At 44.9% G+C, this 72,089-nt stretch overlaps 1 protein-coding gene across 1 annotated transcript; it reads right to left on the reverse strand.

The window, feature by feature from the left end:
- Positions 1–25,603: 25,603 nt before the first annotated feature.
- Positions 25,604–46,290, reverse strand: LOC143767764 (uncharacterized). Its single transcript, XM_077256287.1, has 6 exons — positions 46,214–46,290; positions 45,506–45,656; positions 45,081–45,297; positions 30,921–31,089; positions 27,640–27,742; positions 25,604–25,609 (listed from the first exon to the last, which is right to left on the reverse strand). The coding sequence occupies exons 1-6, from the start codon at positions 46,228–46,230 to the stop codon at positions 25,604–25,606; spliced, it is 663 nt and encodes a 220-aa protein (XP_077112402.1). The 5' UTR covers positions 46,231–46,290.
- Positions 46,291–72,089: the final 25,799 nt, after the last annotated feature.

The raw sequence follows: 72,089 nt of genomic DNA on the forward strand, positions 1-72,089 counted from the left end.
TTCCCCTTCACCAGGCGAGACATGTGTGCGGCTAGCGTGGATGTGTCATGTGGGGCCTGTTACGCGGTGTACATGAGCTTCTGAATGCCGTGGAGGTAGCTATACTTAATTCTGATTAAACGGTGCGTAAATGCCATACTTACTATTGGCATGAGATGTCGCCAGGCGTTTACATTTGGAGTGTGCATGCGTTGGTCACGTTGTATGTGACGTTAGCCCTGTTAGTGTGCGCACACGCCGTTTGCATTGGAGTGCGTATGCGTCGGTTGCGATATACGGCTGTTACTTTGCATATGACATCTGTCATGTTAGTGTGCGCACGCGCCGTTTGCGCTAATTAGTAGTGGTAACAGCTGTGCCTTTGGCATACAACTCCTGGCAAAAATTATAGAATCACCGGCCTTGGAGGATGTTCATTCAGTTTGATTTTGTAGAAAAAAAGCAGATCACAGACATGGCACAAAACTAAAGTAATTTCAAATGACAACTTTCTGTTTTTAAGAAACACTAAAAGAAATCAAGAACAAAAAATGTTGTAGTCAGTAATGGTTACTTTTTTTAACCAAGCATAGGGAAAAAATTATGGAATCACTCAATTCTGAGGAAAAAATTATGGAACCATGAAAAACAAACAAAAAAACACTCCAAATCATCACTAGTATTTTGTTGCACCACCTCTGGCTTTTATAACAGCTTGCAGTCTCTGAGGCATGGACTTAATGAGTGTCCAACAGTACTATCCATAAAAAAATTCTCTGATTGCTGTTGCCAGATCAGCTTTGCAGGTTGGAGCCTTGTCATGGACCATTTTCTTCAACTTCCACCAAAGATTTTCAATTGGATTGAGATCCGGACTATTTGCAGGCCGTGACATTGACCTTATGTGTCTTTTTTCAAGGAATGTTTTCACAATTTTTGCTCTATGGCAGGATGCATTATCATCATGAAAAATGATTTTATCATCCCCAAACATCCTTTCAATTGATGGGATAAGAAAAGTGTCCAAAATATCAACATAATCTTGTGCATTTATTGAAGATGTAATGACAGCCATCTCCCCAGTGCCTTTATCTGACATGCAGACCCATACCATCAATGACTGTGGAAATTTGCATGTTCTCTTCAGGCAGTCATCTTTATAAATCTCATTGGAATGGCACCAAACAAAAGTTCCAGCATCATCACCTTGCCCAATGCAGATTCATGATTCATCACTGAATATGACTTTCATCCAGTCATCCACAGTCCACGATTGCTTTTCCTTAGCCCATTGTAACCTTGTTTTTTTCTGTTTTGGTGTTAATGATGGCTTTTGTTTAGCTTTTCTGTATGTAAATCCCATTTCCTTTAGGCGGTTTCTTACAGTTCGGTCAGAGATGTTGACTCCAGTTTCCACCTATTCGTTCCTCATTTGTTTTGTTGTGCATTTCCTATTTTGGAGACATATTGCTTTAAGTTTCCGGTCTTGATGCTTTGATGTCTTCCTTGGTCTACCAGTATGTTTGCCTTTAACAACCTTCCCATGTTGTTTGTATTTGGTCCAGATTTTAGACATAGCTGACTGTGAACATCCAACATCTTTTGCAACACTGTGTGATGATTTACCCTCTTTTAAGAGTTTGATAATCCTCTCCTTTGTTTCAATTGATATCACTCGTGTTGGAGCCATGATTCATGTCAGTCCACTTGGTGCAACAGCTCTCCAAGGTGTGATCACTCCTTTTTAGATGCAGATCTAATTTGATGCAGGTGTTATTTTTGGGTATGAAAATGTACGGGGTGATTCCATAATATTTTCCTCAGAATTGAGTGACTCCATAATTTTTCCCCTATGCTTGGTTAAAAAAGTAACCATTACTGACTACCACATTTTTTGTTCTTGATTTCTTTTAGTGTTTCTTAAAGCCAGAAAGTTGCCATTTGGAATTACTTTAGTTTTGTGCCATGTCTGTGATCTGCTTTTTTCTGCCAAATTAAACAACTGAATGAACATCCTCCAAGGCCGGTGATTCCATAATTTTTGCCAGGGGTTGTATAAGTATCTTTGAATGACGCACATACACAGCCCCCAGAAGAAGCCCACGCGAAACTCGCGTTGGGGCTGCCCTGTAGCACGCACACTGACAGATATTATTATGGGTAAGTTATGCGGTCCTTAAAGGGGTTTCCTTTATATTTCATAGTATGCTTTACGAGTTTGAACAAAGGTGATGGAATATTTCATGACTGCTATTTATATTGAGGTCTAAGCATATGAACTTATGCCCTGTCTTATGCTATACTTTTTAGGATTCTTTACTTTGGCATCAGGGTGTATGGATTTTGCCTTTTTTGGTCTGCATACCTGCCCATTCTGTTACTACAGTTGTGGTGCCTTCCCACACATGAGCTTTTGTCTGTGCTTTTCATGTCTGTTTTTTTTTATATCGATCATTATTATTATGATTGCTATATGTTTACTAATGAAATATTTATTTTTTGGTCAGTTTTGTTTGGACTTGTACTCCTTTGTTTCTGCGTAGGATTTATGCATCCAGATGTAGCGAAGTCGTGATCTTTGTGAGACAAATGGATTATCCGTGGACAGTTGAGGAATATGGTGTTTTATTATTTTTTATTTTACAGTAATAAATGGGTAAAAGAAGTTGGGGAGAGATTATTTCAAATAAAGGAGTCCGTGTCTTTATTTAAATTAAAGGACTTTACTCTGGCTGCGTCTTTATTACATATGACTATGGGGTTAGAAATGGGGGTCACCTGTCCATTATTAACACCTGAGTTTGATGTCAACGACCATAAAACAGCTGACATCAACCCCACAACTATTACACCACCACACCAGTGCAAGTGGGAAGATCAGAGGCTAAGTGCAAAATTATGGATGTGCCATTTCTAGTCTGGGAGTGGACCAATACCTCTGGCCCCTTCTCAGGCTATTAATATCAGCTCACAGCTGTTTGTTTAGCCTTTGCTGGTTAGTAATTATCAGGAAATACAACACTATTTTTTTTTCTGGGGTCTCGCTGTAAAATAACCAGTAATAACTTGGAAACCTTTTGGACTGTTGGTTCCTTTCCCAGATTATTAACATCAGCCCTCAGTGGTTGACTTCTCTACTGGTTACGGGGTACCCCATACCGTTTTTACATTTATTTATTTATACACACAATACAACTCCCATCAGCATCGCCTGGTTGTACTGATCTCAGGGAGACCAGGCAGCAAAGATGAGAGCGCCTGGGAACAATGTGAACTGTACTGCTTTTTCTCAGTCGCCGATACTTGTCATAATGATGTGGCACACAGATACCACATGAATGTTGTACACATAAGCACGGACACAGATAGAGCCTGTACTCTATCTAGTACTGGTTTTATCAGGACGTGTGAAGATGGCCTAAGACACTAATGCTCTCCACTACTGCAGTAGGATAACACACACTATTTGTAGCATTTGTACAGTATGTTATGGCTTTTTCTCCCTATCTCTCTTGCAAAGCTGTGAGCTATGGAATTTTGTCATTATCTAGATTGGCTCCTGCATTCCTTCTTTGGCTTTTATACAGGCTATGAAGGTCCCTTCCGATTGGCTGTTATATCATGAGATTTGACAGTGGCAAAGCATTATGAGGAAATCTGCCCAGCCACTCCCAAGTTACTGTGCTCCTTTTCTAGCTGATGCAATCTTCCACATTGTTTAAAATGGCAGCTGGCATTTTTGGTGATTCTCGTGAAGAGAATCACAAATTGTTTGGATTTGCCAATTCGAACAATTTCTCAAAAATTCAGCATAAAGTCATTTTGCATTGAATCTAATTCTTTCACCTCTACTTGACACAATTGCCTAACTGCCTAGTATGTTACATTGTGTTGTTGGTAAAGGATTATTGTGAATTTTACATCAATCTATGTAAATCTCCTTGTTGCCCCTAGAGAGCAGGTTGCCTATCTAAAGCAGTTTTGTAATTTACATACTTAAGTGCAGGCTGTAAAATGCCTCAGACCAGCCAGCGCTCCAACCACCATAATTCTAGAGAGATCAGACCAACATTTACAGGTGCAAACCATGCTGCAGAATTTTCTAATGATGTCTCTGTAGTCTCTACATAACAATCTTTCTGCTTCCTATCACTGCTCAAGGGACTAATAAAAGCACATTTTGACTTCTGTTATATTTGAGGCTTCTTGAAAGGATAATATTTAAATTTAACACTAAAAAGAATAAAAGAACCAATCTCAACATTAAATGACGTAATTGTGTTTAGAATCCAAAGCTTAACACATAATTTTACATGCGTGCTGCCTTTGTTGCAGACTTTGTAAGGTTATAATGGTGTCAGTTTAATGACATCCAGTAGATGTCACCACTCACAAAACTATCAGCTACAAACATTAGACATATAAGTCATACATATACTGCACTATAATATTAGTATGTAGACACACACATACACACTTTTAAATATAAACATTTATAGAATAACAGATAGATATTCAGGCATCGAGTGTAGATTTCTTAATTTCTTTTAAATATTATTATTTCATTTGGCACATAATATCTTGCCACGCTTATAAATGCAGAATGTGAATTTTAGTTGCAACTTTTTTTTTTTTTTTCTGTTGTTTCTGTTCTTTCCCTCTGCATTTTCACCAACCAATTTACCAGTTTGGCTGGAAATGATTTGCAAGGAAATATGCTGCTGGCCACAAAGTCAGGGAAGGGTTAATTAATTTCAGGAGCAGATGGAGATATGCTATTATCAGCAAGATGCTGATGGATCAGAGGTACTTGAAGCTGCTACATCACGTACAATGAAATGCAGCACATCGTATATTACAATCAATTTATAGATTGGATTGCCAAGAACAGGCACAGCTCCTGATGCCGTTCCATTGTAGGAGAGAAATCTTGGCCCCTGCTATTTCGTGATTGCTTCTCTATTCGTGTTTGTTTTCCTTAGAGACGCCAAACATGTGGCTGTCTCATCTGCTTCTCCCTGCTATTCCTTAACTTCTTCCTTGCTGGATACAGAATTTATCCAACTGCAACTAGATAATTTCTCTTTTTACCACTATTATTAGTGTCATCTTTATTAAAGAGCTGGGGAGAAATGTCTGGCTGAAAAAAGGTTAATTATTAACATTTTAACACCCCCAATTCTCCATAATACTAGTGATTATATCCATTGCCAATCTCCTTTGCTCAGTGGATACATAAACACAGTTCCTGCACAATGCAAAATTAGACACTAGGTATTGCTCTATTATTTATTTGTTGCATAAACCTTTAATTTTTCTATTGTTTATCAATACAAAATATACTGGTCCTTTAACACCAATAATTACATTTTAAAGCACTATAATATTAAGGAAAAAGCACTACCATGAAAGATAAAATGATCATTTGCCAGACAAATAAGAAAACTCTTTGCCCTGGAGGGAATATAATATAAACAGTAAATAACATGATTATGATTTTGGCACAATATCAAGGGGTTCTAGCCTAATGAGAGAACAGTGGCATTATAAAGGGGTAGAATAAGCTATCTTGATGCCCTGGGTCACAGAAGTTCCGCATAAAGCTGTCAGTTGGACATTCATGTATTTAATTGCACAAAATAGAAAAGCTCATCATACATCAGAAGCTACAGCATTATCAGCACCTCAGACAAAGCAGCCAGATGGAAGTACAAAAAATATAATAATAGAGTATTGCTTTTTCTTTTTATTTTTTTTACTATAAATTGACTCCTTCACTTAATGGTGCCTACTCTGCACTATTCTGTAATATCCTTGGTGCAATGTGTTGAGAAGAACTAAGTAGCACATTATGGTGACTTCTGACTGATCAAATAAATACTACTTGCATGTGATTTTATCTTATATGGTTTGCCTTCTTATCTGGCTACTGGAAATGGGAGTAACATTACCTTATTTCAGGAATAAACAGCAAGTGTTAAGATTACAATGATTTAGTCATCATCACAAATGGCAATTCTTTACTGTAAGAGCAGTGACACTGTAGAATTCTCTGCCACAGCATGTTGTAATGGTCTGCTCTAGGAGGGCTTGGATGACTTTCTTGAAAAATACAATATTGTGAGAAATGAATAATGTAACATCTATATGTAAACTTGTCCCACTACTTGTGCAACTGTTGCTAGGTGGTGCTGCATTTTCATTGTGGACTATGTGGGACAAAACAAGAACAGTTCTGTTAATTTCTAGGACTTGTGGTACAGTGCCTTGCGAAAGTATTCGGCCCCCTGGAACTTTTCATCCTTTTCCCACATATCATGCTTCAAACATAAAGATACCAAATGTAAATTTTGGTGAAGAATCAATAACAAGTGGAACACAATTGTGAAGTTGAACAAAATTTATTGCTTATTATAAATTTTTGTGGAAATTCAAAAACTGAAAAGTGGGGCGTGCAATATTATTCGGCCCCTTTACTTTCAGTGCAGCAAACTCACTCCAGAAGTTCATTGTGGATCTCTGAATCACCCAATGTTGTCCTAAATGCCTAATGATAATAAATAGAATCCTCCTGTGTGTAATCAAGTCTCCGTATAAATGCACCTGCTCTGTGATAGTCTCAGGGTTCTGTTTGAAGCACAGAGAGCATCATGAAGACCAAGGAGCACAACACGCAGGTCAGTGATACTGATGTGGAGAAGTTTAAAGCCAGATTTGGCTACAAAATGATTTCCAAAACTTTAAACATCCCAAGGAGCACTGTGCAAGCGATTATATTGAAATGGAAGGAGTATCATACCACTGTAAATCTACCAAGACCCGGCTGTCCCTCTAAACTTTCATCTCAAACAAGGAGAAGACTGATCAGAGATGCAGCCAAGAGGCCGATGATCACTCTGGATGAACTGCAGAGATCTACAGATGAGGTGGAACAGTCTGTCCATAGGACAACAATCAGTCGTACACTGCACAAATCTGGCCTTTATGGAAGAGTGGCAAGAAGAAAGCCATTTCTCAAAGATATCCATAAAAGTGTTATTTAAAGTTTGCAACAAGCCACCTGGAAGACACACCAAACATGTAAAAGAAGGTGCTCTGGTCAGATAAAACCAAAATCGTACATTTTGGCAACAATTCCAAATGATATGTTTGGTGTAAAGGCACCACAGCTCATCACCCTGAACACATTGTCAAACATGGTGGTGGCAGCATCATTGTTTGGGCCTGCTTTTCTTCAGCAGGGACATGGAACATGGTTAAAATTGATGGGAAGATGGATGGAGCCAAATACAGGACCCTTCTTGAAGAAAACCGGTTGGAGTCTGCAAAAGACCTGAGACTGGAAAGGAGATTTGTCTTCCATCAAGACATTGATCCCAAAAATAAAACAAAATCTACAATGGAATGGTTCACAAATAAACATATCCAGGAGTTAGAATGGCCAAGTCAAAGTCCAGACGTCAATCCAATCGAGAATTTGTGGAAAGAGCTGAAAACTGAGGTTCACAAACGATCTCCATCAAACCTCACTGAGCTCAAGCTGTTTGCCAAGGAAGAATGGGCAATAATTTCAGTCTCTCGACGTACAAACCTGATAGAGACATACCCCAAGCGACTTGCAGCTGTAATCACAGCAAAAGGTGGCGCAACAAAGTATTAAGTTAAAGGGGCCGAATAATATTGCACGCCCCACTTTTCAGTTTTTTAATTTCCACAAAAATGTAAAATAACCAATACATTTTGTTCAACTCCACAATTGTGTTCCACTTGTTGTTGATTCTTCACCAAAAATTTACATTTGGTATCTTTATGTTTTTGATGCATGATATTTGGGAAAAGGATGAAAAGTTCCAGGGTGCCGAATACTTTCGCAAGGCACTGTATACTCATGGCAGAGTGTTTGATCTAATTAGCGGTTTGCTGTGAGCCTTGGGCATGGTAATACTTTATTTAAACCTTAAGTAGTCTGACTTTTTTGCCAGTTATAAGTTCTAATTTTACTGATCAACTTCTTGGTTTTGCTCATGCTCCTTTATACTTCCCACTTTTAGTTCTTGACGTGTGCCTGTATTTTGACTTCTTGACTATTTCGCAATTTTTCTTTTCGTAATTTTGTCCTCCTGAATTTGACCCAGTGTCACGACTATACTGCTATCTCACATCACTGGCCATCAGCCACTGGCATGCACTTTTACATTATCATTAAATGCACTTTTACATTATAATTGACCCAGAAATATTAACCCAATCAGGCCCAAGTCAGTGCAAAATCTTCACATACTATTCCCAAACCCAAGGTGAATTTGCCTGATTGTTTTTCTGGTGTCAGTAAATTTTGTTATGGACTTTTTTCCTACCTCTAGATGCTCTTAAATTCTCCACAGTTGATGCTTTAAATTTCATGGCTCCGCTATGACACCCCTAACCATGCAGGGTTCACTGAGCTCCAAGACTGGGCCATAGAGTCTCATTGGAATGACCAGGCACTTTGCTATAACTTCCAAACTGGACATTATAACCTAATTAAAGAATGGTTAGTACAGTTTCTTACTCCAACTTCCCTTGACGTGTCCTTGGCAAGCCATCTTAACAGGAGGCTGCAGAAAAGTAGACAAGACTATATTGCTGATTCTGCACTTACATGTTATAGAAGAAAATTAAAATCCATAAAACAACTTCAGGGAGGGGACATACCCCCCACACATTGAACATACGAGGAAGAGGGAAAATGACCTATAACTGGAGAAGTGCTGACACTCTAATCATTCTTTTGAAGTGAGATTATTTTTAGCTAGTTAGAGAAACTAATCAAAACAACCTTTGAAACAGAGACTACCTGCAATGGACAGGTGACAGCAGTGATGTACACAGTTTGCATCACTGTGATAGGCTTCCAACCACAGAAACATTGAGTCATCAATGCAAAAACATTAGCAGCCTTGTAGCGCTGGAGTTCTGTGTTCCAACCCCACCAAATACAGCATCTGCATAGAGTTTGTATGTTCTAACCATGTATGCAAGGGTTTCCTCCAGTACTTATTTTTTTTACCCACACTCCAAAGACATACAGATATTAAATTTAAATTGTGAGTTTCAATGGTGACAGTTGCAGTAATGTCTGTTTGTGAATGTCTGTGAAGTGAATATTGAATTAATGATGCTATATATTCGTGATAAAAACAATTTGAAATTGATGCTTAGCCACACTCAGGTGGCACAAATATCAGTTTCGTTGAATACTATTGTCAGAAAAATGTAAGAATATTAACATGGGTAGTTAACTCAATGAGAGTGGAGGAGCCGGTCTCGAAGGCCTACTGCTACAGGCAGCACACATGAAGGAGACTCAACCAGGAGTCTAAAGTGGCACCAAAGGAGTCCGGTTGCCACAGTGGCATTGCCTCCCTCACAGGGGATGATGTCATGCCTGGAATCAAGGAGGGGTCCCCTTACCAGGTAATACCAGCATCCAACACCTTCCTGACTCCAGACCAGAAGGGGGAAACACTCGGTTTCAGGGGAGCTTCCCTATAAGTTCTGGCCTGGAGGCGGAGTTAGTCAGTAGTTGGAGTCTAGTGAGGAGGCTGAGAGGAGAGTAGGCAAGTTGAGGACAACCTGGGGAGTGGAACTGTAGCCAGGCTCACCCCAGAACAGAGCACTGACAAAGAGGATGCATGAGTCCCTTGGCTGTGTGGGTGTTGTATGCCCTGACAGCCGAATCTGGAGGCACCGCAGCAGACCAAGAGCCAAGGCTGCCAGTGAAAAGCTAAACCAACTATCTATTCGGTAACAACAAAGGGGAGTATTGTAAGACACCACCAAAACTAAAAATCTACCCCTTTCAAAATACTCTTTATTAATTATTCAAACACTGATAATACCAAAAATAATACAAAATTGATTAAAAACATCCCAGAAAAAGCGGGAAATATCAGCCCAGGAATCTGGGCAGCGGCCCATAGAGGGAATAAGAAAAAACAACACTATGCCTTCCCTATCCCTAGTAGGCCCTAAGGTCTGATAGCCTTCATGTCAGTGGAGGTTGGCACCCTAATTTGCGATGTGGCGCCCACGCTCTACGGCAGCTGTCCCTTCAATCCCTAGGCAATCCCTTAGTCTATCAATATCACAGACAGAAAAAACAATTGAATACAGATCAAATTGATCTATATCTCTTGTTTAGCACTAATAACTACTGTATACAGCACAAATAGGTATATATCAATCTCTATATAATCACTAAACCCTGCTGCTCCAATAATGTAATAATATATCCAATATTAGGATTAATTTGGACTTGAATGAATATGATGTACTATCACTCATGAAAGGGACTAGAATGGAGCGGGGCTATAGAGAACTATACTAGTTCTAAGCTGCCCTTATGGATATACATCCAAAAAAACAAAAGATTCTCAATACTCATAGGCAGAAAAAAGGGGGAATTCCCCAAGTATGTTAAATTCACCATTAGTTAGTCATATAACACGAATCCAGGTTGCTTTTGGGCAAAACAGGATCATATCCTATCACACAAGACAGTAGCCAATATACTCCTACTCGGCAGAAAAACAATATTTTCATGTACATGATATGCAGCTCAGATAACCAATATAATAAAGTGCTGAATGTGCAAATAAAGTGCTAAATCGTAGCTCATAAGCTTATACACTTAGCTTGTATATTCACGGCCAATCCCTTCAGTCAGCTACAACAATGCATTAGCTCCCACTGTTCCGACGCGTTTCTCCCCCATGCATCCTTCTAAAGGCTGAGTCATAACGATATCGTTAACGATATCATTGCAATGTCACGCTTTTGGTGACGTAGCAACGATCCCGCTAACGATCTCGTTATGTGTGACAGCGACCAACGATCAGGCCCCTGCTGGGAGATCGTTGGTCGTTGGGGAATGATCAGGACCATTTTTTGGTCGCTGATCACCCGCTGTCATCGCTGGATCGGCATGTGTGACGCCGATCCAGCGATGTGTTCACTTGTAACCAGGGTAAATATTGGGTTACTAAGCGCAGGGCCGCGCTTAGTAACCTGATATTTACCCTGGTTACCATTGTAAAAGTTAAAAAAAAAACCAGTTCATACTCACATTCTGATGTCTGTCACGTCCCCCGGCGTCCACAGGGTTAAAACTGCTTTCGGCAGGAGCGCTGCTAATGCACGCGCTGCTGCCGAGAGCTTCCCTGCACTGACTGAGTCAGCGCCGGCCGTAAAGCAGAGCACAGCGGTGACGTCACCGCTGTTACTGCCGGCGCTGACACATTCAGTGCAGGGAAACTGCTTTTGCCGAAAGCAGTTTTAACCCTGTGGACGCTGGCGGGGGACATGACAGACATCAGAATGTGAGTATGTAGTGTTTTTTTTTTTACTTTTACAATAGTAACCAGGGTAAATATCGGGTTACTAAGCGCGGCCCTGCACTTAGTAACCCGATGTTTACCCTGGTTACCCGGGTGCTGCGGGGGACTTCGGCATCGTTGAAGACAGTTTCAACGATGCCGAAGTCGTTCCCCTGATCGTTAGTCGCTGGAGAGAGCTGTCTGTGTGACAGCTCCCCAGCGACCACACAACGACTTACCAACGATCACGGCCAGGTCGTATCGCTGGTCGTGATCGTTGGTAAGTCGTTTAGTGTAAAGGTACCTTTAGGGTGTTCATCGGGGACTTCAACACCAATAGACAAGACCTCAATGGAATAGCGAGCTATGGGCAGGAAGCATTCTCCCCATCCACAAGAATCTGCGCTGTGATTTACTGGTGTCCTGTTTAAATAGCATGGCACCAAACCTCCACCCACCTGACTAACATTCCATAGTGTTTCTAAGTTCGGGCTCCATGATGCACGTGTTACACTCTACCGGAAGTGTCACAGCGCTGCCAGTGATGCTGCGTCCGCTCTGTGGAACGCACATGCACTCCACACATTGGAGGTGCATTAGTATGGCAGTAGCAATACAGCCCTGATGATGCATTGATACATTATCATCTCCCTAATACCAATATATATATATGACTGAGGTATTTGGGAATATTATAGGTGTAATGCATTCCCTGTTAGTATAGGCAGGACTATTATTGACGAATATCGCAAATGCTTAAGATTTACTTATTTTGTCTCCTATATTAGACACCTATTGCACCTCCATTATATATTTGCACAAGGGTAACCATTTTTAGACCCTTTGTTGTGGAAACTGATCCACAAAAAGACTTCAACAGTTTTTATTCGGCACCTTATTAGCACAATTGCACTTTAGATAAGGTTTGGTGTGGTGGCAGTTTCCTTTGATAAGTTCCTTTTAGGGTTATAAGGGAGAGCCGTCGATGAGTGGGGGCGCCATATCGAACTTAGGGTGCCAACCTCCGCTGTGAGGTAGGGTGAATAAGGGAAAGATCACCCCCCACCACCATCTTAGCTTCTATCCTTTCTTATTAATTGTTAAGATAGATTAAGGTGTTATTGTCTCCTGACCCTTTGATATGGGTAATTTTTACTCCAATTTATTAAAAGTTAAATTTTAGGGGTTTCTGTTTGGTACTTTTTTGGTTGTAATCTCCCGCTAATTACCAGCAACCCATCATCCCTGCCATACACCTTGGGAGACCTGGGTGTTATGATCCGGTGACCTTGGAGCCGCATGAGAGACTTTCTCAGGAGTAGGTGGTACCTGTACTGACCGCAAACCCTAAACTAACACCGCAACTAGAAGTAGCCGTGGGATGTACCTAACACGTCCTAGACACCTTGACACAGCCGGAGGACTAAATACCCCTATAGATGGAAATGGGAATTCTATCTTGCCTCAGAGCAGAACCCCAAAGGATAGGCAGCCCCCCACAAATAGTGACTGTGAGTATTAGAGGAAAGACACACGCAGGCAGAAATCAGGATTTAGCAAAAGAGGCCACACTAGCTAAATAGGAAAGGATAGGACAGAATACTAAGCGGTCAGTATTAAAACCCTAAAAATATCCACAGCAGATAATACAAAAATTCCACCATCTAACTAAAGACATGGAATGTATATCTGCATCTCCTGAGAATCCAACTTGACTGAAATATCCAAACACAGTCTAAGCTGGACAAGAAAAAACATTGAATAGAACTGAATTGTAAAGCACACAGCATGTGTGCTGTAGAAACAAAACCAGACACTTATTTTTGTTGATTTGGCAGCAGGGCAGGAGGAACCAGACAGAGATGCAAAACCTCCATGAACAATGGACAACTGGCAAGGGCTAATGAATCCTGCACACCTAAATATCCCAGTCAGAGCTGCAATCAGCAGGGACACCTGCTCAGGATTGCAACCCAGGGACAACTGCATTACTACCAACAACCACCGGAGGGAACCCAAGAGCAGAATTCACAACAAATTTCCTCTACCACGAATTGTCCTTGCCCATCAATCACCACAGGCTGCGGAGGTTGCACAACACGTCCCTGGAAGGTATTAGGAGATACAGGCTTTAGTAAAGATACATGAAAAACTGGGTGTACCTTCATTGTCCTAGGCAGCTTCAGCCGGCAGGCCACAGAGCTCACAATACCGTTGATCTTGAAAGGGCCAATGAATTTCTGTCCAAGTTTTTGTGAAGGAACGTTTAACTTCAGATTCTTAGTTGCTAACCACATGGAATCTCCTACCTTGAACATGGGTGCAGGTTTACGGAATCTATCAGCCCATCTCTTATAACGTTCTTGAGCTGTGGACAGGGATTCCTTCAGAACCTCCAGATTCTGTCTCATCACAGTCAGCCTTTCCTCCACTGCTGGAACCGGAGAATTAATTGGAGACCTAGGTAAAATACACGGATGATAACCCAGATTGGCAAAGAAGGGTGTAAATTTAGTGGAGGCGCTCTGAGAATTATTATATGAAAATTCGGCCAACGGCAACAACTCCAACCAATCATCCTGGAGATGGCTGACATAACATCTTAGATATTGTTTCAGCGTCTGGTTGGTACGCTCAGTCTGACCATTTGTCTGGGGATGGTAAGCAGAAGAGAGACAGACATTAATATTGAGTGCAGAGCAAAACCCCTTCCAGAATCTTGAAGTGAACTGTACTCCATGGTCAGAGATGATCTCATCCGGAACACCATGCAACGGAAAGACATTCTGTATAACCAAGTTCACTGTATCTTTAGCTGAGGGGAGGCCAGTGCACGGAACAAAATGAGCAACTTTAGTCAGGCAATCAACTACCACCATGATTGTATTCATGCCCCCGATGTAGGCAGCTCCACAATAAAGTCCATTGATATAGACCCCCAAGGGCAGGACGGAACAGATAATGGTTGTAGAAGACCCGTAGGTGCCACATGAGGAGTCTTGTAACGGGCACATACCTCGCAAGAGAGAACATAGTCCTTGGTATCCTTCAGGCAAGTTGGCCACCAGAAGAATCGGCTCAGGAACTCTTGTGTCTTCTGCACCCCCCTGTGACCAGCCAACTTGGAGTCATGTACCAACTTGAGGATCTGCAGACGGACGACCTCCGGCACGTAGATACGTCGATCTCTGAACCACATGCCACCCTTAAAGACAAGATTAATATCCACAGGTGGGTTGGCCAGAAATACATCACCTTCATAGGCCTCCCTGCACTCCTTCCACAAGTCCTGATCGTGGATAACTCCAATGAAATTGGCATCAGATAGAATGGTCTTGGACGGGGCTCCAGGTACGGAATCCGCAGCATGGATTCGGGATAAAGCATCAGCCTTCCCATTACGAGAACCTGGATGGTACGAGATAACAAAGTTAAATTGATTTAAAAATAAGTTCCAATGAGCCTGACGAGGAGAAAGACATCTAGTGGATCTAAGGAACTCTAGATTGCGATGGTCAGTTAGCAGTATGATCTGTTGTGCAGCTCCTTGCAGATGATGCCTCCATTCTTTGAAAGCCGCAATAATAGCTAGCAATTCCTTGTCTCCCACGTCGTAATTCTTCTCTGCTGAGGTTAGTCTACGGGAAAAGAAAGCACAAGGATGTAGCAGACCCTTCTTTCCAGTTCTTTGGGAGAGAATAGCCACCAAAGCATTATCAGAAGCGTCCACCTCCACAATGAAAGGAAGTGTTGGATCTGGGTGTATCAACAGCGGTGCTGATGTGAAACAGACTTTAAGCAGATCAAAAGGTTCTTGAGCCTGTGATGACCACTTAAAGGGCTTTTCCTTCTTTGTCAAGGAAGTAATGGAATGGACAATATCAGAAACATTTCGAATGAAGCGTCTGTAGAAATTTGCAAAACCAATAAAACGTTGGACCGCCTTAACGTTCTTGGGTACCGGCCAGTCAAGGATAGCCTGAATCTTACCAGATTCCATGTTCAGCCCCTGGGGAGAGATGATATAACCTAAGAACTGTATCTCAGAACGATGGAACTCGCATTTCTCCAGCTTAATATACAGATGGTTCTCTTTCAGACGTCTTAAAACAGTTTTGACATGTTCTTCATGTTCCTGTAGAGAGTCAGAAAAGATTGGTATATCGTCCAAATAGATTACTACAAACTGGTCCAACAAATCTCTGAAAATGTCATTAGCAAGGTGTTGAAATGTTGCAGGGGTGTTACAAAGCCCGAAGGGCATCACAAGAGATTCAAAGTGTCCATATCGGCATCTGAATGCTGTCTTCCACTCATCCCCTGGACGAATACGCACCAAATTATAAGCCCCACGAAGATCCAGTTTAGAGAACACCTTAGCATGGCGGACTCTTTCCAGTAATTTGGGAATCAGAGGCAAAGGGTAACGGTTTCGTATGGTTACCTTATTGAGTTCTCGATAGTCAACACAGGGTCTCAGGGTCCATCCTAAAAAGATAGGTACCCCTGCTGGTGAGGAAGAAGGATGTATGAAGCCTTTGGCCAGATTTTCATCAATATACTCTATTAAGGCTTGAAGCTCAGGTGCCGCCAAAGGGTATACGTTACCAAAAGGAATGGCTGCCCCGGGAAGCAGCTCAATGGGACAGTCATAATGCCTGTGTGGAGGAAGCTGATCTGCATTCTTCTTGTCACAGATGTCAGAGAACTCTTTATAAGCTGGAGGTAAAGAAAATACCTGTACATGTGGTTCCGTAGCCGTGGACTCAGGGACAGCTTCTGTTAACACTGAATTGCTCCTTGTTGGAAAGATAATCTCCTTGGTCTCCCAGTTGACATATGGGTTCTGAGAACGCAACCAAGGAATGCCTAAAATCACAGGAAAATGAGAAGAAATTAGCAAGAAAGAAAGTTGCTCCTGATGCTTAGGCTCCAACAAAATTTCAAGGGGTACGGTCTCCTGATCCACAGGCCCAGAGGTTAAAGGTGACCCATCCACTGTTTCCATGGTAATTGGAGAGGCTCTTTGCTGAATTTTAATACCATGTTCCTTGGCAAATGCGATATCCATGAAATTGCCACCTGCACCAGAGTCAATCATAGCTGCACTGGAAATCCACTGTCCTGAACACAGGATCTTAATAGGGAGAGAACAGTGAGAGTTCTTTTCCTTCAGCTCCTTGGGGGGTGAAGTCATAGAAAGTGAATGGAATACAGCGTTTAAAGGCAGGCTACATTCAGAGATGACAGATTCATCATCACAGTTGTCATACTCCCCTATTGCTGCTAGCACCTTGTTAGGCCATCAAGGACACTTAGGACAATTGATCAAGAAGTGGTCAGACTGGCCACAGTAGAAACATAGACTTTCATGCAGGCGATGCTCCCGGTGCTCATTGATCTCGTGCCTCTGAATGGAATCAATTTGCATGGGCACCTCCTCCACCTCCCGAGATGTTTTACCTGCAGGCTCTTTGGAAGGAAGGGAAAAGTTAGAAACACGGTTATATGCAGCAAATTTCTCCTGCCTACGCTCAGTAAGGCGAATGTCTATGCGCACACAATGCTGTATAAATGTCTCTAGCTCTTGTGACTCAGAGCGGGCTAGTTCATCTTTTACAATACTAGACAGACCCCTTTTAAAAATAGGCAATTGTGCATAACTGTCCCAATTGGTATCTACCGCCAATCTCCTGAATTCAGTGGCATACTCAATAACAGAACGTTAAGCCTGGCATAAAGACAACAAAGCAGATTTAGCAGTTGCACGGCGATTAGGGTCATCAAACATTAATGCCAAAGTGGCCAAGAAATCATCCAAGTCATTTAACCGTGGGTCACGAGACTCAATCATCGGATTCGCCCAGGCGAGCGCTCATAAGGTCAGTAGCATTATTACACACAGTACTTTGGATCTATCAGTAGGAAAACGGTCAGCATGCACATCAAAATATAGCATACATTGATTCACAAAGCCACGAAATTTGTCGCGATCACCATTAAATCTGAATGGGGGCAACTTAGGTGGGCCAGCTGGTGGCCGTTGCCCAGAGGGTAAAGTCACTTGTGCAGCTATTTGCGTGCTTATATCCTGAAAAGCCCATCCATACTGGGACTCTATGCCAGCAAGTTTGTTTTCCTGGGCTGCCATGCGGTTGCTCAAGTCCTGCAAAGTTTGTCCAAACACTTGTTGATTGTGTTCAAAGCTTCCAAACTTCTTTTGCAGACCTTCCACATCTTTCTGCAGTGATCTAATTATGGAAAACACCTGCTCTAATTTGCTTTCTGCAGTCATTGTTCCAGCAGTCTCCTTTTTTTTTTTTAGAGTAGAGTATCCTGTAATAATTATAGGGGATAACTCAGGAGACTCTTTGCGTGGAACAAGACAACTACAGGACACAGTTTTATAAGTGGTAAAGTCTATATTATCACACGGTGATTCAAACAGGTGCAGAGAGAAACTCAAGTCCACAACACTTCGTGCAAATAATAAACGCAGCTTATCAGTCTATAGGAAACTTCAGAGGAAAATGCAATCAAGCAGAAAGTCTATGAAGCACAGTTATTCTTGAGGATACTTGACATGAATAAATCCTTGTCTTAGTCCAGGCACAGATAGATATGCTTATTAGGCAGTTCAAATAATATCTTAGCTCAACCAGGGAGGCCTGGTTAATAGACTCAGGTTATTGCAAAGCAGCAACAGCTTACATGACCAGCAAATGCAGATGGAAGTAAACACGAACAGCAGATGAAGGAGGATTACTGGAAACTTGTGTATGCAGCAGGAACTCAGAGCAGAGTAGCAGGATCACCACACAGGTTCACAGGAGCAGGTGTATAGCCAGGGAGTAATCAGAGGTCCGGAGCTGGATGTAAGGCAGAATACTCTAGCACAGACTGAAGGCTGGGGTGGAGTTTTATACCAGGAGACACAGTGCACATGAGACCAAAGACGCCATCTTGAAAAAGGGCAGTAATGCACAAAAGGTAAAAAATGTTCAAAGTCCTGACACATCCTCTTTAATTGTGAGCAGAGAGGTTTTCAGAATGCTGAGAAGCAGGATGGTGACGCTAATTATGGCATCATTGCCTCTCACCATCTTGGTGCAGTCCTCAAAGTTTTGGAAGATGGTACATATGTCGGACATCCATGTCCACTCCTGAGGTCTTATGTGTGGAGTCTGAACTGAATATCGACAGACTTGTTGATGTTGGTTGTAAACAACTGCCCTCTTCTTCTCACAAAGCCTTTCCAACATAAGCAGCGTAGAGTTCCAGCACTTGGGGACATTACACACCAGCCGGTGAACTGGAAGCTGCAAGTGCTGCTGAAGCACGGCAAGGGCGGCTGAAGTAGTAGCTGACTTTCTAAAATTGGCAGACAGATGGCATACTTTCACTAGCAGTTCCGGCAGCTCCGTGTACGTGTGTGAGCTCACCTTGCCTCAGAGCCGCCACCAGGTTCCGGCCATTGTCACAAACGACCATGCCTGGCTGTAGGTTCAGCGGTGTCATCCAAACATCTGCCTGCTCTTTCAGCACTGTCCACAACTCTTCTGCATTGTGCGGTTTGTCACCTATGCAGATTAGCTTCAGCACAGCCTGTTGCCGCTTGGCTGAGTCAGTGCTGCAGTGCTTCCAGCTTCTGACTGATGTGTTGATTTCAGAGATGGAGGAGGAGGAGCAGGAGCTGTAGACTATGGGGGCAAACCCTGAATGACGTAGGGCCAGCATTCCTCGGCGTGGGGAGGATGTGTTCCATCTCAAGGTCCGACTGGGTCCTGGCTTCCACTATGTTAACCCAGTGTGCCGTCAGTGAGATGTACAGTCCCTGCCCACAAGCACTTGTCCACATGTCCGTGGTTAGATGGACTTTCCCTGTAACAGCATTGTTGAGGGCATGGGTAATGTTGAGGGACACATGCTGGTGTAATGTCGGTACAGCACACTGGGAGAAATAGTGGTGACTGGGGACCGAGTACCTTGGGACGGCTGCTGCCATCAGGTTGCAGGAAGCTTCCGTCTCAATGAGCCTAAAAGGCAGCATTTCTAGGGCAAGCAGAAGAGAAATTTAGGGCTGTGGCCTTTGGGGCGTTGGCAGGGTATTTCTGCTTGCATTCCAAAGACTGGGTTATAGACAACTGATGGGTGTGCTGGGACAAGGATGCGGATGGGCTTGATGATGGTGCTGCTTGACTGTGGGCCACAACAGGTGCAGGGCTGGAGGCATCTTCACACGCACGGTGTACTGGGGATTGGCTTCTCCGTAAAACAGTCAAAGAAGCAGTGGTGTGACCTGCAGGCAGTGGTCCTGGAGCCTGATGTTCGGCCCACAAAGTCAGGTGCTTTGCTGCCATGTGCCTGATCATGCTGGTGGTGGTCTGGCTGGTTGTTTTGCTACCCCTGCTGATGCGCGCATGGCAGGTGCTGCAAATGGCCTGTTTGGGGTTATCGGCAGAGTCTTTAAAAAATAACCAGACTCGGAAAGATCTAACAGTTGGAATGGCTACCTCCCTCTTGTTGGTGTTACGGGGAACGGATGCACGTCTTCTGTCTGTGGCCACCACACTGCGTCTTCCTGGGTGTTGTGGTGATATGCCACCTTCCCCATGTGTGATGCTGCCCTCGCTCTGCATGTCCTCCTGCCAGGTTGGGTCAGTCACTATGTCATCCACCACCTCGTCTTCCACATCCACACCCTGCTCCTCCTCCTGACTTTCTGGCAATTGTGTCTCATCATCGTCCACCTCTTCTGACACTTTCCCACCATCGCCTTTGCGTGACTGGGGCTGGTCAAAGCTTTGGGCAATTGTACATGCAATCTCATCTGTCCCCATTTCAAGTTGACCGGCCGAGAGTTCAGAATCTTGAAATGGAAAAGTGAACAGCTCTTCAGAGTGTCCAAGTGTGGGATCAGTTGTCTCAAGGCACTCAGGATGGTTGAAGGAAGGAGGATCTGGGTGAGGAATATCCAGGTCAAACTCACGGCAACTCAGACTTGATGGTGGTGTTGGCTAAGTGACTGGAAGCATTATCCGCTATCCAACCAACAACTGTTTTGCACTGCTCTGGCTTCAATATTGGTGTGCTGTGGTCTCCTAGAAACTGGGACAGGAAGGCCGAGAGAGATGTGGGTCTTTCTTGTTGCCCACTTTCACCTTGGCCACAGCCTCGTCCTCTGCATGCACCAGTATCATCACGCACACTTCCCCATTCCTTGCCCCTTGTCTTGCCCATTTTAAATGGACTACTGCACTATTTCAAATAATCAACACAAATATATTTATTAGTAGCGAAATAATATCTGATCAGTATGCCTGCAAATCCACGATTTTTCAAACCCAAACACCAGGCATGGCTAAGTCTCATATATCAGACTGTAGTCAATTTTTGGGGGCTTTTTTGTGAAGTAAATTTATGCAAAATAGTGCTGTATAGAATTAGAGTAACAGACAGCAAAAAAAGAGGTCCAGCGGCCTACAATGACCAAACTTGGAGCACGCAGATATATGAGGGCTGTCATGGAAATACCACACTGGCAAATATAAGGGCTTTATCCGACCACTCCAGCTCAGATGCTAGTGTGCAGAAGTGGACGGCAAAATGGCTGACCAAGGACGATCCCTGAGTCAATGCCAACAGTTGGAGCGCCATATCATGGGTGACTTGAGGCCCTAAAAAGACCTGTTTTAGATTGCTCAAGAACAGCGGAGCACTCTGCACCACATGATCGCCATGCTCCCACAGCGGTGTAGCCCACTCCAACGCCCTGTCCGACAGGAGACACAATAAATCCCACCTTTGCCCGCTCTGTGGGGAAACGTGCGGCCAGAAGCTCGAGATGTATAGAGCATAGGCTCACGAAACCCCTACAAGATTTACTATCTCCAGAAAATTTCTCTCTCAGCGGGAGGCGAGATAGAGTCGGAGCAGGGGTGGCAGTGGACAAGATAGCTGCAGCCACGCTAGCAGCCTGAACAGCAACTGCGGTAACATCCACAGCTGAGGTTGAGCGCTCGAGAGCTGCCAACCTACCCTCCAGCTGCTGGATGTACTGCAAGGATTGCTGTTAATCCGCCATTTACTAGCCAGACCCTGGCGCTAGTATTCTGTTAGGGCTAGCCGAACGCACTGATTAAATATAAATGTTTATTATTATTGATGCGTTCGCAGCCCGCGTTCCACCGTGCAGGGGAACCTGCTGCTAGTAAATGGTAGCACTATTTGGCGGTATAGACTAGCTCTGTTACTTCACAGAGTACCTGTGAAAGGAAAGCACTGTTAGACTTCACAGGAGCACAGGCTAACTGCCCAACAGAGAGCAGTCAGTGGTCATGCATGCACATAATCTCCTCACCGGAGGTGCCGGTATTCTAAGGGCTTATTTCAGCCAGGTCACTGAATTCACTCAAACACACAATCTCCTCACCAGAGGTGCCGGTATTCTAGGGGCTTATTTCAGCCGGGTCCCTGAATACAATCTCACATGACCACACTGGCGCAAAGCACGTAACTCAGAAAGATACTAGCGCATGACCGTGCAGACATGCGCACCTTTTATAGCTGCAGCAACTACAGTACCTTCCAAAAAAGGACCAATGGGAAGCTGCCACAGAACTTGAGCAACTTCAGGACCTTCCTAGAGTACCAATGGGAATAGCTGCAGTACCTGAGCATGTGACCCTTGATCTCTAATGAAAGATCTTACCCTGGACATGCTCAGAAGGGGAAAAGTAGGACTTAGTCCCAAAGACATCTGCTCGCTGCTGACCTGTACAGGCTATAATGGCAGAAGCTGGAAAGGCAGCAGTAACCCTTCGCACAGTGGCAGACTCTGTCATGACGCTGGGACCGCCACCTCCACTGAGCAGGCTCCACTGCGGCAGGAGAAGAATGGGAGACCGCAGCGGAGATGGCTCGAGATTCCCCCTGTGCAGAGGCAGGATCTCGACCCCTAACAAATGTGGCCTGTTTTTTTTTTTGAATGCAAAATAGTGCTGTATAGAATTCGAGTAACAGACAGCAAAAAAAAGGAACAGCGGCCTACAATGACCAAACTTGGAGCGCGCAGATATATGAGGACTGTCACGAAATTACCACACTGGCAAAAATGTGGCCCTTTTATAATTTTGGAAGCTAAATTGTGCTGTACAGAATTGAAATAACAGACAGCAAAAAAAGGCATACATCGGCCTACAATGACCAAACTTGAAGCACGCAGATATATGAGGGCTGTCACGGAAATACCACACTGGCAAAAATGTCGACTGTTTTTTTTTTAAATGCAAAATAGTGCTGTATAGAATAGAATTTGAGAAACAGACAGCAAAAAAAAGAGGTAAACCGGCCTACAATGACCAATCTTGGAGCACGCAGATATATGAGGACTGTCACAGAAATACCACACTGGCAAAAATGTGGCCTGTTTTTTTTTTTTAAATACAAAATAGTGCTGTATAGAATTAGAGTAACACAGCAAAAAAAAAAGGTACAGCGACCTACAATGAGTAAACTTGGAAATACGCAGATATATGAGGGCTGTCACGGAAATACCACACTGGCAAATATGTGACCTTTTTATAATTTTGGAAGCTAAATAGTGCTGTATAGAATTAGAGTATCAGACAGCAAAAAAAGGGGTCCACCATCCTACAATCACCAAACTTGGAGCATGCAGATATATGAGGGCTGTCACTGAAATACCACACTGGCAAATATGTGGCCTTTTTGTTATTTTGAAAGCTAAATAGTGCTGTATAGACTTGGAGTATCAGACAGCAAAAAAAGAGGTCCACCGGCCTACAATGACCAAACTTGGAGCAAGCAGATATATGAGGGCTGTCACTGAAATACCACACTGGCAAATAGGTGGCCTTTTTATAATTTTGGAAGCTAAATAGTGCTGTATAGAATTTGAGTATCAGACAGCAAAAAAAGGGGTCCACTAGCCTACAATGACCAAAGTTGGAGCACGCAGATATATGAGGGCTGTCAAGGAAATACCACACTGGCAAAAATGTGGCCTGGTGTTTTTTTTTAAATGCAAAATAGTGCTGTATAGAATTAGAGTAACAGACAGCAAAAAAAGAGGCCCACTAGCCTACAATGACAAAACTTGGAGCACGCAGATATATACGAGGGCTGTAATGGAAGTACCACACTGGCAACTATGTGGCCTTTTTAAAATTTTGGAAGCTAAATAGTGCTGTATAGAATTCGAGTATCAGACAGCAAAAAAAGAGCCAAAAACCAGGAAGTTGGGCGCACTGCCATATACTATTAGAAGTATGCCGAAGGTGCAATGTCAGTAATAGAAACCAATTTTAGAAAAAAAGAAAAGCATTACTGCAAGAAGAATTGCACACCATTCAATAATAAAAAACAGTTCTAAAAATATAACAGGCTAATTTTATTGACACTTCAAAAACACCACAAACAATTAAAACATAATTAAAAAATACAAATACCATCTAATACACACCGGTAATAGAGACCATAGCTTAGTATAGTATTGTAACCCAAATGCAACCTAGTGGCTCATGAGGCAGTGTGCAAAGTCCCTAGTTGGACAACATCATAAATAGCCCATTTAAGCACATAGAGCAACCATATGTAGAAAAAAAAGAGTCAAAGGTAGCTGTCCAAAATGGTATAGAACTAACTAGCCAGCTAGCAGGCTTAAGGGTCACCTGTACATAATAATACCACTGGGTCTCACGGATATATACGGAAGAAACCCCCCATAGGAATACAATCTGGTGAAAGAGCGATGCCCCACGCGTATCGCCTGGCGAACCAGGCTTCGTCAGGGAAGATGTCAGCAGAGGTGTCTAACAGCCATAAATAGCGTGAGCATAATAGCTCATAAACGACCGATGTGGGCGAGCACAAGCAAACCGGAAGAGGCCTGCACCGCCAAGACAGGAGAACCGCGCATGGGCAGAGGTACCCAATAGACAGCGCCTGCGCCAAATGAGACGCAGGAATCCAAGGCGCGCATGCGCAGAAAGGAAGCGTCAGCCGAGATATCCGCACATGGATAAAGAAGCCAAAGGGAGGGCGCCTGCAATATTTACAAGCGCAGAAATATCATGAGCATATGCAGAAGAGCCCCGCAAGGAGCCAAGTGCAAACCGGAAACCCGGATCATCATAAGGCGGGACTACAATTATGGCACCCCAACACAGATGTGCCAGTAGTAGTGATAGGTTTTATATATAGTAAGAAGATAATATGGTATAAAGGGCACTACAAGGTGTCATGAGAGCAATATAAGCACACCAGTAGGCAAACCCATAATAGTAGGTACAGCACCTAGAGGAATAAATATCAGGAACACATATGTACATATGCCAACAAACAATAAAACAGTGGCAGTATGGTGCAAAGAGCACTGAAAAGTGGTGCCCTATGAGTAGTGTGGACATGTTGCTATGCAAATCACACATGTAAATGCGACAACTTATACAGCCAAAGGTCAGAGACATCCAGATATGTAACAAGCCGCATACATGTTTTGCAACACATCCACTACATCCCCCGGGGGCACTCGACAATCATGCAGGCCCATATGCACACAAAACGTGAACAAAAGGAGGTGGTAGAAGGTACTGAGACTTTTCCACAATGTTAGAAAAATTTACTTTATTATAAAGACAAACATAATAAATATTAAATATTATATAAATCTATAACCAATGAGTAATAAGATTATAGTACAATCAAATAATGTGGGTAGCTATACCCCCACAGAGTATCAACAGTAAAATGTGAAGGAGACAGCTACCCTAAAACCAAAACCATAATAAATATGCAACACCCGCCATGAGCCAAAAATTGCCCCACCTCCTGAGCCAATGTATAGATAGAACAGAACATACCCCGGGAAACGATGCTCGACCAGAAAGTATCCATATATATGAAATAGGTATGCACATGTGTGAAACCCAGAGCCCAAACCAACTATCTATTCAAAGGTCACAGCCAAGACCCCAATAGGAAAAACGAGGAGTACAAGCAGGTATGTATGATAAACAAAAACCCGCCCATACCACAACCATGATATTAAAAATAAGGGTTCCAAGCAAAAAGAGAGCCCCCACTCCAAAGTCCAGACTAAAAAGGATCACAGCAGATGAGAAGAAGAGATATTTCTCCAAGTCCAAAGATGAGGGGAAGAGACTTTTCTCCAGGTCCAAATCACGATAAGCCAATCAAGAGGGAGAGTAGTCATCCCAAAAATCCAGTGAATAATAATTCCTCATTTAGACCTGCAGGGGGAATAGAGCCAAGGTTATAAATCCATCTTGCCTCCATCCGTAAAAGTAATTGTCTATATGCCCCCCCATTAGACATTGTGACTCTATCCAAGCCAATGACCTTAGAGCTGGAAACCTGGCCACCATGCTGGGCCAGGAAGTGGGATGCCACTGGAGTGAGCACCTTACCCTTCAGAGAGTCAGTCTGTGCCAGATTGATGGTAGAGAAGTGCTTTTGTATTCTGCGTCGCAACTCCTGAGACGTCTGGCCAACATAGATACGTTGGCATGGACAAATGAGGGCATAGACCACATAAGTCGCTTTACAATTAATATAAGATCGTAATCTGTGCCTACTCCCATCCCCTGGATTCACAAAGAAATCCCTAGTTGGGGACATATGTGGGCAGACGTTACAATCGCAACACGCAAAAGACCCAAGAAGGTCAGTGCCCTGATGAAGCCTAGTGGTTTGTCGCTTATAGTGGCTCCTAGTCAAAAGATCCCTAAAATTGGGGGCTCTTCTGGCTGTGAGCTGTGGTTGATCACCCACCACCATAGAGGTACAAAGATCAGTGGTAAGGATACCCCAGTGCCTTTGAAGGATGGTCCTAATTTGTGGCCAGTTGTTATTATAGTTGGTGATGAATCTCAACTTGCCATCCCATACCTTATTGCGGGGTATCAATAATGACTCTTGTGTATGGGCCCTGGCCCCGTTGGAAAGCTGTAGTAATACTTTTCTGTGGGTAGTGTCTTTGCTTAAACCAATTTGTCAGTTTGAGAACCTCCTGACGGAAATCCTTAGGAGGTACAGTTTCTTCTGGTCCTTAAAAACTGTCCGATAGGAACTCCATTCTTGGTATGTATTGGATGGAAGCTCCTATAGTCCAAAAGGCTGTTGGTTGCAGTCGGCTTACGGAACAGTTTAGTGGAGAGAGAGCCACCGCTGGCCACTACCTGCAGGTCCAAAAAAGTCACTGTGATGGGATAGAGAGAATATGTGAGCACAATATTATGAGTTCTCATTCAAAGAGTCAATGAAGCTACAACACTCCTCCCTACCACCTGTCCAGATGAAAAACACGTCGTCGATGTAACGACTCCAGTGGCATACATGGCTCTTAAACCCCTCAAGGGGATAGACCATGGTGGCCTCCCACCAACCTAAAAAAAGATTGGCAACGGCCAGGGCACATCTCGCCCCCATAGCCACCCCTGAGGTCTGGAGGTAATAGGCTCTATCGAACAAGAAAAAATTGTGCTTCATGATAAATTCCAAAAGGTCGACCACTAAGGAATCGTGCATCCTATCTGAATGTCCTAGTTGATCAAGGAAGTACAAGGTAGCTGTGATATCATCCTCATGACTAATATTCGAATACAGCGATTCAACATCGCAAGTAACCAATAAAAAATCAGAGGGCAAAGAAAGCCCACGACAAATCCAGATGAAGTGTCACGAATCCTGAACAAACAACGGCAGGTTTTTGACCAAAGGCTGTAAGAAATGGTTCACATATATACAGGCCTTCTCATAGAGGCTACGAATGCCAGCTACGATAGGCCGACCAGGCGGCCTTTGTAGATCTTTGTGAACTTTCAGTAGCATGTAGAAGGTAGCCGTAATAGGAAATTCCACCCACATAAACTCAAACTCATGATGGCTAATAATACCGAAGTCCCTAGCCCTTTCCAAAAGCTGTCTGAACTTGACTGCAAACACCGCCGTACGATCCGACGGAAATCTTCTATAGAACCGGCCATTGCCCAACTGGCGATGTGCCTCCTCCAGATAAAGTGAGTGCGGCCATAGGACGCATTGCCCCCTTTGTCCGCTTCTTTGATCAGGAAGGTGTTATTGGCTCTAAGGTCGTTAAGGGCCTGCATCTCCCTCCCACTAAGATTGCCCAGGACAGAGGTACACGGGCGCAAGGCCATGATGTCCTTCTTGGTAATTTCAAAGAACACCCTAATAGCAGGAACAAGGGAAAAGGGCAGAGCCACACTAGACCTATTCCTAAAGGGACAAGGGTTCTTACCATTATCTGAGCCATTTTCTTGTAGAAGTTGCGGAAGGTCACGAAACACTTGCTGGTCAGTTTGTTCAAGTACTTCCACCATATACGGTCTGTTGTGTAGCACCTGTAACAAAAGACGTCTACAGAATAGGTATAAGTCCTTAACCAAAAAAAGCAAAAAAAGAGGTCCACTGGCCTACAATAACCAAAGTTGGAGCAAACAGATATATGAGGGCTGTCACAAAAATACCACACTGGCAAAAATGTGGCCTGTTTTTTTTAAAATGCAAAATAGTGCTGAATAGAATTAGAGTAACAGACAGCAAAAAAAAGTGGTACACCGGCCTACAATGACCTAACTTGGAACACGCAAATATATGAGGGCTGTCACGGAAATACCACACTGGCAAAAATGTGGCCTGTTTTTTTTTTTAAATGCAAAAGAGTGCTGTATAGTATTAGAGTAACAGACAGCAAAAAAGTGGTCCACCGGCGTACAATACCCAAACTTGGAGCTCGCAGATATATGAGGGCTGTCACGGAAATACCACACTGGCAAATATGTGGCCTTTTTATAATTTTGGAAGCTAAATAGTGCTGTATAGAATTAAAGTAAAGACAGCAAAAAAAGGGGTCCACCGGCCTACAATGACCAAATTTGGAGCACGCAGATATATGAGGGTTGTCACGGAAATACCATAGTGGCAAAAATGTGGCCTGTTCTTTTTTAAAATGCAAAATAGCGCTGTGTAGAATTAGAGTAACACACAGCAAAAAAAGAGGTACACCAGCCTGCAATGACCAAACTTGGAGCACCCAGATATGTGAGGGCTGTCACAGAAATACTACACTGGCAAAAATTTGGCCTTTTTATTATTTTGAAAGCTAAATAGTGCTGTATAGAATTAGAGTATACGACAGCAAAAAAAAGAGTTCCACCGGCCTACAATGACAATACTTGGAGCATGCAGATATATGAGGGCTGTCACGGAAATACCACACTGGCAAAAATGTGGCCTTTTTATAATTTTGGAAGCTAAATAGTGCTGTATAGAACTAGAGTAACAGACAGCAAGAAAATGGGTACACCGGCCTATAATGACTAAACTTGATGCACGCAGATAAATGAGGGATGTCACGGAAATACCACACTGGCAAAAATGTGGCCTGTTTTTTTTTTTAAATGCAAAATAGTGCTGTATAGAATTAAAGTAGCAGATAGCAAAAAACGTGGTACACTGACCTACAATGACCAAACTTGGAGCACACAGATATATGAGGGCTGTCACGGAAATACCACACTGGCAAAAATGTGGCCTGTTTTTTTTTTATGCAAAATAGTGCTGTATAGAATTAGAGTGACAGACAGCAAAAAAAGTAGTACACCAGCCTACAATGACCAAACTTGGAGCACGCAGACATATGAGGGCTGTTGTTTTGTCCATTCTAGGAAGGACAGTGTGGCTCGCATTATTCATTGAAGTTTAGTATTACAGTGTTGATTTGCTGCGTTATAGCACCATCTAGTGCTGGTTAAATGTATAATCTGTGCCTTAGTAACAATTAGAGTGTTGCATTGTGGGATTGTACCAAGGTAGGCTGGGATAGGGAAACTCCATTATTTTGTGTGTACTTCCTGGGACACACGTGCTCATGTGCTGTGCTGGAACCTGTTGTGAATTCTGCTCTTGGGTTCCCTCCGGTGGTTGTTGGTGGTAATACAGTTGTCCCTGGGTTGCAATCCTGAGCAGGTGTCCCTGCTGATTGCAGCTCTCTCTGGGTATTTAGGTTTGCAGGATCCATTGTTCTTGGAGGTTTTACATCTCTGTCTGGTTCCTCCTGCCCTGCAGCCATATCAGCCAAGATAAGTGTCTGGGTTTTGTTTCTGCAGCACACATGCTGTGTGCTTTACTATTCATTGTTTTTTCTTGTCCAGCTTAGACTGTGTTTGGATTTTTTCAGTCAAGTTGGATTCTCAGGAGATGCAGATATACATTCCATGTCTTTAGTTAGATGGTGGAATTTTTGTATTATCTGCTGTGGATATTTTTTGGGTTTTAATACTGACCGCTTAGTATTCTATCCTATCCTTTTCTATTTAGCTAGAGTGGCCACTTTTGCTAAATCCTGTTTTCTGCCTGCGTGTCTCTTTCCTCTAATACTCACAGTCAATATTTGTGGGGGGCTACCTATCCTTTGGGGTTCTGCTCTGAGGCAAGATAGAATTCCCATTTCCATCTATAGGGGTATTTAGTTCTCCGGCTGTGTCGAGGTGTCTAGGATGTGTTAGGTACACCCCACGGCTACTTCTAGTTGCGGTGTCAGTTTAGGGTTTGTGGTCAATACAGGTTCCACCTACTCCAGAGAAAGTCTCATGCGGCTCCAAGGTCACCGGATCATAACAGGAACCATCTCACTTACTTGCCATCCTGGTTAAGTTTATCCAGTAAGATTGTTACCTCTGTTCTTGTAATATAGTGTTGTACAGAATGTGATTTACTGTGTAGCAGCCAGCACATAGGAAATGTATTATCAGAGACTTACTGTATATAGTTATATACTCAAGTTGCATCATACTGTATACTTTCTCTGTTAGTTGTAAAGTATCAGCTGTGTTATTATTTGGCCCAATACTTATCTGTGTCATTTGTATTCTTATAGTTTTACTGAGCGTTTACAATACCTGTTTACCGATAAACAAGTTAGACTACAGAGAACAGTCTGCTTATTTGGAAGACAGAAGTGGTTTATGCTGTATGAACCCTGCTTATACAGGTACTATACAGATGATCAGGTTTTAAATACATCAGATAGGGATTCTATACATTAGTTAGGACTGCTTTATAAGGGTATACCTTGACGATTTGGTGGAGCAGCTTAGTATACATTTTTTTGCAAAAAAACGTATCAACTAAATACCCTGTTTTCTTTACATCTTTTGACTAGCACTTGCTGATTACTGTGATTTTTTTTTACAACAGAGTATTTTTGACCTCACTGTGCTCTTTTGTGTCTTCAAGTTTTCTGGTGGTGTGAACAGGTTCCTACCGACTTGTTCAATGTGCAAGTGGCCCATGTGTTTCTGGTTCTATGTTGGATCACACACCGTATCAACGTGTATGAAGACAGAACAGTAAAACGGAGGCTAGATGCCAGTGATAGCAAATACCACTTACGGAGTCACTTGCACCACACCACACTGCCTGCGGATACCGCAGCGGCCGCCATACAGTCACAAGTACCGAGAGTGCTGCCCCCACCAAGCGCGATACGTCTCAGTCCACGATGGAGTTCACTTCTACCCGCTCTGAGACATCCTATAGTCTGCAAATAGACACAAAATGTCTGGAAGTCGAGCATCTTTACTCGGGACGAGGTCCCAAACAAGCCACTCTAGCAAGTCGTCATCGAAAAGGTCTATCGCTCTTGCTTGTGCAGAAGCTGAGGAGGTGAAAGTAAGATCCTCCTTCACTGCACAAGACATGCAGTTAAAGTTAAGAGAAGCAGAGCAAGAAGCAGAAAGAGCCCGCCTGCAAGCAGAGCAAGAAGGAGAAAGAGCCCGCCTGCAAGCAGATAGAGAAGCAGAAAGATCCCGCCTGCAAGCAGATAGAGAAGTAGAAAGAGCCCGCCTGCAAGCCGATAGAGACGCAGATACAGCATGCCTGCGAGCGACTTTGGAAAGGCTTTCCGCTGAAAAAGAAGCAGCAGCTGCAATAGCCAAAGCTGAGTTCTTAGAAGTCGTGGAGTTTCCTGAATCTGAGCGAGACAGCGACGTACATGGACAGTCCTTGATCGACAGGACCCAGCTCAACGCGTCTCAGAATATGTCCACCAACATCCCAAAATAGACGATAACTCTGACCTGTTACACCAACCATCCTATACAGATTACCAGAGATCATTCCTCCAAATGCCGTACTGGAAGCAGGAAGGTATACTGCGAAACGACGTCGACCACCACGACTGTCTTACAGAGCAGAAGGTACGGCCTCCTCCCAGACTGACAGGGACACTCTTTGCTTCAGAACGGTTTTATACAGACTTTCCTAAGCCAGAAGTTCCTACCAGGTATGAGGATGCACCACACACGCCGCATGACAACAGCATACCAGCTCATGTCGGCACTGACTCAGCCACTATGAAATTTGCAATGTTCTTTACCTGCCGGGAGCTGGTGTCCAAGGGACTTGTAAAGTTCACTGATCGAGCTGAGAGCTATAGAGCATGGCGAGCCTCCTTCCAGAATGCCATCAGAGACTTGGATCTTTCCAGTAGTGAACAGTTAGGTCTACTGGTAAAGTGGCTTGGGAATGAGTCAGCTGAACACGCCAAAAGAATCAGGAACATTAACATAAAGTACTCACACACAGGACTTTGTATGGTGTGGGAGAGACTCGAAGAATGTCATGGGTCAATAGAAGCTATAGAAAACGCTTTGTATAAAAGAATTGATGATTTTCCAAAGATAGCAAATAAGGGTTATCAAAGGCTCAGGGAACTGAGCGACTTATTAATGGAGGTACATGCTGCTCAGGCAGAAGGTGACCTACCAGGGTTGGCATTCCTGGATACTGCCAGAGGTGTCAACCCAATTGTCCAAAAGCTCCCTTACAACTTGCAAGAAAAGTGGGTAAGTCACGGGTCCCGTTACAAACGGGCTCATAAGGTACCATTTCCTCCTTTCAGGGTGTTTGTAGTCTTTGTTGCTCAGCAGGCTAAAGTTAGAAATGACCCCATTTTCGATTTCACTATGTCATGTACCACTGCCTCTGGTGTAAAACCCTGTAAAACACCAGTGGCAGTCCACAAAACTAATGTTACCTCCACAGGGTTTCCTTACAGGGCAAGTAAGTCCTCTCCAGAAGAAGATAAACCTCAGGACCTCAGCAAACACTGCCCCCTACACAAGAAACCTCATCCTCTACTAAAATGTAGAGCCTTCAGGGAGAAGTCTCTAGAAGGCCATAAGAGTTTCCTAAAGGAAAACAGGATATGCTTCAGATGCTGCGCGACGACCTCACAGTTCGCCAAGAACTGTGAAACCAACGTGAAATGCGCAGAATGTAGTAGTGTGGAGCACAACACGGCCTTACACCCTGGACCACCCTCAGGGGTATCGTCGCGAGTAGAAGAGTCTGCCAAAAAACAGATATACACAGACATAGACACCCCAGTGGTCACTTCTCAGTTTACAGAGATCTGCAAGGAACTTGTAGCAGGAAGATCCTGCTCGAAGATCTGTCTTGTCAGAGTATTTCCAGTGTGCCAACGGGATAAGGCAATCAAGGTATATGCAATCTTGGATGATCAGAGCAACAGGTCTCCAACTAAGTCCTTTCTCTTCAACACCTTCAACACTGCTGGTCCCGGCTCTCCGTTGTAATAATTATAGGGGATAACTCAGGAGACTCTTTGCGTGGAACAAGACAACTACAGGACACAGTTTTATAAGTGGTAAAGTCTATATTATCACATGGTGATTCAAACAGGTGCAGAGAGAAACTCAAGTCCACAACACTTGGTGCAAATAATAAACGCAGCTTAGCAGTCTATAGGAAACTTCAGAGGAGAATGCAATCAAGCAGAAAGTCTATGAAGCACAGTTATTCTTGAGGATACTTGACACGAATAAATCCTTGTCTAGTCCAGATACAGATAGATATGCTTATAAGGCAGTTCAAAACATATCTTAGCTCAACCAGGGAGGCCTGGTTAATGGTCTCAGGTTATTGCAAAGCAGCAACAGCTTACATGTCCAGCAAATGCAGATAGAAGTAAACACGGGCAGCAGATGAAGGAGGATTACTGGAAGCTTGTGTATGCAGCAGGAACTCAGAGCAGAGTAGCAGGATCACCACAACAGGTTCACAGGAGCAGGTGTATAGCCAGGGAGTAATCAGAGGTCAGGAGCTGGATGCAAGGCAGAATAATCTATGTTGTGAATTTGCTTTTTGCTCCCTCTAGTGGTTACTAGTTTTTTGACTCTGGTTTTTCTGTCATTCCTTTTATCCGCACCTGGGTCGTTAGTTAGGGGTGTTGCTATATAAGCTCCCTGGACCTTCAGTTCTATGCCTGGCAACGTAGTTATCAGAGCTAGTCTGCTGTGCTCTTGTCTACTGATCCTGGTTCCAGTTATATCAGCTAAGTCTGCCTTTTGCTTTTTGCTATTTGTTTTGGTTTTGTATTTTTGTCCAGCTTGTTCCAAATCTATATCCTGACCTTTGCTGGAAGCTCTAGGGGGCTGGTGTTCTCCCCCCGGACCGTTAGACGGTTCGGGGGTTCTTGAATTTCCAGTGTGGATTTTGATAGGGTTTTTGTTGACCATATAAGTTACCTTTCTTTATTCTGCTATCAGTAAGCGGGCCTCTCTGTGCTAAACCTGGTTCATTTCTGTGTTTGTCATTTCCTCTTACCTCACCGTCATTATTTGTGGGGGGCTTCTATCCAGCTTTGGGGTCCCCTTCTCTGGAGGCAAGAAAGGTCTTTGTTTTCCTCTACTAGGGGTAACTAGATTCTCCGGCTGGCGCGTGTCATCTAGAATCAACGTAGGAATGATCCCCGGCTACTTCTAGTGTTGGCGTTAGGAGTAGATATATGGTCAACCCAGTTACCACTGCCCTATGAGCTGGATTTTTGTATTCTGCAGACTTCCACGTTCCTCTGAGACCCTCGCCATTGGGGTCATAACAGTTTGCCAGGCCAGTATTAAATGTTTAATGCATTGCAGAAGAGGGATTATAAGAAAGAAGATTCTGAGTTTTTTTTTTTTTTTTTTCTTCTTCCCCTTTACCTCAGAGTGGCTATGCTTGCTGCAGACATGAATGTCCAGACCTTGATTACAAGTGTGGACCAGCTGGCTACTCGTGTGCAGGGCATACAAGACTATGTTATCAGAAATCCTAGGTCAGAACCTAAAATACCGATTCCTGAACTGTTTTCCGGAGACAGGTTTAAGTTTAGGAATTTCGTGAATAATTGTAAATTGTTTTTGTCCCTGAGACCCTGTTCATCTGGAGATTCTGCTCAGCAAGTAAAAATTGTTATTTCGTTCTTACGGGGCGACCCTCAGGATTGGGCTTTTTCGCTGGCGCCAGGAGATCCGGCATTGGCTGATCTTGATGCGTTTTTTCTGGCGCTCGGTTTACTTTATGAGGAACCCAATCTTGAGATTCAGGCAGAAAAGGCCTTGCTGGCTATGTCTCAGGGGCAGGACGAGGCTGAAGTGTATTGCCAAAAATTTCGGAAATGGTCCGTGCTGACACATTGGAACGAGTGTGCACTGGCCGCTAATTTTAGAAATGGCCTTTCTGAAGCCATTAAGAATGTTATGGTGGGTTTTCCCATTCCCACAGGTCTGAATGATACTATGGCACTGGCTATTCAAATTGACCGGCGGTTGCGGGAGCGCAAAACCGCAAATTCCCTCATGGTGTTGTCTGAACAGACACCTAATTCGGTGCAATGTGATAGGAAAACCGCAAATTCCCTCATGGTGTTGTCTGAACAGACACCTGATTTAATGCAATGTGATAGAATCCTGACTCGAAATGAGCGGAAAATTCATAGACGCCGGAATGGCTTGTGCTACTACTGTGGTGATTCTACACATGTTATCTCAGCATGCTCTAAACGTATAGCTAAGGTTGTTAGTCCTGTCACCGTTGGTAATTTGCAACCTAAATTTATTCTGTCTGTAACTTTGATTTGCTCACTGTCATCTTATCCTGTCATGGCGTTTGTAGATTCAGGTGCTGCCCTGAGTCTCATGGATCTCTCATTTGCTAAGCGCTGTGGTTTTACTCTTGAACCATTAGAAAATCCTATTCCTCTTAGGGGTATTGATGCTACACCATTGGCAGCAAATAAACCGCAGACTCCTGAACACCGCGAGGTGATACGTTTCCTGGTTTTACATAAAATGCATGATTTGGTTGTTTTAGGGCTGCCATGGTTACAGACCCATAATCCAGTCCTGGACTGGAAGGCTATGTCAGTCTCAAGTTGGGGCTGTCGTGGTATTCATGGGGATTCCCTGCCTGTGTCTATTGCTTCTTCTACGCCTTCGGAAGTTCCGGAGTATTTGTCTGATTATCAGGATGTCTTCAGTGAGTCTGAGTCCAGTGCACTGCCTCCTCATAGGGACTGTGACTGTGCTATAGATTTGATCCCAGGCAGTAAATTTCCTAAGGGAAGACTGTTTAATCTGTCGGTACCTGAACATACCGCTATGCGTTCATATATCAAGGAGTCTCTGGAGAAAGGACATATTCGTCCGTCTTCTTCCCCTCTTGGTGCGGGATTCTTTTTTGTGGCAAAAAAGGACGGATCTTTGAGACCTTGTATTGATTATCGGCTTTTAAATAAGATCACTGTCAAATTTCAGTATCCTTTACCGCTGTTGTCTGACTTGTTTGCCCGGATTAAGGGTGCCAAGTGGTTCACCAAGATAGACCTTCGTGGTGCGTACAACCTTGTGCGCATTAAGCAAGGTGATGAATGGAAAACCGCATTCAATACGCCCAAAGGTCATTTTGAGTACTTGGTGATGCCTTTTGGGCTCTCCAATGCGCCTTCAGTTTTTCAGTCCTTTATGCATGACATTTTACGGAAGTATCTGGATAAATTTTTGATTGTTTATCTGGATGATATTTTGGTTTTTTCTGATAATTGGGATTCGCATGTGGAGCAGGTCAGGTTGGTCTTTAAAATTTTGCGTGAAAATTCTTTGTTTGTCAAGGGCTCAAAGTGTCTCTTTGGTGTACAGAAGGTTCCCTTTTTGGGGTTCATTTTTTCCCCTTCTGCTGTGGAGATGGACCCAGTCAAGGTCCGAGCTATTCTTGATTGGACTCAGCCCTCGTCAGTTAAGAGTCTTCAGAAGTTCTTGGGCTTCGCTAACTTCTACCGTCGTTTTATCGCTAATTTTTCTAGCATTGTGAAACCTTTGACGGATATGACCAAGAAGGGCTCCGATGTAGCTAACTGGGCTCCTGCTGCCGTGGAGGCTTTCCAGGAGTTGAAACGCCGGTTTACTTCGGCGCCTGTTTTGTGCCAGCCTGACGTCTCACTTCCCTTTCAGGTTGAGGTGGATGCTTCGGAGATTGGGGCAGGGGCCGTTTTGTCGCAGAGAGGCCCTGGTTGCTCTGTTATGAAACCTTGTGCCTTTTTCTCTAGGAAGTTTTCGCCTGCCGAGCGAAATTATGATGTGGGCAATCGGGAGTTGTTGGCCATGAAATGGGCATTTGAGGAGTGGCGTCATTGGCTCGAGGGTGCTAAGCATCGTGTGGTGGTCTTGACTGATCACAAAAATCTGATGTATCTCGAGTCTGCTAAACGCCTTAATCCGAGACAGGCCCGCTGGTCATTGTTTTTCTCCCGCTTTGATTTTGTTGTCTCGTATTTACCAGGTTCAAAGAATGTGAAGGCCGATGCTCTTTCTAGGAGCTTTGTGCCTGATGCTCCTGGAGTCGCTGATCCTGTTGGTATTCTTAAAGATGGAGTTATCTTGTCAGCTATTTCTCCGGATCTGCGACGTGTGTTGCAGAGATTTCAGGCTGATAGGCCTGAGTCTTGTCCACCTGACAGACTGTTTGTCCCGGATAAGTGGACCAGCAGAGTCATTTCCGAGGTTCATTCCTCGGTGTTGGCAGGTCACCCGGGAATTTTTGGCACCAGAGATCTGGTGGCCAGGTCCTTTTGGTGGCCTTCCTTGTCAAGGGATGTGCGGTCATTTGTGCAGTCCTGTGGGACTTGTGCTCGAGCTAAGCCTTGCTGTTCTCGTGCCAGCGGTTTGCTCTTGCCCTTGCCTGTCCCGAAGAGACCTTGGACACATATCTCCATGGATTTCATTTCTGATCTTCCGCTATCTCAGGGCATGTCCGTTATCTGGGTGATATGTGATCGCTTCTCCAAGATGGTCCATTTGGTTCCTTTGCCTAAGCTGCCTTCCTCTTCCGATCTGGTTCCTGTGTTTTTCCAGAACGTGGTTCGTTTGCACGGCATCCCTGAGAATATTGTGTCAGACAGAGGATCCCAGTTCGTTTCCAGGTTCTGGCGATCCTTTTGTAGTAGGATGGGCATTGATTTGTCGTTTTCGTCTGCTTTCCATCCTCAGACTAATGCACAGACGGAGCGAACCAATCAGACTTTGGAGGCTTATTTGAGGTGTTTTGTCTCTGCTGATCAGGACGATTGGGTGACATTCTTGCCGTTGGCTGAGTTTGCCCTTAATAATCGGGCTAGTTCCGCCACCTTGGTTTCGCCTTTTTTCTGCAACTCTGGTTTCCATCCTCGCTTTTCTTCGGGTCATGTGGAGCCTTCTGACTGTCCTGGGGTGGATTCTGTGGTGGATAGGTTGCAGCAGATCTGGAATCATGTGGTGGACAACTTGAAGTTGTCACAGGAGAAGGCTCAGCGCTTTGCCAACCGCCGCCGCGGTGTGGGTCCCCGACTACGCGTTGGGGATTTGGTATGGCTTTCTTCCCGCTTTGTTCCTATGAAGGTCTCCTCTCCCAAATTTAAACCTCATTTTATTGGGCCTTACAAGATATTGGAAATCCTTAATCCTGTATCTTTTCGTCTGGATCTTCCTGTGTCGTTTGCTATTCACAATGTATTTCATAGGTCCTTGTTGCGGCGGTACATTGTGCCTGTAGTTCCTTCTGCTGAGCCTCCTGCTCCGGTGTTGGTTGAGGGCGAGTTGGAGTACGTGGTGGAGAAGATCTTGGATTCTCGCCTCTCCAGGCGGAGGCTTCAGTACCTGGTCAAGTGGAAGGGCTATGGTCAGGAGGATAATTCCTGGGTGGTCGCCTCTGATGTTCATGCGGCCGATTTAGTTCGTGCCTTTCATGCCGCTCATCCTGATCACCCTGGTGGTCGTGGTGAGGGTTCGGTGACCCCTCACTAAGGGGGGGGGGTACTGTTGTGAATTTGCTTTTTGCTCCCTCTAGTGGTTACTAGTTTTTTGACTCTGGTTTTTCTGTCATTCCTTTTATCCGCACCTGGGTCGTTAGTTAGGGGTGTTGCTATATAAGCTCCCTGGACCTTCAGTTCTATGCCTGGCAACGTAGTTATCAGAGCTAGTCTGCTGTGCTCTTGTCTACTGATCCTGGTTCCAGTTATATCAGCTAAGTCTGCCTTTTGCTTTTTGCTATTTGTTTTGGTTTTGTATTTTTATCCAGCTTGTTCTGTCATGATCTCCATGGCCAGAGAACTAGCATAAGCCTCTATAGGAACAAGCTCTTGGAAGATGTAACTGTACTGACCATGAACTAAACCTACCGCATCATCTAGAAGTAGCCAGGTAGCATGTCCTACTTTTTATCCCTATATGCCCAGCGCCGGCCGGAGAACTAAATAATGCTAGCAGAGGGAAATATAAGACCTGACTCACCTCTAGAGAAATGCCCAAAAGGAGACAGAAGCCCCCCACATATATTGGCGGTGATATGAGATGAAACAACAAACGCAGCAGGAAAATAGTTTTAGCAAATTTGAGGTCCGCTTTCTAGATAGCAGAAGACAGAAAGCATACTTTCATGGTCAGTAGAAAACCCTAACAAAACACATCCAGAAATTACTTTAGGACTCTGGCATTAACTCATAATACCAGAGTGGCAATTCCTGATCAACAAGAGCTTTCCAGACACAGTAACGAAACTGCAGCTGTGAACTGGAACCAAAATACAAAAACAAAACATGGACGAATGTCCAACTTATCTAGTAGATGTCTGGGAGCAGGAACAAGCACAGAGAGGCTTCTGATAACATTGTTGACCGGCAAGCATCTAACAGAGAAGCCAGGTTATATAGCGACACCCAGATCTAATCAGAACAGGTGAACAGGGAAGATGATGTCACAAGTTCAATTCCACCAGTAGCCACCGGGGGAGCCCAGAATCCAAATTCACAACAGTACCCCCCCCTCAAGGAGGGGGCACCGAACCCTCACCAGAACCACCAGGGCGATCAGGATGGGCCCTATGAAAGGCACGAACCAGATCAGAGGCATGAACATCAGATGCAGTGACCCAAGAATTATCCTCCTGGCCGTATCCCTTCCACTTGACCAGATACTGGAGTCTCCGTCTGGAAACACGGGAGTCTAGGATTTTTTCCACAACGTACTCCAACTCACCCTCAACCAACACCGGAGCAGGAGGCTCAACGGAAGGCACAACCGGTGCCTCATACCTGCGCAATAACGACCGATGAAAAACGTTATGAATAGAAAAGGATGCAGGGAGGTCCAAACGGAAGGAAACAGGGTTAAGAATCTCCAATATTTTATACGGACCGATGAACCGAGGCTTAAACTTAGGAGATGAGACCCTCATAGGGACAAAACGAGAAGACAACCACACCAAATCTCCAACACAAAGCCGAGGACCAACACGACGGTGACGGTTGGCAAAAAGCTGAGTCTTCTCCTGGGACAACTTTAAATTGTCCATCACCTGCCCCCAGATATGATGCAATCTCTCCACCACCGCATCCACTCCAGGACAATCCGAGGATTCCATCTGACCGGAGGAAAATCGAGGATGGAACCCCGAATTACAGAAAAACGGGGAAACCAAGGTGGCAGAGCTGGCCCGATTATTGAGGGCGAACTCCGCCAATGGCAAAAAAGCAACCCAATCATCCTGGTCAGCAGACACAAAACACCTCAGATATGTCTCCAGGGTCTGATTAGTCCGCTCGGTCTGGCCATTAGTCTGAGGGTGAAAAGCAGACGAAAAAGACAAATCTATGCCCATCCTAGCACAAAATGCCCGCCAAAATCTAGACACAAATTGGGTTCCTCTGTCAGAAACGATATTCTCAGGAATACCATGCAAACGAACAACATTTTGAAAAAACAGGGGCAACAACTCGGAAGAAGAAGGCAATTTGGGCAGGGGAACCAAATGAACCATCTTAGAAAAACGGTCACACACCACCCAGATGACAGACATCTTCTGAGAAACAGGCAGATCTGAAATAAAATCCATCGAGATGTGTGTCCAAGGCCTCTTAGGAATAGGCAAGGGCAACAATAATCCACTAGCCCGAGAACAACAAGGCTTGGCCCGAGCACAAACGTCACAAGACTGCACAAAGCCTCGCACATCTCGTGACAGGGAAGGCCACCAGAAGGATCTTGCCACCAAATCCCTGGTACCAAAAATTCCAGGATGACCTGCCAACGCAGAAGAATGCACCTCAGAGATGACTTTACTGGTCCAATCATCAGGAACAAACAGCCTATCAGGCGGACAACGATCCGGTCTATCCGCCTGAAACTCCTGCAAGGCCCGCCGCAGGTCTGGAGAAACAGCTGACAAGATAACTCCCTCCTTAAGAATACCTGTGGGGTCAGAGTTGCCAGGTGAATCAGGCTCAAAACTCCTAGAAAGGGCATCCGCCTTAACATTCTTAGAACCTGGTAGGTACGATACCACAAAATTAAACCGAGAAAAAAATAATGACCAGCGCGCCTGTCTAGGATTCAGGCGCCTGGCGGTCTCAAGATAAATCAAATTTTTGTGGTCAGTCAATACCACCACCTGATGTCTGGCCCCCTCGAGCCAATGGCGCCACTCCTCAAACGCCCACTTCATGGCCAAAAGCTCCCGATTCCCAACATCATAATTCCGCTCAGCGGGCGAAAATTTACGGGAAAAGAAGGCACAAGGCCTCATCACGGCGCAGTCAGAACTTTCCTGCGACAACACTGCCCCAGCTCCGATCTCAGAAGCGTCGACCTCAACCTGAAAAGGAAGAGTCACATCAGGCTGACGCAACACAGGGGCAGAAGAAAAACGGCGCTTAAGCTCCTGAAAGGCCTCCACAGCATCAGGGGACCAATTAGCAACATCAGCACCCTGTCTAGTCAAATCGGTCAATGGCTTAACGACATCCGAAAAACCAGAAATAAATCGACGATAAAAGTTGGCAAAGCCCAAAAATTTCTGAAGACTTTTAAGAGAAGAGGGCTGCGTCCAATCACAAATAGCTTGAACCTTGACAGGATCCATCTCAATGGAAGAGGGAGAAAAAATATATCCCAAAAAGGAAATTCTCTGAACCCCAAAAATGCACTTAGAACCCTTGACACACAGAGAATTAGACCGCAAAACCTGAAAAACCCTCTTAACTTGCCGGACATGAGAGTCCCAGTCATCCGAAAAAATCAGAATATCATCCAGATACACTATCATAAATTTATCCAAAAAATCGCGGAAAATATCATGCATAAAGGACTGGAAGACTGAAGGGGCATTAGAAAGACCAAAAGGCATCACCAAATACTCAAAGTGGCCCTCGGGCGTATTAAATGCGGTTTTCCACTCATCCCCCTGCCTGATCCGCACCAAATTATACGCCCCACGGAGATCAATCTTAGAGAACCACTTGGCCCCCTTTATGCGAGCAAACAAATCAGTCAGCAACGGCAATGGGTATTGATATTTAACCGTGATTTTATTCAAAAGCCGATAATCAATACATGGTCTCAAAGAGCCGTCTTTTTTTGACACAAAGAAAAAACCGGCTCCTAAGGGAGATGACGATGGACGAATATGTCCCTTTTCCAAGGACTCCTTTATATATTCTCGCATAGCAGTATGTTCAGGCACAGACAGATTAAATAAACGACCCTTTGGGTATTTACTACCCGGAATTAAATCTATAGCACAATCGCACTCACGGTGCGGAGGTAGTGAACCCAGCTTGGGTTCTTCAAAGACGTCACGATAATCAGACAGGAACTCAGGGATTTCAGAGGGAATAGATGATGAAATGGACACCAAAGGTACGTCCCCATGAGTCCCCTTACATCCCCAGCTCAACACAGACATAGCTCTCCAGTCAAGGACTGGGTTGTGAGACTGCAGCCATGGCAATCCCAGCACCAAATCCTCATGTAGATTATACAGCACTAGAAAACGAATAGTCTCCTGGTGATCCGGATTAATACACATAGTCACTTGTGTCCAGTATTGTGGTTTATTATTAGCCAATGGGGTGGAGTCAATCCCCTTCAGAGGAATAAGAGTTTCCAAAGGCTCTAAATCATACCCACAACGATTGGCAAAGGACCAATCCATAAGACTCAAAGCGGCGCCAGAGTCGATATAGGCGTCAGTAGTAATAGATGACAAAGAGCAAATCAGGGTCACAGACAAAATAAATTTAGACTGTAAAGTGCCAATGGAAACGGATTTATCAAGCTTTTTAGTACGCTTAGAGCACGCTGATATAACATGAGTAGAATCCCCACAATAGAAACACAACCCATTTTTCCGTCTAAAATTCTGCCGCTCGCTTCTGGACAGAATTCTATCACACTGCATGCTTTCTGGCGTCTTCTCAGTGGACACCGCCAGATGGTGCACAGGTTTGCGCTCCCGCAGACGCCTATCGATCTGAATGGCCATTGTCATGGACTCATTCAGACCCGCAGGCACAGGGAACCCCACCATAACATCCTTAATGGCATCAGAGAGACCCTCTCTGAAAGTAGCCGCCAAGGCACACTCATTCCACTGAGTAAGCACAGACCATTTACGGAATCTTTGGCAGTAAATTTCAGCTTCATCTTGCCCCTGCGATAGGGACATCAAAGTTTTTTCTGCCTGAAGTTCCAAATGAGGTTCCTCATACAGCAAGCCCAAGGCCAAAAAAAACGCATCCACATTGCGCAACGCAGGATCCCCTGGTGCCAATGCAAAAGCCCAGTCTTGAGGGTCGCCGCGGAGCAAGGAAATCACAATCCCAACCTGCTGTGCAGAGTCTCCAGCAGAACGAGATTTCAGGGACAAAAATAGCTTACAATTATTTCTAAAATTCTGAAAGCTAGATCTATTCCCTGAGAAGAATTCCGGCAAAGGAATTCTCGGCTCAGATACCGGAGCATGAATAATAAAATCTTGCAAATTTTGTACTTTCGTGGTGAGATTATTCAAACCTGCAGTTACACTCTGAAGATCCAATTAAGAGCACAGAGGAAAAAAAAAAAAAAAAAACTCTCAGCAGACTTCTTATTTCTCTCCTTTCTCAGCCAAGGATTTTAACCCTTTAGTGGGCCGGTCAAACTGTCATGATCTCCATGGCCAGAGAACTAGCATAAGCCTCTATAGGAACAAGCTCTTGGAAGATGTAACTGTACTGACCATGAACTAAACCTACCGCATCATCTAGAAGTAGCCAGGTAGCATGTCCTACTTTTTATCCCTATATGCCCAGCGCCGGCCGGAGAACTAAATAATGCTAGCAGAGGGAAATATAAGACCTGACTCACCTCTAGAGAAATGCCCAAAAGGAGACAGAAGCCCCCCACATATATTGGCGGTGATATGAGATGAAACAACAAACGCAGCAGGAAAATAGTTTTAGCAAATTTGAGGTCCGCTTTCTAGATAGCAGAAGACAGAAAGCATACTTTCATGGTCAGTAGAAAACCCTAACAAAACACATCCAGAAATTACTTTAGGACTCTGGCATTAACTCATAATACCAGAGTGGCAATTCCTGATCAACAAGAGCTTTCCAGACACAGTAACGAAACTGCAGCTGTGAACTGGAACCAAAATACAAAAACAAAACATGGACGAATGTCCAACTTATCTAGTAGATGTCTGGGAGCAGGAACAAGCACAGAGAGGCTTCTGATAACATTGTTGACCGGCAAGCATCTAACAGAGAAGCCAGGTTATATAGCGACACCCAGATCTAATCAGAACAGGTGAACAGGGAAGATGATGTCACAAGTTCAATTCCACCAGTAGCCACCGGGGGAGCCCAGAATCCAAATTCACAACATTGTTCCAAATCTATATCCTGACCTTTGCTGGAAGCTCTAGGGGGCTGGTGTTCTCCCCCCGGACCGTTAGACGGTTCGGGGGTTCTTGAATTTCCAGTGTGGATTTTGATAGGGTTTTTGTTGACCATATAAGTTACCTTTCTTTATTCTGCTATCAGTAAGCGGGCCTCTCTGTGCTAAACCTGGTTCATTTCTGTGTTTGTCATTTCCTCTTACCTCACCGTCATTATTTGTGGGGGGCTTCTATCCAGCTTTGGGGTCCCCTTCTCTGGAGGCAAGAAAGGTCTTTGTTTTCCTCTACTGGGGGTAACTAGATTCTCCGGCTGGCGCGTGTCATCTAGAATCAACGTAGGAATGATCCCCGGCTACTTCTAGTGTTGGCGTTAGGAGTAGATATATGGTCAACCCAGTTACCACTGCCCTATGAGCTGGATTTTTGTATTCTGCAGACTTCCACGTTCCTCTGAGACCCTCGCCATTGGGGTCATAACAAATCTAGAACAGACTGAAGGCTGGGTTGGAGGTTTATAGCAGGAAGACACAGGGCACATGAGACCAAAGACGCCATCTTAAAAAAGGGCAATAATGCACAAAAGGTAAAAAATGTTCAGAGTCCTGACATTACTCCCTCCTTAGAAGCGGCCTCAGGACGATCCTGGACCTGGTTTCTCAGGGAATCTCTGATGAAAACGAGAAATCTTCTGTTGGGCATTGATGTTTTCCACAGGTTCCCAAGAGTCTTCCTCAGGGGGATATCCCTGCCATCTTATCAGATATTGGAGCCGATTCCTGCGAATCCTGGAATCAATAATTTCCTCCACCACAAATTGTTCTTGCCCATCAATCACCACAGGCTGCGGAGGTGGCACAACACGTCCCTGGAAGGTATTAGGAGATACAGGCTTTATTTAGTAAAGATACATGAAAAACTGGGTGTACCTTCATTGTCCTAGGCAGCTTCAGCCGGCAGGCCACAGAGCTCACAATACCGTTGATCTTGAAAGGGCCAATGAATTTCTGTCCAAGTTTTTGTGAAGGAACGTTTAACTTCAGATTCTTAGTTGCTAACCACACGGAATCTCCTACCTTGAACATGGGTGCAGGTTTACGGAATCTATCAGCCGATCTCTTATAACGTTCTTGAGCTGTGGTCAGGGATTCCTTCAGAACCTCCAGATTTTGTCTCATCGCAGTCAGCCTTTCCTCCACTGCCGGAACCAGAGAATTAATTGGAGACCTAGGTAAAATGCATGGACGATAACCCAGATTGGCAAAGAAAGGTGTAAATTTAGTGGAGGCGCTCTGAGAATTATTATATGAAAATTCAGCTAACGGCAACAACTCCAACCAATCATCCTGGAGAAGACAGACACAGTATCTTAGATATTGTTCCAGCGTCTGGTTGGTACGCTCAGTCTGACCATTTGTCTGGGGATGGTAAGCAGAAGAGAGACAGACATTAATATTGAGTGCAGAGCAAAACCCCTTCCAGAATCTTGAAATGAACTGTACTCCACGGTCAGAGATGATCTCATCCGGAACCCCATGCAACCGAAAGACATTCTGTATAACCAAGTTCACTGTATCTTTAGCTGAGGGGAGGCCGGTGCACGGAACAAAATGAGCAGCTTTAGTCAGGCAATCAACTACCACCATGATTGTATTCATGCCCCCCGATGTAGGCAGCTCCACAATAAATTCCATTGATATAGACCCCCAAGGGCGGGACGGAACAGGTAATGGTTGTAGAAGACCCGTAGGTGCCACATGAGGAGTCTTGTAATGGGCACATACCTTGCAAGAGAGAACATAGTCCTTGGTATCCTTCAGGCAAGTTGGCCACCAGAAGAATCGGCTCAGGAACTCTTGTGTCTTCTGTACCCCCCTGTGACCAGCCAACTTGGAGTTATGTACCAACTTGAGGATCTGCAGACGGATGATCTCAGGGACGTAGATACGTCGATCTCTGAACAACATGCCACCCTTAAAGACAAGATTAATATCCACAGGTGGGTTGGCCAGAAATACATCACCTTCATAGGCCTCCCTGCACTCCTTCCACAAGTCCTGATCGTGGATAACTTCGATGAAATTGGCATCAGATAGAATGGTCTTGGACGGGGCTCCAGGTACAGAATCCGCAGCATGGATTCGGGATAAAGCATCAGCCTTCCCATTACGAGAACCTGGATGGTACGAGATAACAAAGTTAAATTGATTTAAAAATAAGTTCCAATGAGCCTGACGAGGAGAAAGACATCTAGCTGATCTAAGGAACTCTAGATTGCGATGGTCAGTTAGCACTATGACCTGTTGTGCAGCTCCTTGCAGATGATGCCTCCATTCTTTGAAAGCTGCAATAATAGCCAGCAATTCCTTGTCTCCCATGTCGTAATTCTTCTCTACTGAGGTTAGTCCACGGGAAAAGAAAGCACAAGGATGTAGCAGACCCTTATTTCCAATTCTTTGATAGAGAATAGCCCCCAAAGCATTATCAGAAGCATCCACCTCCACAATGAAACGGAGTGTTGGATCTGGGTGTATCAACAGCGGTGCTGATGTGAAACAGATCTTAAGCCGATCAAAAGCTTTTTGAGCCTGTGATGACCACTTAAAGAGCTTTTCCTTCTTTGTCAAGGAAGTAATGGGACGGACAATATCAGAAAAATTTTGAATAAAGCGTCTGTAGAAATTTGCAAAACCAATAAAATGTTGGACCTCCTTAACGTTTTTGGGTACCGGCCAGTCAAGGATAGCCTGAATCTTACCAGATTCCATGTTCAGCCCCTGAGGAGAGATGATATAACCTAAGAACTGTATCTCAGAATGATGGAACTCGCATTTCTCTGGCTTAATATACAGATGTTTCTCTTTCAGACGTCTTAAAACAGTTTTGACATGTTCTTCATGTTCCTGTAGAGAGTCAGAAAAGATTAGTATATCGTCAAAATAGATCACTACAAACTGGTCCAACAAATCTCTGAAAATGTCATTAGCAAGGTGTTGAAATGTTGCAGGGGCGTTACAAAGCCCGAAGGGCGTCACAAGAGATTCAAAATGTCCATACCGGCATCTGAATGCCGTCTTCCACTCATCCCCTGGACGAATACGCACCAAATTATAAGCCCCACGAAGATCCAATTTAGAGAACACCTTAGCATGACGGACTCTTTCCAGTAATTCGGGAATCAGAGGCAAAGGGTTTCGTATGGTTACCTTATTGAGTTCTCGATAGTCAACACAGGGTCTCAGGGTCCCATCCTTCTTCTTTACAAAAAAGATAGGTACCCCTGCTGGTGAGGAAGAAGGATGTATGAAGCCTTTGGGCAGATTTTCATCAACATACTCCTTTAAGGCTTGAAGCTCAGGTGCCGCCAAAGGGTATACATTACCAAAAGGAATGGCTGCCCCAGGAAGCAGCTCAATGGGACAGTCATAATGCCTGTGTGGAGGAAGCTGATCTGCATTCTTCTTGTCACAGATGTCAGATAACTCTTTATAAGCTGGAGGTAAAGAAAATACCTGTACATGTGGTTCCGTAGCCGTGGACTCAGGGACAGCTTCTGTTAACGCTGAGTTGCTCCTTGTTGGGAAGATAATCTCCTTGGTCTCCCAGTTGATAATTGGGTTCTGAGAATGCAACCACGGAATGCCTAAAATCACAGGAAAATGAGGAGAAGAAATTAGCAAGAAAGAAAGTTGCTCCTGATGATTAGGCTCCAACAAAATTTCAAGGGGTACGGTCTCCTGATCCACAGGCCCAGAGATTAAAGGTGACCCATCCACTGTTTCCATGGTAATTGGAGAGGCTCTTTGCTGAATTTTAATGCCATGTTACTTGGCAAATGCGATATCCATGAAATTGCCACCTGCACCAGAGTCAATCATAGCTGCACTGGAAATCCACTGTCCTGAACACAGGATCTTAATAGGGAGAGAACAGTGAGAGTTCTTTTCCTTCAGCTCCTTGGGGGGTGAAGTCATAGAAAGTGAATGGAATACAGCGTTTAAAGGCAGGCTACATTCAGAGATGTCAGATTCATTATCACAGTTGTCATACTCCCCTATTGCTGCTAGCACCTTGTTAGGCCATCTAGGACACTTAGGACAATTGATCAAGAAGTGGTCAGACTGGCCGCAGTAGAAACATAGACTTTCACGAAGGCGATGCTCCCAGCGCTCATTGATCTCGCGCCTCTGAACGGAATCAATTTGCATGGGCACCTCCTCCACCTCCCGAGAGGTTTTACCTGCAGGCTCTTTGGAAGGAAGGGAAAAGTTAGAAACACGGTTATATGCAGCAAATTTCTCCTGCCTACGCTCAGTAAGGCGAATGTCTATGCGCACACAATGCTGTATAAATGTCTCTAGCTCTTGTGACTCAGAGCGGGCTAGTTCATCTTTTACAATACTAGACAGACCCCTTTTAAAAATAGGCAATTGTGCATAACTGTCCCAATTGGTATCTACCGCTAATCTCCTGAATTCAGTGGCATACTCAATAACAGAACGTTTAGCCTGGCGTAAAGACAACAAAGCAGATTCAGCAGTTGCACGGCGATTAGGGTCATCAAACATTAATGCCATAGTGGCCAAGAAATCATCCAAGTCATTTAACCATGGGTCACGAGACTCAATCATCGGATTCGCCCAGGCGAGCGCTCGTGAGGTCAGTAGCATTATTACACACAATACTTTGGATCTATCAGTAGGAAAACGGTCAGCATGCACATCAAAATATAGCATACATTGATTCACAAAGCCACGAAATTTGTCGCGATCACCATTAAATCTGAATGGGGGCAGCTTAGGTGGGCTAGCTGGTGGCGGTTGCCCAGAGGGTAAAGTCACTTATGCAGCTATTTGCGTGCTTATGTGCTGAAAAGCCCGTCCATACTGGGACTCTATACCAGCAAGTTTGTTTTCCTGGGCTGCAATGCGGTTGCTCAAGTCCTGCAAAGTTTGTCCAAACACTTGTTGATTGAGTTCAAAGCTTCCAAACTTCTTTTGCAGACCTTCCACATCTTTCTGCAGTGATCTAATTATGGAAAACACCTGCTCTAATCTGCTTTCTGCAGTCATTGTTCCAGCAGTCTCCTTTATTATTTTTTTTTATTTTTAGGCTAGATTATCCTGTAATAATTATAGGGGATAAATCAGGAGTCTCTTTGCGTGGAACAAGACAACTACAGGACACAGTTTATAAGTGGTAAAGTCTATATTATCACACGGTGATTCAAACAGGTGCAGAGAGAAACTCAAGTCCACAACACTTGGTGCAAATAATAAACACAGCTTAGCAGTCTATAGGAAACTTCAGAGGAGAATGCAATCAAGCAGAAAGTCTATGAAGCACAGTTATTCTTGAGGATACTTGACACGAATAAATCCTTGTCTAGTCCAGACACAGATAGATATGCTTATAAGGCAGTTCAAAACATATCTTAGCTCAACCAGGGAGGCCTGGTTAATGTGTTGTGAATTATACTTCTTGGCTCCCTCTGGTGGTTATTAGTGATATGACTCTGGGATTTTCTTTCCTCAGTTTGCACCCATCTGGGTCGTTAGTCCAGGGGTGTTGCTATATAAACCTCCTGGATCCTTAGTCCAGTGCCTGGCATCGTTGTAATCAGATCCTTTTTGTTTGCTCCTATCTGCTGGTCCTGGTTCGTGCAAAATTAAGCTAAGTCCTGCTTCATTGTTTTTTGGGTTATTTGCTTGCTCTCATTTTTGTCCAGCTTGTACTAAATGTGATTCCTTACCTTGCTGGAAGCTCTAGGGGGCTGGTGTTCTCCCCCCGGGCCGTTAGACGGTTCGGGGGTTCTTGAATATCCAGCGTGGATATTTTTGATAGGGTTTTTGCTGACCATATAAGTTATCTTACTATATTCTGCTATTAGCTAGTGGGCCTCTCTTTGCTAAATACCTAGCTCATCCTTACGTTTGTCTTTTCCTCTTACCTCACCGTTATTATTTGTTGGGGGCTTGTATCCAACTTTTGGGGTCTTTTCTCTGGAGGCAAGAAAGGTCTTTCTTTTCCCTTGTAGGGTTAGTTAGTTCTCCGGCTGGCGCGAGACGTCTAGAATCAACGTAGGCACGTTCCCCGGCTGCTGGTATTTGTGGTGCTAGGATTAGATATATGGTCAGCCCAGTTACCACTGCCCTATGAGCTGGTTTTTATGTTTGCAGACTTAGAAACTATTTCTGAGACTCTCTGCCATTGGGGTCATAACAGTATGCCAGGCCAACATTGAATGTTTATTGCATTGCAGAAGTGGGATAATAAGAAAGGAAATTCTGAGTTTTTTTTTTTTTTCTTTCCTCTCTTCCTCCCCTTTACCTTTGAGTGGCTTGTGCTTGCTACAGACATGAATGTCCAGACCTTGATTACAAGTGTAGACCAGCTTGCTGCTCGTGTGCAGGGCATACAAGATTTTGTTACCAGTAGTCCAATGTCTGAACCTAAAATACCTATTCCTGAACTGTTTTCTGGAGACCGATTTAGGTTTAGGAATTTCAGGAACAATTGTAAATTGTTTCTTTCTCTGAGACCCTGTTCATCTGGAGATCCAGCTCAGCAAGTGAAAATTGTTATCTCTTTTTTACGGGGTGACCCTCAGGATTGGGCTTTTTCGCTAGCGCCAGGAGATCCGGCATTGGCAAATATTGATGCGTTTTTTCTGGCGCTCGGATTGCTTTACGAGGAACCCAATCTTGAAGTTCAGGCAGAAAAAGCCTTGCTGGCTATTTCTCAGGGCCAGGATGAAGCTGAAGTGTATTGCCAAAAATTTCGGAAATGGTCCGTGCTTACTCAGTGGAATGAGCCATTAAGCCATTAAGAATGTGATGGTGGGTTTCCCCATTCCTACAAGTCTGAATGATTCTATGGCGCTGGCTATTCAAATTGACCGGCGTTTGCGGGAGCGCAAAACCGCTAATCCTCTGGTGGTGTTGTCTGAACAAACATCTGATTTAATGCAATGTGATAGAATTCAGACTAGAAATGAGAGGAAAAATCATAGACGTCAGAATGGGTTATGTTTTTACTGTGGTGATTCTACACGTTATATCAGCATGCTCTAAACGCCTAACAAGGGTTGTTAGTCCTGTCGCCATTGGTAATTTGCAACCTAAATTTATTTTGTCTGTGACTTTAATTTGCTCATTGTCTTCTTACCCTGTTATGGCGTTTGTGGATTCAGGTGCTGCCCTGAGTCTTATGGATCTGTCATTTGCCAAGCGCTGTGGTTTTGTTCTTGAACCGTTGGTAAATCCTATTCCTCTTAGAGGTATTGATGCTACGCCATTGGCGGAAAATAAACTGCAGTTTTGGACGCAGGTAACCATGTGCATGACTCCTGAACATCGGGAGGTGATTCGTTTTCTTGTTCTGCATAAAATGCATGATTTGGTCGTTTTGGGTCTGCCATGGTTACAGACCCACAATCCAGTCTTGGATTGGAAGGCAATGTCTGTGTCTAGTTGGGGCTGTCAGGGAATTCATGCTGATTCCCCGCCGGTGTCTATTGCTTCCTCTACTCCTTCGGAAGTTCCTGAGTATTTGTCTGATTATCAGGATGTATTCAGCGAGTCCAGATCCAGTGCTCTGCCTCCTCATAGGGACTGTGACTGCGCCATAGATTTGATTCCAGGTAGTAAATTTCCTAAGGGAAGATTATTTAATCTGTCTGTACCTGAGCATGCCGCAATGCGTTCGTATATCAAGGAGTCTCTGGAGAAGGGGCATATCCGTCCATCCTCTTCCCCTCTTGGTGCGGGATTCTTTTTTGTGGCCAAGAAGGACGGATCTTTGAGACCTTGTATTGACTATCGGCTTCTGAATAAAATCACTGTTAAATTTCAGTATCCTTTGCCTCTGTTGTCGGACTTGTTTGCCCGGATTAAAGGTGCCAAGTGGTTCACCAAGATAGATCTTCGTGGTGCGTACAACCTTGTGCGCATTAAGCAAGGAGATGAATGGAAGACTGCATTTAATACGCCCGAAGGTCATTTTGAGTACTTGGTGATGCCTTTTGGGCTCTCTAATGCGCCCTCAGTGTTTCAGTCCTTTATGCATGATATTTTCCGGAAGTATCTGGATAAATTTATGATTGTTTATCTGGATGATATTCTGGTTTTCTCTGAAGATTGGGACTCACATGTGGAGCAGGTCAGGATGGTGTTTCAGGTTTTGCGTGAGAATGCTTTGTTTGTTATGGGCTCAAAGTGTCTGTTTGGAGTACAGAAGGTTCCCTTTTTGGGGTTTATTTTTTCCCCTTCTGCTGTGGAGATGGACCCAGTCAAGGTCCGAGCTATTCATGATTGGACTCAACCCACGTCAGTTAAGAGTCTTCAGAAGTTCTTGGGTTTTGCTAACTTCTACCGTCGTTTTATCGCTAATTTTTCTAGCGTTGTTAAACCTTTGATGGATATGACCAAGAAAGGTTCTGATGTTGCTAACTGGGCTCCTGCAGCCGTGGAGGCGTTCCAAGAGTTGAAGCGCCGGTTTACTTCGGCGCCTGTTTTGTGCCAGCCTGATGTCTCACTTCCCTTTCAGGTCGAAGTGGATGCTTCTGAGATTGGGGCAGGGGCCGTTTTGTCACAGAGAGGCCCTGGTTGCTCGGTAATGAGACCATGTGCTTTCTTCTCCAGGAAGTTTTCGCCTGCTGAGCGGAATTATGATGTCGGCAATCGGGAGTTGCTGGCCATGAAGTGGGCATTTGAGGAGTGGCGTCATTGGCTCGAGGGTGCTAAGCATCGTGTGGTGGTCTTGACTGATCACAAAAATCTGATGTATCTCGAGTCTGCTAAACGTGTTATGGTTTCCAATGGCAAGGAAACATCAGAAGCATAGAATAAACGGACAAGCTCTCGGGTGATGGAAACTAGAGCTGACCGTGATGCTAAACCTACACACCACACTAGAAGTAGCCAGGGGGCATTCCTGCGTTGTCTCTAGATGCCGCGCGCCAGCCGGAGAACTAACTACCCCTGGTAGAAGAAAACACAGTCCTGGCTTGCCTCCAGAGAATGTCCCCACAGGAGATAGCAGCCCCCCACATATAATAACGGTGAGAGCAGATGAAAAGACACACGTAGTATGAAAGCAGATTTAGCACAGAGAGGCCCGCTAACTAAATAGCAGAAAGATACAACAGAGGACTTCGCGGTCAGCTGCAAAACCCTTCAAAACACCATCCTGAAATTACCTTAACTCATGTGACAACTCATGCCACTGGAGTGGTAATTTCAGCCCAACAAGAGCTTCCAGCTGCAGAGATTCACATAAGTGCAAACTGGACAAAACATACAAAAATAGACTTAAGGACTAAAGTGTCCAACTTAGCTGAGCAGAAAACTGGGAGCAGGAACATGCAACAGAATCACTCTGGATACATTGATGGCCAGCATTAGAATGACTGAGGAGCAAGGTTAAATAGGATACTCCCACATCCTGATAGGAACAGGTGAACTGAGAAGGCAAAGCTTGCAGGACACCAGTACCACAAGAGACCACCGGGGGAGCCCACAAACCGAATCACAACAGTACCCCCCCCTTAAGGAGGGGGCACCGAACCCTCACAAGAACCACCAGGGCGATCTGGATGAGCCCTATGAAAGGCACGGACCAAATCAGAAGCATGAACATCAGAAGCTGTAACCCAAGAATTATCCTCTTGACCGTAGCCCTTCCATTTCACCAGATATTGAAGTCTCCGTCTGGAAACACGGGAGTCCAAGATTTTCTCCACCACGTACTCCAGTTCACCCTCAACCAGCACAGGAGCAGGAGGCTCAACAGAAGGCACAAGTGGTACCTCATACCTCCGCAATAATGACCGATGGAAGACATTATGGATAGCAAAGGATGCTGGGAGGTCCAAACGAAAAGACACAGGGTTAAGAATTTCCAAAATCTTATAAGGACCGATGAACCGAGGCTTAAACTTAGGAGAAGAGACCCTCATAGGGACAAAACGGGAGGACAACCACACCAAGTCCCCAACACGAAGACGAGGACCAACACGATGATGGCGATTAGCAAAACGTTGAGTCTTCTCCTGGGACAACTCCAAATTGTCCACCACCTGCCCCCAAATACGATGCAACCTATCCACCATGGTATCCACTCCAGGACAATCCGAAGACTCCACCTGACCAGATGAAAAACGAGGATGGAACCCTGAATTGCAAAAGAAAGGGGAGACCAAAGTGGCAGAACTGGCCCGATTATTAAGGGCAAACTCAGCCAACGGCAAAAAGGAGACCCAGTCATCCTGATCAGCAGACACGAAACACCTCAAATAAGTCTCCAAGGTCTGATTAGTACGTTCCGTCTGGCCATTTGTCTGGGGATGAAATGCAGACGAAAAAGACAAATCAATGCCCATCCTGGCACAAAACGCCCGCCAAAATCTGGACACAAACTGGGATCCCCTGTCGGAAACGATATTCTCCGGAATACCATGCAGCCGAACCACATTCTGAAAAAACAGGGGCACCAACTCAGATGAGGAAGGCAGCTTGGGCAAGGGCACCAAATGAACCATCTTAGAAAAGCGGTCACACACCACCCAAATGGCGGACATCTTCTGAGAAACAGGGAGATCAGAAATAAAATCCATAGAGATGTGTGTCCAAGGCCTCTTAGGAACAGGCAAGGGCAACAACAACCCACTAGCCCGAGAACAACAAGACTTGGCCCGAGCACAAACATCGCAAGACTGCACAAAAGTACGCACGTCCCGAGACAGGGAAGGCCACCAGAAGGACCTAGCCACCAAATCTCTGGTACCAAAAATTCCCGGATGACCTGCCAACGCAGAAGAATGAACCTCCGAGATGACTCTATTGGTCCACTCATCCGGCACAAACAATCTACCAGGCGGACAACGATCAGGCCGATCCGCCTGAAACTCTTGTAAAGCACGTCGCAGGTCTGGGAAGACAGCAGACAATATCACCCCATCCTTAAGTATACCCGTAGGTTTAGAATCACCAGGGGAATCAGGTTCAAAACTCCTAGAAAGGGCATCCGCCTTCACATTCTTAGTACCTGGCAGATACGAAACCACAAAATTAAACCGGGAGAAAAACAACGACCAGCGCGCCTGTCTAGGATTCAGACGTCTGGCCGACTCAAGATAAATCACATTTTTGTGATCAGTCAAGACCACCACCTGATGTTTAGCACCCTCAAGCCAATGACGCCACTCCTCGAATGCCCACTTCATCGCCAAAAGCTCCCGATTACCGACGTCATAATTTCGCTCGGCGGGCGAAAATTTTCGAGAAAAGAACGCACAAGGTCTCATCACTGAACAATCTGAACTTTTCTGCGACAAAACCGCCCCCGCTCCGATCTCGGAAGCATCAACTTCCACCTGAAAAGGAAGAGAAACATCAGGCTGGCACAACACCGGAGCAGAAGAAAAACGGCGCTTAAGCTCCCGAAAGGCCTCCACAGCAGCAGGAGACCAATCTGCAACATCAGCACCCTTTTTAGTCAAATCAGTCAAAGGCCTGACAACGCTAGGAAAACCAGTTATGAATCGACGATAAAAGTTAGCAAAGCCCAAAAATTTCTGAAGGCCCTTAAGAGAAGTCGGTTGCGTCCAGTCACAAATAGCCCGAACCTTCACAGGATCCATCTCAATAGAAGAGGGGGAAAAAATGTACCCCAAAAAAGAAATCTTCTGAACCCCAAAAACACACTTTGAACCTTTAACAAACAGAGAATTGGTCCGCAAAACCTGAAAAACCCTCCTAACTTGTTGAACATGAGATTCCCAGTCATCCGAAAAAATCAAGATATCGTCCAAATACACAATCATAAATTTATCCAGATATTCACGGAAAATATTGTGCATAAAAGACTGAAAGACCGAAGGGGCATTTGACAGACCAAAAGGCATCACCAAATACTCAAAATGGCCCTCGGGCGTATTAAATGCGGTTTTCCACTCATCCCCCTGCTTAATTCGCACCAAATTATACGCACCGCGAAGATCAATCTTAGAGAACCACTTCGCCCCCTCAATGCGAGCAAATAAATCTGTCAGCAATGGCAAAGGATACTGATACTTGACTGTGATCTTATTCAAGAGTCTATAATCAATACAAGGTCTCAAAGAACCATCGCTTTTAGCTACGAAAAAGAACCCCGCTCCAAGAGGAGACGAAGAAGGACGAATATGTCCCTTTTCCAAGGACTCCCTAATATACTCTCGCATGGCAGCATGTTCAGGTACAGACAGATTGAATAGACGACCCTTAGGAAATTTACTGCCAGGGATCAAATCTATGGCGCAATCGCAATCTCTGTGAGGAGGAAGAGAATTAAGAGTAGATTCCTCAAAAACCTCACGATAATCAGACAAAAACTCAGGAATTTCAGAGGGAATAGATGAAGCAATGGAGACCAAAGATGTGTCCCCATGATTTCCCTGACATCCCCAGCTTAGTACAGACATTGTTTTCCAGTCAAGGACTGGGTTATGAGTTTGCAACCATGGCAATCCCAGCACCAACACATCATGTAGATTATACAGTACAAGGAAGCGAATCACCTCTTGATGGTCTGGAGTCATACGCATAGTCACTTGTGTCCAGTATTGTGGTTTATTACTAGCCAATGGTGTAGAATCAATACCCTTTAACCCCTTCCCGACCTTTGACGCATACGCTGCGTCATGAAAGTCTGTGCCTTCCCGACCTATGACGCAGCGTATGCGTCATGGAATGATCGCGTCCCTGCAGATCGGGTGAAGGGGTTAATTCCTATTTTACCCGATCTGCAGGGAGAGGGGGAGTGGTGCTTCAGCCCAGGGGGGGTGGCTTCACCCCCCCGTGGCTACGATCGCTCTGATTGGCTGTTGAAAGTGAAACTGCCAATCAGAGCGATTTGTAATATTTCACCTAAAAAACTGGTGAAATATTACAATCCAGCCATGGCCGATGCTGCAATATCATCGGCCATGGCTGGAAATATTCACGTGACCCCCCCACACCCACCGATCGCCCCCCCAGGCCTCTGTTATGGGGTCCGGTCCCCTCCGTCCGCCTGCCGGCTCCCCCGTCCTCCTGTCCGCTCCCTCCTTGTTAGTATTCACCCCCCCTGTGCTCCGATTACCCCCCCTGTGCTCCGATCACCCCCCCCACCACCCCTTCATACTTACCGATCCTCCCGGTGTCCGGCCGTCTCCTCGCTGGGCGCCGCCATCTTGGAAAATGGCCGGCGCATGCTCAGTGCGCCCGCCGAATCTGCCAGTCGGCAGATTCCTTACAGGTACATTTTGATCGCTGTGGTAGGTTCTATCACAGCGATCAAAATAAAAAAAATAATAAATAACCCCCCCCCCCCCCCCTTTATCACCCCCATAGGGACAATAATAAAATAAAGAAATTTTTTTTTTTCTTTTTCCACTAGGGTTAGGGTTAGAACTAGGGGTAGGGTTAGGGGTAGGGTTATGGCATGTGCACACAGAGCGGATCGGCCGCGGATCGGCAGCGGATCGGCAGCGGATCCACAGCGGATCGGCAGCGGATACGCAGCGGATCCGCAGCGGATACGCAGCGGATCCGCAGCGGATCGGCAGCGGATCGGCAGCGGATACGCAGCGGATCCGCAGCGGATCGGCCGCGGATACGCAGCGGATCGGCCGCGGATCGGCAGCGGATCCGCAGCGGATCGGCAGCGGATACGCAGCGGATCGGCAGCGGATACGCAGCGGATCCGCAGCGGATCGGCAGCGGATACGCAGCGGATCGGCCGCGGATCCGCAGCGGATCGGCCGCGGATACGCAGCGGATCGGCAGCGGATACGCAGCGGATCGGCAGCGGATTGGCAGCGGATCGGCAGCGGATCGGCCGCGGATACGCAGCAGATCGGCAGCGGATATGCAGCGGATCCGCAGCGGATCGGCCGCGGATACGCAGCAGATCGGCAGTGGATACGCAGCGGATTGGCCGCGGATTCGCAGCGGATTGGCCGCGGATCCGCAGCGGATTGGCCGCTGCGAATTCGAAGCAGTTTTCCATCAAGTTTACAGTACCATGTACACCTAAGGAAAACCAAATCCGCTGTGCCCATGGTGCGGAAAATTCCATGCAGAAACGCTGCGTTGTATTTTCCGCAGCATGTCAATTCTTTGTGCGGATTCCGCAGCGTTTTACACCTGTTCCTCAATAGGAATCCGCAGGTGAAATCCGCACAAAAAAACACTGGAAATCCGCTGTAAATCCGTAGGTAAAACGCAGTGCCTTTTACCTGCAGATTTTTCAAAAATGGTGCGGAAAAATCTCACACGAATCCGCAAAGTGGGCACATAGCCTTAGGGTTAGGGTTGGAATTAGAGTTAGGGTACCGTCTCACAGTGGCACTTTGGTCGCTACGACGGTACGATCCGTGACGTTCCAGCGATATCCATACGATATCGCTGTGTCTGACACGCAGCAGCGATCAGGGACCCTGCTGAGAATCGTACGTCGTAGCAGATCGTTTGGAACTTTCTTTCGTCGCTGGATCTCCCGCTGTCATCGCTGGATCGTTGTGTGTGACAGCGATCCAGCGATGCGTTCACTTGTAACCAGGGTAAACATCGGGTTACTAAGCGCAGGGCCGCGCTTAGTAACCCGATGTTTACCGTGGTTACCAGCGTAAAAGTAAAAAAAAAAAAAAAAACGTACATACTCACATTTCGGTGTCCTTCAGGTCCCTTGCCGTCTGCTTCCCGCTATGACTGTCTGCCGGCCGGAAAGTGAGAGCACAGCACAGCAGTGACGTCACCGCTGCGCTCTGCTCTCACTGTATGGCGGCACTCAGTCAGAGCGGGAAGCAGACGGCAAGGGACCTGAAGGACACCGAAATGTGAGTATGTACGTTTTTTTTTTTTTACTTTTACGCTGGTAACCACGGTAAACATCGGGTTACTAAGCGCGGCCCTGCGCTTAGTAACCCGATGTTTACCCTGGTTACCTGGGACCTTAGCATCGTTGGTCGCTGGAGAGCGGTCTGTGTGACAGCTCCCCAGCGACCACACAATGACTTTCCAACGATCACGGCCAGGTCGTATCGCTGGTCGTGATCGTTGGTAAATCGTTATGTGAGACGGTACCCTTAGGGTTGGAATTAGGGCTAGGGTTGGAAATAGGGTTAAGATTAGGCTTGTGGTTAGGGTTAAGGATAGGGTTAGGGTTGTGTTGGGGTTACAGTTGTGGGTAGGGTTGGGATTAGGGTTAGGATTAGGGTTGGATTTAGGGTTACGGGTGTGTTGGGGTTAGGGTTGTGGTTAGGGGTGTGTTGGGGTTAGGGTTGTGATTATGGTTATGGCTACAGTTGGGATTAGGGTTAGGGGTGTGTTGGGGTTAGTGTTGAAGTTAGAATTGAGGGGTTTCCACTGTTTAGGCACATCAGGGGTCTCCAAATGCAACATGGCGCCACCATTGATTCCAGCCAATCTTGCGTTCAAAAAGTCAAATGGTGCGCCCTCCCTTCCAAGCCCCGACGTGCGCCCAAACAGTGGTTTACCCCCACATATGGGATACCAGCGTACTCAGGACAAACTGGGCAACAACTATTGGGGTCCAATTTCTCCTGTTACCTTTGCAAAAAAAAAAAATTACTTGCTAAAACATAATTTTGAGGAAAGAACAATTATTTTTTATTTTCACGGCTCTACGTTATAAACTTATGTGAAACACTTGGGGGTTGAAAGTGCTCACCACACATCTAGATAAGATCCTTTTGGGGTCTAGTTTCCAAAATGGGGTCACTTGTGGGGTGTTTCTACTGTTTAGGCACATCAGGGGCTCTGCAAATGCAACATGACGCCCGCAGACCATTCCATCAAAGTCTGCATTTCAAATGTCACTACTTCCCTTCCGATCCCTGACGTGCGCCCAAACAGTGGTTTACCCCCACATATGAGGTATCAGCGTACTCACAACAAACTGGGCAACAAATATTGGGGTCCAATTTCTCCTGTTACCCTTGTGAAAATAAACAATTGCTTGCTAAAACATCTTTTTTGAGGAAAGAAAAATTATTTTTTATTTTCACGGCTCTGCGTTGTAAACTTCTGTGAAGCACTTGGGGGTTGAACGTGCTCACCACACATCTAGATAAGTTCCGTGGGGGGTCTAGTTTCCAAAATGGGGTCACTTGTGGGGGGTTTCTACTGTTTAGGCACATCAGGGGCTCTGCAAATGTAACATGATTCCCGCAGACCATTCCATCAAAGTCTGCATTCCAAATCGTCACTACTTCCCTTCCGAGCCCCGCCATGTGCCCAAACAGTGGTTTACCCCCACATGTGGGGTATCAGCGTACTCAGGAGAAACTGGACAACAACTTTTGGGGTCAAATTTTTCCTGTTACCCTTGGGAAAATTAAAAAATTCTGGGCTAAAAAAATATTTTTGAGGAAAGAAAACACATTTTTTATTTTCACGGCTCTGCGTTATAAACTTCTGTGAAGCACTTGGGGGTTCAAAGTGCTCACCACACATCTAGATAAGTTCCCTTGTGGGTCTAGTTTCCAAAGTGGGGTCAATTGTGGGGAGTTCCTACTGTTTAGGCACATCAGGGGCTCTGCAAATGCAACGTGACGCCCGCAGAGCATTCCATTAAAGTCTGCATTTCAAAACGTCACTACTTCCCTTCCGCTCCCCGACGTGTGCCAAAACAGTGGTTTACCCCCACATATGGGGTATCAGCGTACTCAGGAGAAACTGCACAACAACTTTTGGGGTCCAATTTCTCCTGTTACCCTTGGGAAAATAAAAAATTGTGGGTTAAAAAATCATTTTTGAGGAAAGAAAAATAATTTTTTATTTTCATGGCTCTGCGTTATAAACTTCTGTGAAGCACTTGAGGGTTCAAAGTGCTCACCACACATCTAGATTAGTTCCTTGGGAGGTCTAGTTTCCAAAATGGGGTCACTTGTGCGGGAGCTCCAATGTTTAGGCACACAGGGGCTCTCCAAACGCGACATGGTGTCCGCTAATGATTGAAGCTAATTTTCCATTCAAAAAGCCAAATGGCGTGCCTTCCCTTCCGAGCCCTGCCGTGCGCCCAAACAGTGGTTTACCCCCACATATGGGGTATCATCGTACTCAGGACAAACTGGACAACAACATTTGGGGTCCAATTTCTCCTATTATCCTTGGGAAAATAAAAAACTCCGGGCTAAAAATCATTTTTGAGGAAAGAAAAATATTTTTTTATTTTCATGGCTCTGCGTTATAAACTTCTGTGAAGCACCTGGGGGTTTTAAGTGCTCACTATACATCTAGATTAGTTCCTTGGGGGGTCTAGTTTCCAAAATGGGGTCACTTGTAGGGGAGCTCCAATGTTTAGGCACACAGGGGCTCTCCAAACGCGACATGGTGTCCGCTAATGATTGAAGCTAATTTTCCATTCAAAAAGCCAAATGGCGTGCCTTCCCTTCCGAGCGCCCAAACAGTGGTTTACCCCCACATATGGGGTATCATCGTACTCAGGACAAACTGGACAACAACATTTGGGGTCCAATTTCTCCTATTATCCTTGGGAAAATAAAAAAACTCCGGGCTAAAAATCATTTTTGAGGAAAGAAAAATATTTTTTTATTTTCATGGCTCTGCGTTATAAACTTCTGTGAAGCACCTGGGGGTTTTAAGTGCTCACTATACATCTAGATTAGTTCCTTGGGGGGTCTAGTTTCCAAAATGGGGTCACTTGTAGGGGAGCTCCAATGTTTAGGCACACAGGGGCTCTCCGAACGCAACATGGTGTCCACTAACGATTGGAGCTAATTTTCCATTGAAAAAGTCAAATGGCGCGCCTTCTCTTCCAAGCCTTGCCGTGCACCCAAACAGTGGTTTACCCCCACATATGAGGTATCTGCGTACTCAGGAGAAATTGCCCAACAAATTTTAGGATCCATTTTATCCTGTTGCCCATGTGAAAATGAAAAAATTGAGGCTAAAAAAAATTTTGTGTGAAAAAAAAGTACTTTTTCATTTTTACGGATCAATTTGTGAAGCACCTGAGGGTTTAAAGTGCTCACTATGCATCTAGATAAGTTCCTTGGGGGGTCTAGTTTCCAAAATGGGGTCACTTGTGGGGGAGCTCCAATGTTTAGGCACACAGGGGCTCTCCAAACCTGACATGGTGTCCGCTAACGATGGAGATAATTTTTCATTCAAAAAGTCAAATGGCGCTCCTTCCCTTCCGAGCCTTACCATGTGCCCAAACAGTAGTTTACCCCCACATATGAGGTATTGGCGTACTCAGGAGAAATTGCCCAACAAATTTTAGGATCCATTTTATTCTGTTGCCCATGTGAAAATGAAAAAATTGAGGCTAAAAGAAAATTTGTGTGAAAAAAAAAGTACTTTTTCATTTTTACGGATTAATTTGTGAAGCACCTGGGGGTTTAAAGTGCTCACTATGCTTCCAGATACGTTCCTTGGGGGGTCTAGTTTCCAAAATGGGGTCACTTGTGGGGGAGCTCCAATGTTTAGGCACACGGGGGTTCTCCAAACGCGACATGGTGTCCGCTAAAGATTGGAGCCAATTTTTCATTCAAAAAGTCAAATGGCGCTCCTTCCCTTCCGAGCCCTGCCGTGCGCCCAAACAGTGGTTTACCCCCACATATGAGGCATCAGCGTACTCAGGACAAATTGGACAACAACATCCGTGGTCCAGTTTCTCCTTTTACCCTTGGGAAAATAAAAAAATTGTTGCGAAAAGATCATTTTTGTGACTAAAAAGTTAAATGTTAATTTTTCCCCTATTTGTTGCTTCTGCTGCTGTGAAACACCTGAAGGGTTAATAAACTTCTTGAATGTGGTTTTGAGCACCTTGAGGGGTGCAGTTTTTAGAATGGTGTCACTTTTGGGTATTTTCAGCCATATAGAACCCTCAAACTGACTTCAAATGTGAGGTGGTCCCTAAAAAAAATGGTTTTGTAAATTTTGTTGTAAAAATGAGAAATCACTGGTCAAATTTTAACCCTTATAACTTCCTAGCAAAAAAAAATTTTCTTTCCAAAATTGTGCTGATGTAAAGTAGACATGTGGGAAATGTTATTTATTAACTATTTTGTGTCACATAACTTTCTGGTTTAACAGAATAAAAATTCAAAATGTGAAAATTGCAAAATTTTCAAAATTTTCGCCAAATTTCCGTTTTTTTCACAAATAAACTCAGAAATTATCGACCTAAATTTACCACTAACATGAAGCCCAATATGTCACGAAAAAACAATCTCAGAACCGCAAGGATCCGTTGAAGCGTTCCTGAGTTATTACCTCATAAAGGGACACTGGTCAGAATTGCAAAAAATGGCAAGGTCATTAAGGCCAAAATAGGCTGGGTCATGAAGGGGTTAAAGGTATAGGAACTTCCAGAGGCTCTAGATCAAACCCACAGCGCCTGGCAAAGGACCAATCCATAAGACTCAAAGCGGCGCCAGAATCCACATACGCATCCGCAACAATAGAAGATAACGAACAAATTAGAGTTACAGACAAAATAAACTTGGACTGCAAAGTGCCAATAGCAGAGGATTTATCAACTTTCTTTGTTCGTTTAGAGCATGCTGATATAACATGAGTAGAATTTCCACAATAGAAGCACAAATGATTTTTGCGCCTATAAATCTGTCGTTCGCTTCTGGACAGAAAGCTATCACATTGCATACTCTGTGGTGCCTCTTCAGAAGACACCGCCAACTGGTGCACAGGTTTGCGTTCCCGTAAACGCCGATCAATCTGAATTGCCATTGTCATGGACTCATTCAGACCAGTAGGCGCAGGAAACCCCACCATGACGTCTTTTACAGCATCAGAGAGACCTTCTCTGAAAATTGCCGCCAGAGCGCACTCATTCCACTGAGTAAGCACAGACCATTTTCGAAATTTTTGGCAATATATTTCGGCTTCATCTTGCCCCTGAGAGAGGGCTATTAGGGCTTTCTCAGCCTGAATCTCCAAATTTGGTTCCTCATAAAGCAACCCCAAAGCCAGAAAAAACGCATCCACATTGAGCAACGCAGGATCCCCTGGTGCCAATGAAAATGCCCAATTTTGGGGGTCACCCCGCAGTAAAGAAATAACAATTTTTACTTGCTGGGCAGGATCTCCAGCAGAATGAGATCTCAGCGAAAGAAACAATTTACAATTGTATTTAAAATTTAGAAAACAAGATCGATCTCCAGAAAAAAACTCCGGTATAGGAATTTTAGGTTCAGACCGAGGAGCATGTAACAAAAAATCTTGTATATTCTGAACTTTAGAGGCAAGATTATTCAAATTGGTAGCCAGACTCTGGGGATCCATATTTCAACAGATAAAGTCTGAGCCATTCAGGGGTTAAGAGGAGAGGAAAACAGGAGACTGCAATTAGAGCTGGAGTGCAACTTCAGAGGAAGGAAAAAAAAAAAAAAAAGGTTTCACACAGTTCCTTTTCTCTCCTGCTTCAGCCTATAGATTAAACATTTGGGCTGGCCATACTGTTATGGTTTCCAATGGCAAGGAAACATCAGAAGCATAGAATAAACGGACAAGCTCTCGGGTGATGGAAACTAGAGCTGACCGCGATGCTAAACCTACACACCACACTAGAAGTAGCCAGGGGGCATTCCTGCGTTGTCTCTAGATGCCGCGCGCCAGCCGGAGAACTAACTACCCCTGGTAGAAGAAAACACAGTCCTGGCTTGCCTCCAGAGAATGTCCCCACAGGAGATAGCAGCCCCCCACATATAATAACGGTGAGAGCAGATGAAAAGACACACGTAGTATGAAAGCAGATTTAGCACAGAGAGGCCCGCTAACTAAATAGCAGAAAGATACAACAGAGGACTTCGCGGTCAGCTGCAAAACCCTTCAAAACACCATCCTGAAATTACCTTAACTCATGTGACAACTCATGCCACTGGAGTGGTAATTTCAGCCCAACAAGAGCTTCCAGCTGCAGAGATTCACATAAGTGCAAACTGGACAAAACATACAAAAATAGACTTAAGGACTAAAGTGTCCAACTTAGCTGAGCAGAAAACTGGGAGCAGGAACATGCAACAGAATCACTCTGGATACATTGATGGCCAGCATTAGAATGACTGAGGAGCAAGGTTAAATAGGATACTCCCACATCCTGATAGGAACAGGTGAACTGAGAAGGCAAAGCTTGCAGGACACCAGTACCACAAGAGACCACCGGGGGAGCCCACAAACCGAATCACAACATAAACGCCTGAATCCTAGACAGGCCCGCTGGTCATTGTTTTTCTCCCGTTTTGACTTTGTGGTCTCGTATTTACCAGGTTCAAAGAATGTGAAGGCTGATGCTCTTTCAAGGAGCTTTGTGCCTGACTCTCCTGAAGTCGCAGAACCAGTTGGTATTCTTAAAGAGGGAGTTATCTTGTCAGCCATTTCTCCTGATTTGAGACGCGTGTTGCAGAGATTTCAGGCTGGTAGACCTGACTCTTGTCCACCTGACAGACTGTTTGTTCCTGATAGGTGGACCAGCAGAGTCATTTCCGAGGTTCATTCCTCGGTGTTGGCAGGTCATCCGGGAATTTTTGGCACCAGAGATCTGGTGGCTAGGTCCTTTTGGTGGCCTTCCTTGTCACGGGATGTGCGGTCATTTGTGCAGTCCTGTGGGACTTGTGCTCGAGCTAAGCCTTGCTGTTCTCGTGCCAGCGGGTTGCTCTTGCCCTTGCCTGTCCCGAAGAGGCCTTGGACACACATTTCCATGGATTTCATTTCTGATCTCCCGGTGTCTCAGGGCATGTCTGTCATCTGGGTGGTATGTGATCGCTTTTCCAAAATGGTCCATTTGGTGCCTTTGCCTAAGCTGCCCTCCTCTTCCGATCTGGTTCCTGTGTTCTTTCAGAATGTGGTTCGTTTACACGGCATTCCTGAGAATATTGTGTCTGACAGAGGATCCCAGTTTGTTTCCAGGTTCTGGCGATCCTTTTGTGCTAGGATGGGCATTGAGTTGTCGTTTTCGTCTGCCTTTCATCCTCAAACTAATGGACAAACAGAGCGAACTAATCAGACTCTGGAGGCTTATTTGAGGTGTTTTGTTTCGGCAGATCAGGATGATTGGGTGACCTTCTTGCCGTTGGCTGAGTTTGCCCTTAATAACCGGGCTAGTTCCGCTACTTTGGTTTCGCCATTTTTCTGCAACTCTGGTTTCCATCCTCGTTTTTCCTCGGGACATGTGGAGCCTTCTGACTGTCCTGGGGTAGATTCTGTGGTGGATAGGTTGCAGCAGATCTGGAATCATGTGGTGGACAACTTAAAGTTGTCAAATGAGAAGGCTCAGCGTTTTGCCAACTGCCGCCGCGGTGTGGGTCCCCGACTTCGTGTTGGGGATTTGGTATGGCTGTCTTCTCGATTTGTTCCTATGAAGGTCTCCTCTCCTAAATTTAAGCCTCGCTTCATCGGTCCTTACAAGATTTTGGAAATCCTTAATCCTGTGTCCTTTCGCTTGGATCTTCCGGTGTCGTTTGCCATTCACAACGTGTTCCATAGGTCCTTGTTGCGGCGGTACGTTGTACCTGTGGTTCCTTCTGTTGAGCCTCCTGCTCCGGTGTTGGTTGGGGGCGAGTTGGAGTACGTGGTGGAGAAGATCTTGGATTCTCGTCTCTCCAGACGGAGGCTTCAGTATCTGGTCAAGTGGAAGGGCTATGGTCAGGAGGATAATTCCTGGGTGGTTGCCTCTGATGTGCATGCGGCCGATTTAGTTCGTGCCTTTCACGCTGCTCATCCTGATCGCCCTGGTGGTCTTGGTGAGGGTTCGGTGACCCCTCCTTAAGGGGGGGTACTGTTGTGAATTATACTTCTTGGCTCCCTCTGGTGGTTATTAGTGATATGACTCTGGGATTTTCTTTCCTCAGTTTGCACCCACCTGGGTCGTTAGTCCAGGGGTGTTGCTATATAAACCTCCTGGATCCTTAGTCCAGTGCCTGGCATCGTTGTAATCAGATCCTTTTTGTTTGCTCCTATCTGCTGGTCCTGGTTCGTGCAAAATTAAGCTAAGTCCTGCTTCATTGTTTTTTGGGTTATTTGCTTGCTCTCATTTTTGTCCAGCTTGTACTAAATGTGATTCCTTACCTTGCTGGAAGCTCTAGGGGGCTGGTGTTCTCCCCCCGGGCCGTTAGACGGTTCGGGGGTTCTTGAATATCCAGCGTGGATATTTTTGATAGGGTTTTTGCTGACCATATAAGTTATCTTACTATATTCTGCTATTAGCTAGTGGGCCTCTCTTTGCTAAATACCTAGCTCATCCTTACGTTTGTCTTTTCCTCTTACCTCACCGTTATTATTTGTTGGGGGCTTGTATCCAACTTTTGGGGTCTTTTCTCTGGAGGCAAGAAAGGTCTTTCTTTTCCCTTGTAGGGTTAGTTAGTTCTTCGGCTGGCGCGAGACGTCTAGAATCAACGTAGGCACGTTCCCCGGCTGCTGGTATTTGTGGTGCTAGGATTAGATATATGGTCAGCCCAGTTACCACTGCCCTATGAGCTGGTTCTTGTGTTTGCAGACTTAGAAACTATTTCTGAGACCCTCTGCCATTGGGGTCATAACATTAATGGTCTCAGGTTATTGCAAAGCAGCAACAGCTTACATGTCCAGCAAATGCAGATAGAAGTAAACACGGGCAGCAGATGAAGGAGGATTACTGGAAGCTTGTGTATGCAGCAGGAACTCAGAGCAGAGTAGCAGGATCACCACAACAGGTTCACAGGAGCAGGTGTATAGCCAGGGAGTAATCAGAGGTCAGGAGCTGGATGCAAGGCAGAATAATCTAGCACAGACTGAAGGCTGGGTTGGAGGTTTATAGCAGGAAGACACAGGGCACATGAGACCAAAGACGCCATCTTGAAAAAGGGCAGTAATGCACAAAAGGTAAAAAATGTTCAGAGTCCTGACATCCGTACTCCTTGAAGACATGTGCAGGTACTGTTGAGACAGCGGGGAGAAAAGTGACCGGATTCAAAGTAGAGTCTATAGATGGTCAAACCTGCTTATCCTTGCCATCAATACTGGAGTGCAACCAGATTCCCAACAACAGGTCTGAGATATCTACACCAGAGGTAGCAGCTCATCATACGCACTTGAAATGTATAGCTCACCTGATACCGGAACTGGACCAAGGAGCTCCAATCGTCTTACTCCTCGGAAGAGACATACTATAAGACCACAAGGCTAGAGGACAGATTAACGGCCCACAAAACGCCCCATATGCTCAGAGACTTGATCTAGGATGGGTCATTGTGGGAGACATCTGTGTGGGTGGAGCACACAGGCTGACACCAGTCAACAACATGCTCACCAATACTCTCAAAAATGGATGTCCGTCTCTCTTACAGCCATGCGAGAGCAGTTTCCTGATTAAAGAATTGCCACACAATGCCCCTCCACCTTGTCCGTTAGCCGATCCTTCCTGTGAAGACCATGCATGCGAAGGTCAGCAAGATCATATAGGGTGCACAGTTTTCCACAGGACAAGAGAAGACAACCAGGTAGCAACGTCCATAGAGGACAGACTGTTTTTGGACATCATGGATCGAGAGATAGTAAGAGATGAATCAAAGAGTTGGGTCGCATCTTTACCATTCAAACCACAGAGGCAACGTTTACCCAACAACAGAGAACTCGTCTACAGTCGATTTGTCTCCCTTACACGCAAACTGCAGAAGACACCAGAAACAAGAGGACACTTCTTTACCTTCATGGAGAGAATATTCCAGAGTGGCCACGCAGAAATTGCACCTGTACTTCAAGACTCCAAAGAATGTTGGTACTTACCTATTTTTAGCGTGTATCATCCGAAGAAACCAGGTCAGATAAGAGTAGTATTTGACTCAAGTGCCAGATACGAAGATGTTTCTTTAAACAACGTCTTTCTGTCTTGTCCAGACCTCAATAACAGACTTCTGGGAGTACTTCTTCATTTCCGCAAGGATGCAGTAGCATTTATGGCCGACATACAACAGATGTTTCACTGCTTCTTTGTTAAAGAAGAACACAGAAACTACTTGAGGTTCTTCTGGTACTGCGATAATGACCCCTACAAGGACATCGTGGAATATCGTATGAAGGTACACATCTTCGGGAACAGCCCCTCCCCTGCTGTCGCTATCTATGGCCTTAGACATTCAGCTAGAGAGGGTGAAGCAAAGTATGGATCGGATGTAAGATCGTTTGTGGAAAAGGATTTCTACGTAGATGACTGCCTGAAATCCACACCCACAGATGAGTCGGCAGTCAGTCTCCTAAAAAGGGCACAAGAAATGCTCGCTTTGTCCAATTTGAGGTTGCACAAAATTGCTTCCGACAGCCAAAAACTAATGGCAGCCTTTCCCTATCAAGATTACTTAACCAATTTAAAAGACTTGGATTTAAGCATGGACTCCCTTCCCATGCAGTGGAGCCTTGGTTTACTCTGGGATTTGAAAAAGGATGCATTTACCTTCCAGATCAGCGAAGAAGAGAAACCCTTCACGAGTAGAGGCGCCCTGTCCATTGTAAACAGCTTGTACGATCCTCTGGGATTTGTAACCCCTGTAACTATCCAAGGTAAAATGATGTTGAGAGACTTCACCCAAGAGATGTCCGATTGGGATGATCCGCTTCCCAGCAAGAAAAGAGACTTGTGGGTGAGATGGAAGAACTCTTTAGAAGCCCTGTCAAGTCTCTATGTGGCACGACCATATGCTTCCGAGCCATCAACAGAAGTCAAGATGCAAAGGCTTTGTATCTTCTGCGATGCCTCAACCAAAGCAATTGCAGCAGTAGTGTATTTGAAAACTACTGACATCAACGAACAATGCCATGTAAGGCTTGTTATGAGCAGGACAAAACTGGCTCCACTCCATGAGCACACAGTACCCAAACTGGAACTCTGTGCAGCTGTGCTAGCAGTAGAGTTAGGCTACTTTCACACTGGCGTTTTTTGTCCTCCGTCGCAATGCGTCGTTTTGGTCAAAAAACGCATCCTGCAAAAGTGCTTGCAGGATGCGTTTTTTGTCCATAGACTAACATTAACGACGCATTGCGACGAATTGACACACGTCGCAACCGTCGTACGATGGTTGCGCCGTGTTGTGGCGGACCGTCGCAACCATCGTGCAACGGTTGCGTCGTGTTGTGGCGGACCGTCGGCTGCAAAAAACGTTACATGTAACGTTTTTTGCTGCCGACGGTCCGCTTTTTCCGACCGTGCATGCACGGCCGGAACTCCACCCCCACCTCCCCGCACTTCCCAGCACCTCACAATGGGGCAGCGGATGCGCTGGAAAAATGCATCCGCAGCCCCCGTTGTGCGGCGTATACAACACTAGCGTCGGTAACCTCGGCCCGACGCTAGTGTGAAAGTAGCCTTAGCTGAACTTATCTCGACAGAAATCGACCTGGATGTCAAAGAAGTCGAGTTCTACACAGACAGCAAGGTAGTGCTGGGGTACACTCACAATGAAACTCGTCGCTTTTATGTCTATGTCAGCAATCGGGTGCTAAGGATAAGGAGGTCCACCTACCCTAAACAGTGGCACTATGTGTCCACACACCACAATCCTGCGGACCATGCAACCAGATCCGTTGAAGCAAGACACCATAAGGACACAACCTTGTTTACTGGCCCTACATTCTTATACCGTTCGACGCCATACATTGACGAGTCTAACACCTTTGAACTGGTGGATCCAGAGGCAGATGAGGAAATCCGCCCCCAGGTATCCATTCTACGTACGGTGACTAAAGACAATCACCTCAAATCCCACTGTTTCAATAGGTTCTCAACTTGGAACTCGCTTGTTCGTGCCCTCGTTTGTTTAATTTCTCAGACCAGTTGCGGAACTTTTCTTACTGTTTTCGCCAAAAGAACTGTAGGTGGCATCGGTTGATGCCAAGCGGGGAGTGTTCTGTCCATTCTAGGAAGGACAGTGTGGCTCGCATTATACATTGAAGTTTAGTAATACAGTGTTGATTTGCTGCGTTATAGCACCATCTAGTGGTGGTTAAATTTATAATCTGTGCCTTAGTAACAATTAGAGTGTTGCATTGTGGGATTGTACCAAGGTAGGCTGGAATAGGGAGACTCCATTATTTTCTGTGTACTCCCTGGGACACACATGCTCATGTGCTGTGCTGGAACCAGCTCACTTACTTGCCATCCTGGTTAAGTTTATCTGGTAAGATTGTTACCTCTGTTCTTATAATATAGTGTTGTACAGAATGTGATTTACTGTGTAGCAGCCAGCACATAGGAAATGTATTATCAGAGACTTACTGAATGTAGTTATATACTCAAGTTGCATCATACTGTATACTTTCTCTGTTAATTGTAAAGTATCAGCTGTGTTATTATTTGGCCCAATACTTATCTGTGTCATTTGTATTCTTAAAGTTTTACCGCGCGTTTACAATACCTGTTTACCAATAAACAAGTTAGACTACAGAGAACAGTCTGCTTATTTTGAAGACAGAAGTGGTTTATGCTGTATGTTGGATCACACACCGCCGTATCAACGTGTATGAAGACAGAACAGCTGTCACTGACATACCACACTGGCAAATATGTGGCCTTTTTATAATTTTGGAAGCTAAATAGCGCTGTATAGAATTTGAGTATCAGACAGCAAAAAAAGGGGACCACCGGCCTACAATGACCAAAGTT

The sequence above is a fragment of the Ranitomeya variabilis genome, chromosome 4 (genome assembly GCF_051348905.1).
Source record: "Ranitomeya variabilis isolate aRanVar5 chromosome 4, aRanVar5.hap1, whole genome shotgun sequence".
NCBI classification, from domain to species: Eukaryota; Metazoa; Chordata; class Amphibia; order Anura; family Dendrobatidae; genus Ranitomeya; species Ranitomeya variabilis.

Coding starts and splice junctions, on each gene's coding strand:
- LOC143767764 (XM_077256287.1), bottom strand. Junction 45,298..45,505: donor AACCTGCACCCATGTTCAAG/GTAGGAGATTCC, acceptor AATACCTTCCAG/GGACGTGTTGTGCCACCTCC. Junction 27,743..30,920: donor TATAGGATGTCTCAGAGCGG/GTAGAAGTGAAC, acceptor CTTTTGTTACAG/GTGCTACACAACAGACCGTA.